This window comes from Brassica napus, chromosome C2, assembly GCF_020379485.1.
Source record: "Brassica napus cultivar Da-Ae chromosome C2, Da-Ae, whole genome shotgun sequence".
In the NCBI taxonomy this organism is placed as follows: domain Eukaryota; kingdom Viridiplantae; phylum Streptophyta; class Magnoliopsida; order Brassicales; family Brassicaceae; genus Brassica; species Brassica napus.
Window position 1 is genome coordinate 17,049,977 of NC_063445.1, and position 60,294 is coordinate 17,110,270.

The 60,294-nt window shown below is 37.7% G+C and overlaps 5 protein-coding genes, 1 long non-coding RNA gene and 2 other non-coding genes across 8 annotated transcripts; 5 read left to right on the plus strand and 3 right to left on the minus strand.

Annotated features, from left to right (window-relative positions):
• The first annotated feature begins 3,987 nt into the window (after positions 1–3,987).
• On the plus strand, positions 3,988–4,106 carry LOC125582548. Its single transcript, XR_007320005.1, has one exon. It is a non-coding gene; the product is annotated as a 5S ribosomal RNA (ribosomal RNA).
• Positions 4,107–15,654: 11,548 nt separating this feature from the next.
• Positions 15,655–17,613, minus strand: LOC125582217. The gene is made up of 3 exons (XM_048748792.1): positions 17,234–17,613; positions 16,435–17,161; positions 15,655–16,332 (listed from the first exon to the last, which is right to left on the minus strand). The coding sequence occupies exons 1-3, from the start codon at positions 17,611–17,613 to the stop codon at positions 15,655–15,657; spliced, it is 1,785 nt and encodes a 594-aa protein (XP_048604749.1).
• Positions 17,614–17,617: 4 nt separating this feature from the next.
• LOC125582674 lies at positions 17,618–17,724 on the plus strand. The gene has a single exon (XR_007320130.1). It is a non-coding gene; the product is annotated as a small nucleolar RNA R71 (small nucleolar RNA).
• A 3,411-nt stretch (positions 17,725–21,135) lies between these two features.
• Positions 21,136–22,281, plus strand: LOC106381135 (sufE-like protein 2, chloroplastic). The gene has a single exon (XM_013821006.3). The coding sequence runs from the start codon at positions 21,396–21,398 to the stop codon at positions 22,209–22,211; it is 816 nt and encodes a 271-aa protein (XP_013676460.1). The 5' UTR covers positions 21,136–21,395; the 3' UTR covers positions 22,212–22,281.
• A 3,658-nt stretch (positions 22,282–25,939) lies between these two features.
• On the minus strand, positions 25,940–28,500 carry LOC125581797. Its single transcript, XR_007319507.1, has 5 exons — positions 27,591–28,500; positions 27,360–27,504; positions 26,921–27,284; positions 26,210–26,845; positions 25,940–26,130 (listed from the first exon to the last, which is right to left on the minus strand). It is a non-coding gene; the product is annotated as an uncharacterized LOC125581797 (long non-coding RNA).
• Positions 28,501–31,668: 3,168 nt separating this feature from the next.
• On the plus strand, positions 31,669–31,983 carry LOC106378010 (glycine-rich RNA-binding protein 7-like). Its single transcript, XM_013818212.1, has one exon. It carries the CDS (start codon positions 31,669–31,671, stop codon positions 31,981–31,983), a length of 315 nt encoding a protein of 104 aa, XP_013673666.1.
• Positions 31,984–40,164: 8,181 nt separating this feature from the next.
• On the plus strand, positions 40,165–41,875 carry LOC106381133 (probable protein phosphatase 2C 14). The gene is made up of 4 exons (XM_048747811.1): positions 40,165–40,618; positions 40,686–40,847; positions 40,917–41,087; positions 41,151–41,875. Exons 1-4 carry the CDS (start codon positions 40,361–40,363, stop codon positions 41,733–41,735), a joined length of 1,176 nt encoding a protein of 391 aa, XP_048603768.1. The 5' UTR covers positions 40,165–40,360; the 3' UTR covers positions 41,736–41,875.
• LOC106381130 (alpha-L-fucosidase 3-like) lies at positions 41,820–52,112 on the minus strand. Its single transcript, XM_048747812.1, has 4 exons — positions 51,742–52,112; positions 51,445–51,654; positions 42,608–42,780; positions 41,820–42,516 (listed from the first exon to the last, which is right to left on the minus strand). The coding sequence occupies exons 1-4, from the start codon at positions 51,962–51,964 to the stop codon at positions 42,010–42,012; spliced, it is 1,113 nt and encodes a 370-aa protein (XP_048603769.1). The 5' UTR covers positions 51,965–52,112; the 3' UTR covers positions 41,820–42,009.
• Positions 52,113–60,294: the final 8,182 nt, after the last annotated feature.

A 60,294-nucleotide genomic window follows, 5' to 3' on the forward strand; every position in this document is an offset into this window, starting at 1 on the left:
TCTACCATGGAATCTGAGTTCATAGCCTTAGACAAAGCAGCAGAAGAAGCTGAATGGCTTAGAAATTTTTTGGAAGATATTCCTATGTGGGAGAAACCTGTGCCAGCTATACACATACATTGTGATAGTCAATCAGCAATAGCTCGGGCTCAGAATAATCTCTACAATGGTAAATCTCGTCACATCAGAAGATGACATAAAATCATTAGACAACTTATCTCAACTGGTGTAATCACAATAGACTACATCAAATCTGCTGACAACCTAGCGGATCCATTTACTAAAGGTTTGCCACGAGATGTTGTTGCTAAATCATCAAAAGGAATGGGTTTTTAAGCCTATAACGAATAAGGATGCTTGATTGCAACCCAACCTATCATGACTGGAGATCCCAAGACGTAGGTTCAAAGGGAAAAAAAATCAAATAGAATCTAACCAAAGCACTTGAGACAAAGTAGTCTCTTCCCAGTTTCTAAGATGATAAAAGTGCTAGCAAATGTGAGGAGGGTAAGCATAAGCTTTTAATGATTCCATAGCTTCTAAAGCGGAGTATTACTCAATACTTTTCATGGTCAATCACCTAATGAGTGTGAAATGGGGCCGTTTCTAGGAGAATAAATGCAAGGCTATATTCTATAAGTTCACTCATGAAAACCAGGAATACTTCAGGGCCACAATGAACACAATAGAGAACTAAGTTCTACGAAAAAATGAAGCTGCGTTATGTCTGTTGTCTCGGTCTACATAAAACACCGGTTGGTTCAAGACATCATGTTCACCTTCTGGTAAAGTAAACCCGACAGATATTAACTATAAGTGGTTCAAGGCTTAAAAATGCCACCAACTCAAACACAGTGAATTTTTCGCAAACACTCTCGATAAGTCTGTCTAGTCTAGTCAGGGTTAGAATAAGTATTTTTTTAGTCTACCGAGTCTGCATTTAGTCTGCATATGTTTAGAAGAGTCATTTATATTCATGTGGGGGATTGTTGGACCTAATTATTTAGCCCATTGGCTTAATAATAAATGGTCAAATGTGAAAACGAAATGGGCCTACGGGATTTTAACAAAAAGCCTTGTTGGCTTAAGTTAAATGAATGAAGAAGTGGAGCAAAGTCCCACATCGCCTAGCAAGAGAGAATTGGAGTAATATATATATGCCTTCATGCCATGAGTGTGTAAACGGCTTGGAGAGAGAGAAAGGCTCTCCACGCGCGCGCCGCCGCCGCCGTCCGGCCGGCTCGGCTCGGCGTGGGCGTGGGCTTGGGCTTGGGTCTTGGGTCTTGGGTCTTGGTGGAGGGCCTCCGGCCTAATAGGACTATTCTTTTTGGACCAAGTTAAGCTCAAAGTTTTGCCATTTAATTTCCGAAAAAATGACATGCATTTTATTTTAAACAACATGTAGTTCGTTTAAAAACAACATGCAGTCTCTCTTCGTGAAGATAAGTTTAAACGAGAAAGGATCTTGCGGAGGAAGTTTCATAACGTTTTTCCACAACCAAAACCAGCAAATCCTATAGCGTAAGTCTAGAGAGTGTTTCGTAGAAATATTAGTTCGTAGAGGTTCTTCACGGGTGCCGCCTGATAACCTATCATGGTTTTATCCTAAGAATCATATTTGTACAGATCCGTCGCACTAACGGAGTGAATATTAAGAGTTAAGGAAAGAGATTCGTCTCGACTCCATGTTTTCATTTTCGTTACGGTTTCGAATCGTCTATATATTTTCCTTAACATCGTTTATATTATATCGTTTCTTTTGATCCGGTTTTCCGGCTTTTACATCTACTACTTTATGCATGAAGACAAGCATATCAGCTAAGTTTCAGAGTGTTGTTCATGTTTTCACAGAGCCGTCTGTTAGTATTTTAATAAGTTGTTTCTGGTTTGTGTATGTATCGTAGAAGGTTTTGCCGATCATGCCTTCTACTTCCTGTGATCAATATCATGGATCTTAATTTAGTTAATTTGATCATTATAATTTCAGTTAGAAGAAAAAGACACTAATCTTGAAGATTAAGTTTATAATTAGAATCAATTCATCAGCTGGTCTTTTCCTTCTTTTGACTTTTTATCATATGATTATTTTTGATGGACCAAAAACTGAAAGAGTATAATAGACCTGAATGTAAACATGCATAACCCCAAAATTGTTGAAGGTGATTGAAAACTGTAAAGTTTGCTGAATTTAGTCTAGTGTTTAGCAAATTTGTTGAATGGAACCAAAAAAGTTAGGGCATGTTTATCGGGAAGTTCTTAGGGTGAGGTTCTTAGCGTGATATAAGAACTGTTTCTTAACTTTTAATTAAGAATAAGAACCGACTCTTAAATAAGAATTTAAAAAAAAAACTAAGAACCGACTTTTAAATAAGAATTTAAGAGTCGATTCTTAGTTTTTCTTAGTTAAAATTTAAGAGACGATTCTTATATTACGCTAGAAACCTCCTGATAAAAATGGTCTTTTTCTTATGTGTAGTGTTTTTTTTGTAACGACATGTTTTTTGTTTCTTTATCCTGCGCGAATAGTCAAAAGAAACATCATGAAAATACAGAAAAAGAACAAATAATAAAACTGTTTTTGGCCGGGACACTTGAGTAAAGAGTGTAACCGTCAGCTATGACGAAATAAAACTACTTTAAATTAGTTAAATATGAATTTCCCTAAGTCCCTTTCCAACATCATGGGCTCTAAAGAATCAGTATTCGAATCGAATATGCTTTTGATATTTTTTTCCTTGAAAATCATATTTAACTCGAAAAAAGAATTTGTCATCGTGGAAACTGGAGGAGGTAGGTCGAAAGAGAGAGCGATGCACGTGCCAATTAGATTGGTCACTCTAGAGGTGGCCTCAAACTTGGTTCATCGTATCTTCTCTACTCGATCAACGATCAATAAAGTTGCAATATATTTCGTTAAGCACGTTTGAGGCCACTCTCTTTCAAAATGGTTCTTCAGTTGACTAGGTCGTGTTTGAATCATTGACTAAACTCACTTTGCCACTTTTAAATCAGTCCACTATATCAACACCTATCTTTTAGTTCATGTACACTTAGAATTCGATTAATTAGAGTGAAGTCTTTTAGTTAAGTTTTATGGAGTGGTTGGTAGTTGGTAAATCCCTTTTCAGGAATATGCTAGGCGCGTCTGCTCGGTCAGGACATAGCGAGTTATGAAAAAAATTGAAATATACGCAGGGATTAAGCGGGATTATTTTTTTATGTCTTTCCAAAAATTGAAATATATCAAATATTAGTTTTTGATAACTTTCTGTTTGTGTTTAGAATTTTCTTGACTTTTCAGTTTATAAAATGTTTGATATAAAAGTGAAAAACTAATATTTTGATTTATACTAGGGGAATTATCATGTTTACTATTTTCTTGATGCCGTTATTCATGTTTACCACCACTAAAGAGACATTTAAAAAAATACATTGTTCATTAAGTGGCAAAAGACTATTATATTTTTGTTCTCTACATATATAATAAATAATTATTTAAATAAATAAAACTAAAAAACTAAAATTTTTTTTCACGAATTATACTTTTTCAAATTCGAATTTTTTATAATATTTTTTTGATTTTTTTCGATTTTTTTTTTCAAAATTTCTTTTTGAAAATCGGAAGTTATTTTTGAAACTATTTTTTTTTTTAAATATATATATATATATATTTAAGTATTTATTTATATATTTATTAGAATCCTAAATTCCACATTCCAAAAATCCTACCCCTTCAACTCTAAACCCTAAGTCTAGATTAGTTAACTCTAGAGTTTATAAATGTATTTTACCATTCATTAAAAGTGAGGATAAAAAATGTTTAGTATAAACATGAAAAGTGAAATTATAAATCTGGTAATTTGGCAATTTCCCTTTATATTAGGTAATAGAAACAAATGTTAAAAGAAGTTAAAATTTTTAAATGTGAAACATTTTCTGTCGATAGGAATAGCGAAAACGTTTTAGTAAAAACTAAAAAGAAAAAATGGGTGTGATCATACCAGCACTAATGCACCATATCCCATCAGAACTCCGAAGTTAAGCGTGCTTGGGTGAGAATAGTACTATGATGGGTGACCTCCCAAGAAGTCCTCGTGTTGCACCCTTTTTATTTTTCAAATTTTCACTAGATTACAATGGTCTAGTGGTTTCAGAAGTTGACTTAAGGCGCATAGCCCAGAGTTCGATGCCTAAATTGTGCGTTTTAATAACTTTTGAAAATAAAAACTGTAAACAAATTCAAAAGACTTTTTCTCTCTCTAAAAAAGAAAAAAAGCTCTGTGCGCTGCTGTCCCCGGTGGCCGGCTCCTTCGCTGGTGCTGGAGGCCTCGATCCTTCTTCATTTCTCTTTTCTTTCCTCTACCCTCCTTGCCTCTGCGGTTCGATATGCGCGGCTTCTCTGTGGTGGTTGGCGTGCCCCAGATTATGACCTAGATCTCGGTGCCATAGGTCTGGATCCGGTGGCTCCTGTTCTCTATTGGAGTGTCGGCGAGTCTCGTCAGTGGTCTGTGTGTGGTAGGGCCGGCTTTTAGGGATTACGGTGGTGGTGAATTTTCAGATATGTTTCCGCTCTCCTCCGCCTTTGTGACCAGCGCTTGGTTGGTTTAGCTTTTCGACTCTCATAGTCTCCTGAGGGTTCACGTGGTGTGGAGTCTCAGTTCTCCTGTTTGTTGGGCCGTGGTGAGTTGTAGATCTCGTCTCCTCCCTTTGGTGTCTTGGTGGGTTTCTCTTCTTCTCTCCGGTCAGGATAGGTATCGGCGTTTTCCTCTCCGGTGTGGTGTGCAGCGAGCAGGTGGTCTCATGTGTCTCTTCCTTCTCTCTAGTCTTTGCACTTGTTGGCTTCGGTTATGCTTGGGTGAGGTGGCGTCTATGGTGTACCAGTCGCTAACCTGGATGTTGGCCCCATCATTTTCGCTCTCTAGCATTGGCAACTGCTCTGTTTCAAGTTGCGCCCTCTCTCTGATTTCGTTTTACTGCAGGTCTTCAGTGAAGCTTGAGTGCCGGGAAGCTTCAGAATTGTCTATCTGGTTCTCGGATACAGCTGCAGCCAAGATTTCCGAGAGCTTGTGGTGGTCAATAGGTTCCAGATTTTCTTGTGGACCGCTGCTGTTAGACCGCAGCATCCCAGTTCCATTGTTCCGGTTGCTTGACCATGATATGGTAGCTTCGGTCTTTTTCTTTTCGCTTGTAGGGTTGTTGACCTGTCGATTGTTGTTGAGGCTATCGCTTGTCCCGTTGTTTTAGCTTTAGTTGTCTTGGTAGTGTCGGGTTGGGTTACTCGTACACTGTTCGGATCATGGATTTGAATGTCTTAAGATCTCGCTGGGTTCGTGTCATGAAGCGTCGTCGGTCTCTGTTGGGTTCGTGCTAAGGATAGGTGTCGTCAGTCTCTGCTGGGTTCGTGTGGTGGGTCTTTTTGGTCTCTAGACTTGATTGTACTTAAAGCGTCGTCGGGACCGTACCTTGAAGTGTCATCGGGAGTCTAGGGTTCGTGTAAATTGGTGTCGTCAGAGTTATTACCCACTTTGGTGTGGTGGTTGTGGATCAGATATTTTAGCACTAAAATTGTTCGTGCAATTGTTAGTTCTAATGTATTGTTCTTTTAAGTCTTTTTCTACTTTTTTTGGGGACTTAAACAATTTGTATGCTTTTCATTTTCATTAATGAATATTTACTTTTTTGTGAAAAAAAAAAACTAAAAAGAGAAATCCATACAATTTCGGCGCGTTAGAGCATGATTAATGAGGGATTCTTAGGATGGGTTCTTATATTCTGCTAAGAGCATCATTAACCGGGTTGCTTAAGCCCGTCTCTTAGTATTATTGAAATTAAAAAAAAATAGCAAATACCTTAAACGACGTTTCTTAATCAAGCTACGGAAGAGACGGCTCTTGAGCACTCCTCGTCTCCTTTCTTCTCGAATCATTCTTCCCGCGACCCATCGCGACGCTCACTCTCATTCCTCTCCGCTTCTCCACAAGGGCTAAATCTAGATGAGCTCTGTGCTAGATCTCAAAAGAAGCTCGTCCAGAGCTCTGTTGTAATGTGAGATGGTAAGTTTAATTCGATTCTCCGTCTGCAGTCATTGTCTTCTTCAAGTCTGGCAAGCTCTTCGAGTTCTCAAGTACTAGGTGGTAATTAATCAAATCCTTTTGTTAATTCCATTTTCGTATCTGCATGTGTCAACATTTGTTCTTGCTCTTAGTGAAATTGGTTCTTGCATGTTTATTCAGATTCATTAGTCCTAAACTCCTAATAAATCTCACATTTACTTCTTAGATCTAATTTGTCATTTGTTTTTTTAGCATGAGGAAAACGCTTTTGAGATACGGAAATTACCAGATCTCTTCAGATGTTTCTGGGATTAACTGTAAAGCAGAGGTTAGAAACTCATGTGGTTTTTGCCTAGACTCAACTCAAGTGTTTTGACTGTTTTGTCTTGATGCATTATAACCTGACATGCTGTTTAGAACCGAGAGGAGTTTACAGAGGTGGACCTTTTAAAGGATGAGATTTCAATGCTTCAAGAGAAACACTTGTATGCAACCTAATCCAAACTATGTTCTTATTTTTATTGTTTCCCCCAACCATCCACTGAAATGGACTTTTCAAGGGTCCTAATTCAAATCATGTAGTAATTAAGATGTCAATCCATTTCTAAGATTTTTGAATCAAGGAGAATTCAGGTTTTCAATTAAACTAAATGCAATCAATAAGATGAGGTGATTCAATCAAACTAACAAGTTTCAAGAACAACTAACAATCAACTTTCAATCAAATAGATAAAGGAGGAATCATGGGTATAGGATTTTGATTTCATATGACTAAGATTTAATCTAAAATGGCAAGGTTTCAATCGACACATTTCCCTAAGTCTAGATATCAATTCTAAGCAAGTTCTCTTCCAAGATAAAAGCTCATTTACTCTCATGATCAAACATCAAATTCCTTTGGTTTGTGTCAATCAAGCAATCATTAAGAATGGATCATTCAACTTTCCTAACTCCCCTAACATCAAATCCCTTTGGTAGGGTAAGCTAAGAGCATGTTGAGTTGACTCAGACATTTCATCGAACACCTTCCGGACAATGAAATGTCTAGAGTTCTAAACCAGAATGGCCAACCCTAACTTAGCATTAAGATCACTCAATCAAGCAAGGAAACATATTAATATACTCTAAACATTCTAAATCATCACTTAATCATCCTAATCATCCTAACTCATGAATCCAAAGATGACTACTCACTCATTATCATGGTAAACACTAGATCATTAATTGATCTAAGTCTAAACATGATTAATGATCAAAGCAATCAAGTAAACACAAGAAAAATTGATCAAGATTAGATCTTTCACCTAAGGTGGCTTTTTGATTAGATAGAAAACAAGATAAGATCCTAAAATTAGGTCTGAGAAACATTTATAGTAGCTTAAAATCGAACCGGGTTAACCCAACAAACTTGGATTAACCCAAATACAAATGGGTAAATATCTGGTCAAACTCGGAAATGTTGACTTTCTCGACTCGCAGCGACTAAGGCAGACCGCTCCACCAGGCCGATGAGGCACTCACAGCGGCTTCTTGCAGTCTTCGTCAACAGGCCGCTGCAACAAGTACATATGCGGCAGTGAGTGGGGTGTTTTCCCAGCGGCTTCAGAAAACCGCTGCGCAAGGCCGCTCCCATACTTAGTCTCCGTTCTTCGAGCGCTTGCAGCGGCTTCTCGATGGGGTCATAAGGCCGCTGGCACGTCACAAATCCTCTGGGACACTTGATCATCTCATCTCATGCTCAAAAATCACCAATCTTGCCTCCAAACTATCTCTAGATGCTCCAAAGTCACCATTTGAAATCTCCATCACCTGATAAGGACATATGTAGTGAAATGCAACCTAAACATGTCTAAATGTTATCCTAAATGATCAACAAATGCAAGAATGAATGGTTAAAACAATGCAAATCATGAAGATATCAACTCCACCAAACTAGTCCTTTACTTGTCCACAAGTAAATTTTCAAGAAATGTCAAAGGGGAGAAGTTTGAAGGTGAGGACTCATCACCAAAAGAAACTCTTCTTGGACTTCAACATGATATCCTTGCACAATCATATCAAATAGCAAGAGCAATGACTTTTTCCAACTCTATCTTCTCTAGGCCTATCTTAACTCCTTTGATCTCTACACTCATCATCATGGATCCACAAACAAACAAATCATCTAACTCTCACATTCATTTAGCAAAGTCATAGGTGAATTCTTGCAAATGGTCAATTGGTCCAAGTCATTTGGTTTGGAAAGAAATGGCTAGAATGCATAGTGAATCAAGAGGCTTAGATGATTTCTTTTTAAGGTGACTTACTCTCAAAAACTTAGTAGCCTTGACATTATGCATAATATATCTAAAAAAATGAACAATTCATGCATACAATGCTCAATCTCCATTGTTCTACCATTTTCCCAAATGTTATACAAGTTCTACCCTTATTTCCCAATGACCAACTCTTTTTCACTCACCCAAAACTCTAAGATCACTTAAAAGACACTCCCTCTACTTGAACTCTTTGTTTCTTTTCTTTGTCAACTAGGGACTTTTCACTCTTTTCTTAGCTTAAGCTCTTTTTTTTTTTTATAGAGTTTTCAAAATTTTTATACACTCTTGAGCTTACTTCTTTTCTTTTTCACTATTTTCTTACTTTTTTCCTCACTTGTCCCTAGTGACTAATTTTCTTTTAGACTCTTTTTGTACACTCTTTAGCACTCTTTTTTTTTTCACTCTTTCTCATACTTTTGTTCACACTCCCAAGATCAAACTCTCAAATCAAAATCATCCCATCCTAGAAGCTAGACAATGTGAGTTTTATAGCTAGCAATAATGGAGACCAAACATTGTCGTTCCGATTACTCTCAACATTATGCACATGTAAAGCTTTCCAAAAAGACCTCACTCAACAATTAATGATGGCTTGAAAGGAAATAAGGGTTTAAGGAATGGACTACCACTTGAGTTGTCAAAAGATGAGTAGAGTTGATAAAAATGGAGAGACAAACTCAAGTGCGTATGAAGCCATGACTTAGCACTCAAGAGACCATAAGTAAGAAGCATTAAGTTCATTTAGTTCAATTAAGATTGGAGTTGGCTTCAAAGATGAGTAGGTTTCAACAATCAATGAGTTTCAAGAGGAGTTTTCAAGGCTCGAAGTCTACAAGTTTTTCAAAGGATGCTCAAGCTACTTGCCATGATTACAAAGGATATCAAGTTGAGTTCTAAGCATGAGTTCTTTGCAAGGTAAGTTTAATCCTTGTCCCCAATGCATGATGCAATCCTAAATGCTCTAGACTCCTATTTTTTTTGGATTTTCTATGCAGATAAGTGAATGCTTTAGACTCAATCTTAAAGATGCAATGGATGTAACTATATGCTTCTTTTTGTTTTGTTTTGTTTTTTTTTTTTTGAAATTTTTGAAATTTTTTGTTGGACTTTCTATGCAAATAAATATCTACAATGCATGACTTTTAGCATAAAACACTCAAATGATCAGATACTTGGTACCTCCCCCACACTTAAATCACACAGTCTCTGTGTGAAGGAGATACCGAAAATGAAAAGGAAATGCAATAAAGAAGACTGGTATATACAATGGTAAGGTGAAGGTGATACCTGGCTAGGCAAAGGAGGAGGCGCCCTCCGTGTCGTCGTCGTCTGCATTGGCGACTGAAGGAGACTCGTTGGAGGAGACTCGGGTTGGAGGGGCTGTGTTCCTGCGTCTACGACGGAGCTGGTACTCCGGAGAACGAGGAGGTCCATAGTAGACAGGGTATGGGAGAGTAGATGGACCAGCACCAGCCATCACGTCATCCCGTTGACAACCAGAACCGATAGAGACTTGAGAGAGAAGTGCAGTGACCTTTTTCATCTGTCTCTTAAGCGTTTTCACTGAGTTCTTGAGCTTGTAGATGGTGGAATCTTGCATCTTGTTCCACCGAAGCAACTTAGCGTTTTGAGAGAGAGCTTGGCGCAATGCAACATTCGTCGTAACTCCACCATAAGGCCTAAAGTGGTACCTCTCTGTCCCATACACCGGGGCTGGTGTGATTGGTCCTTCATCATCAGCATCACTAGGATGGGCTGCTCGAGAAGAACTGGCCCTGCTCTTCTTCTTGTGCGGTTTGGTGATGCTCTCAAGTGCACCAAAATCTGCGGGAATGAGCTCATGAGCAGCTGGAGTGAAGGCTACATGCTGAGGATCAGATAACGTCGTCAAACTCTCGCAAGGGAGGAATATTTGTAACTGTTCAGGCTCTTGGTCACGTGACCAGAAAGGGTAACCATACCGATCTCCTGATTGGCCGGTAAGGAAATGAGTTTTCTTCAAGTAAGCAAGATCAATGGAGGCTGGAGCATGATCCTGAGGTCCCAAATCAATCCCCAATGCTTCCAAAATCGGGGTAATGAGGCTCCCAATAAACAGCGTTGGTTTTTCATTCGGAGTGGTCCAAGCCCAATCCTGATAGTACTCAAACCTCTTCATCAACAATCCCACAAGCCCCATATCCTCAAAGTCTTCCGGATCGGTGTGGAGTAGCGTTCCTTCCTCAAGAATCGGGAGAAGTCCAAGAGCTAGAAGTTTGAGCTCGTCATCATTTGCTCCGTCCGGTTCTCTCCGTGAGTAAAAGGTTTGAGTAAGGACCTTGTGGGCATATCTCACTCCAGGATTAGAGATGTCAGTGCTCTTATCCTCTCCTGCTGTACGCGACCACCCAGAAATCTCTCCCCATATGTCGTCCACAATCGCTGAACTAGAAGGCAGAAATGACCCACACTTGTCCGAGAAACCGAAAATGGAGCCTAGCTTCTTGAAACCCACCTTATGGGTTTTCCCATCGATCTGAAAGGTGATGCGCCCAAATCCTTCGGTCTTATGTGCCTCACAATGGTATCGAACGGCGAATGTAGACATGAACTGACAGGAAACCTCTTTATGAACTCCGTAGCTCATACCAAGTAGTGACTCCATGCCCATGTTCCCGAGAATCAGTCTCCAATCCTCATATATCCCAAGCGTATGAAGAGCTTCAGCGTCCGAAAATCTCATCGGGCTCCATTTGACATCATCATAAAGGCGCACATAGAGTTGCGCTGAAGTCGGGCTTCTGGTGGTTGGTGGCACTCTCTTCCTCTTCTTGGCTTGCTTGGGAGCAGGGGTTTCTTCCTCATCTTCAGTCTCAGCTCTAAGACCCTCTTCTATCATCTCTTCAATCTCTGCCTCCAATATCGCTTTTTCAGCTGGTGACTTTTCCTTTTTCTGTGGAGCTTTGCGCCGGTAAACCTGAGCTGGTGGGTTTGGTGCTGGTCGGCCTGCTCGTGGTGGGTTCACTCTTGTCCCAGCTTGAGATGAAGTGCCTACATCCACAATGGGATCAGTCCCCGGTCCGTGATCTCTCCCCATGTCCTGCTATCATCAAGCTTGAAATTGTATAAGTGATATGATCAATAAGAGTCACACTAAAGTTTGCAATGAGTTAATAAGTTCAAAGCAATAAGAAGCATTCATACTCATTTTATATAACTCATTTCAAACATCAGAGGCAGTATGTAAACAACAATTAACTTCAATCAATTTTATTTAGTTTCTCATCCAGGTTCACAAGAGAATTTTTTGAAATTTCAAGAAACTGTGAATTCAAAGGAAGTAGCCTCATAGATTAAGTCTAATTATAATTCAATAGACTCACTTCAAGCATCAGACAATCAATTCCGCAAAAAATTTAGAAATTCCCTATTTGAACCCAAACTTTTTCAAATCTTAATTCAGAACAAGCATACACGTTTTTCATCTACCCAACTCATCAGACAAGCATCAAAGGACATAATTAACGAGTATTGAACCAGAAATCAACAATGCAACCACTTTGAAAAAGTTGGAAATTTTTTACTACGAAAACTAGATGTCGATTTCTCCATACCTTAGCTTGTTTCAGAGAAACAAGAGTAGAGAAATGAAAAGACGAGGTAAAATCACGGAGATAGCAACTTGAATCAACGAATTTGATGTAGAATTGGGAGAGATATGAGTTCTTATGCTCAAGAGAATGAAAGGAATGATGTTTGATTGATAGGGGAGAGAGAGATACAATTTTGGTGCAGAAGAAGAAGTGGCCCACGTCCGGTTAGCTGGATTCGATCTCAATTGAATTGAACCGGAAATCGATGTCGGTACGCGTAATTGAGACACACAGCAGCTACGTAAAACCGCTCCAATAGGTCGCTGCGAATCTCACAGCGGCTTCCTCGCTACGACGTCTCAGACCGCTGCGACAAGTAGATATCGGGCAGGGAGTAGGGTATTTTCCCAGCGGTTATGACTGACCGCTCCGGGATACCGCTGTGAAACTTAAGAAATATTTCCCATCTACTAGTTTTGTCGCAGCGGTATGTGTAAGCCGCTGTGGTTGGCCGCTGGGAGTGTTTTGAACTTCCTCACACCTCGTTCAATGCCCCAATTTCTCCTCTAGAACCTGATGATCTGATGGACACAGAAAAATACCCAAAGACATACTAGAAATCGAAAATAAAAGATAAAAATATGTACAAGGATAGACATGGGACTTCCTCCCAAGTGAGCTTGTTTTAAGTCTCTAGCTTGACTTCCTTTCTTTTTGGCTAGGCGGGAATGGGGTCGGAGAGTGGAACCGAGATTCCTTCCTCGTCTGTTGTGGTTCCCATGTAGAGCTTAACCCTCTGTCCATTGACTGAAAGTCTCCACCATCTTTGTTCCATAACACAATTGCCCCATATGGCCTTACTTCTTTGATCTTGAAAGGACCGGACCATCTTGACTTGAGCTTTCCGGGAAACAACTTCAGTCTAGAATTGTAGAAAAGCACTTGATCTCCAGCACTGAACTCTCTTTTCAAGATCTTCTTGTCATGAAAAGCTTTGGTTTTCTCCTTGTAGATCCTTGAGTTCTCAAAAGCATCAAGTCTAATCTCATCAAGCTCATTGAGTTGGAGAAGTCTCTTCTCCTTGCCACTGTTGATGTCAAAATTCAGCAGCTTAATAGCCCACAATGCCTTGTACTCAAGCTCAACTGGTAGATGACAAGCCTTTCCATACACAAGGTTGAAAGGTGTGGTTCCCAAAGGAGTCTTGTAAGCCGTCCTATAAGCCCAAAGCGCATCATCAAGCTTGTCAGACCAATCTTTCCTTTTAGTTCCCACAATCTTCTCTAGGATAGATTTGATTTCCCTGTTGCAGATCTCAACTTGCCCACTTGTCTGAGGATGGTAAGGTGTAGCCACCTTATGCTTCACACCTTTCTTCTTGAGAAGACCATCAAACAGCTTGTTGATGAAGTGGGAGCCTCCATCACTGATCACAATTCTTGGAACTCCAAATCTTGGAAAGATGGTGCTCTTGAACATCTTGATCACCACTCTAGAATCATTGGTAGGACTTGCTACAGCTTCCACCCACTTGGAGACATAGTCAACAGATACAAGGATGTATTTGTTGCCAAAAGATGATGGGAATGGTCTCATGCAATCAATACCCCACACATCAAACACTTCCACTTCAAGAATTGGGTTTTGAGGCATCTCATTCCTTTTGGTGATGTTCCCTCTCCTTTGGCATGAATCACACTTAGAGACAAAGTCTTGAGTGTCCTTGAACATATGAGGCCACCAAAACCCAACTTGTAACACCTTTGAAACAGTCTTGAAAGTAGCGAAATGACCCCCATAGGATGATCCATGACAGTGTGTAAGGATCCCATCAACTTCTTCTTCAGCTACTACTCTTCTATAGAGTTGATCTCTACAAAGTATGTAGAGGTAAGGTTCATCCTAATAGTATCTCTTCACATCTTTGTAGAACTTCTTCTTGGCATATCCCTCAAGACCCAATGGCTCTCTTCCACAAGCTAAGTAGTTCACCAAATCAGCATACCAAGAACCTTTCTCTTCAGTTCCTTTCACCTTTTCAAGCTTCTTTCTAGTTTCACAAACTGCTACTACTGCTCTAATAGCTATGATCTGTTCTTCTGGAAGCCATTCATCAATGGGGATCCCACACTCAATCTTCAGTCTAGACAAGTGATCAGCTACACTATTCTCAACTCCTGGCTTGTCCTTGATCTCAAGATCAAACTCTTGTAGCAGCAAGATCCACCTCAACAGTCTTGGTTTAGCATCTTTCTTGGCCAAAAGGTGTCTCAATGCAGCATGATTAGTGTAGACTATGACTTTTGACCCAACCAAATAGCTTTTGAACTTCTTAAAGGCATAGACAATGGCTAGCAACTCCTTCTCAGTTGTATCATACTTCATTTGAGCTTCATCAAGAGTTCTACTTGCATAGTAGATCACATGAGTCTTCTTGTCTTTCTTCTGACCAAGGACAGCTCCCACAGCATAATCACTAGCATCACACACGATCTCAAAGGGGAGATCCCAATCCGGTGGCTGCACAATGGGGGCACTAATCAGCTTGTCCTTTAACTTCTTGAATACTTCTAGACACTCCCAATCAAAGTTGAATGCAGCTTCCTTGCATAGAAGCTTAGTCATTGGTCTAGCTATCATGGAGAAGTATTTGATGAATCTTCTATAGAATCCAGCATGACCAAGGAGGCTTCTAATGTCTTTCATTGTCTTTGGTGGAGCTAACCCAACCATCACTTCAATCTTGGCCTTGTCCACCTCAATCCCCTTCTCTGAAATCTTGTGTCCAAGCACAATCCCTTCTTTAACCATGAAGTGACACTTCTCCCAGTTCAGCACAAGGTTGGTGTCTTCACATCTCTTTAGGACCCTGCACAGATTGGACAAACAAGCAGAAAACGAAGATCCGTAGATAGATAAGTCATCCATGAACACCTCCACAACATCCTCTATAAGATCAGAGAAAATAGACATTATGCACCTTTGGAAGGTGGCTGGAGCATTACATAGCCCAAATGGCATCTTTCGATAAGCAAAGGTACCATAAGGGCATGTGAAAGTCGTTTTCTCTTGATCATTTGGATGTATGGAGATTTGGAAGAACCATGAATACCCATCAAGAAAACAATAGTAGGGATGATTTGCAAGTCTCTCTAGCATTTGATCAATGAATGGCAATGGAAAATGATCCTTTCTAGATGCTGAGTTAAGTTTTCTATAATCTATGCACATTCTACGTCCCATTACTGTTCTTGTTGGAATTAGTTCATTCTTATCATTTTTAACCACAGTTATTCCACCCTTCTTTGGGACAACATGCACGGAAGACACTCATTTGCTATCTGAAATAGGATAGATTACACCTGCATCTAGGAGTTTTAGAATATCTTTCTTAACAACATCTTTCAAGTTGGGGTTCAACCTTCTTTGATGTTCTATAGAAGTCATAGATTCATCCTCTAGATGTATCCTATGCATGCATAAAGAAGGTGATATCCCTTTAATATCATCTAGTGAGTAGCCTATTGCCTTTCTATACTTTTTAAGTTCATTCAAAAGTTAAGATAATTCGTTTTCATTCCGTTCACTACTCACAATGACAGGATATGTCTCATTAGGTCCAAGAAATGCATACCTTACACCAAGGGGAAGAGGTTTAAGCTCCACTTTTGGTGCTTTTAGTTCACTCCAATCATCTTCTTGGAGGTTCTCTTATTGATCAACTGTGGCAGCATGATGAACTTCTTGTGGAAGCTCTATGAAGTTGTCTTTTCCACTTTTCTCCTTGTGGCAGTCTAGCATCCTCACATACCTTGCACTCTCCTCATCTTCAATCAATTGAGTCTCTCTATCAACTGTTAGGGCAAGTTGAAGAGAGTCCTCAATAGCTAATTCCTCCAAATACTCTTCAGGTAAAGCTTCCATCTCCTCAATGTAGAATGCTTGGCTTTGGGTAGTGGGCGTATTCATCACCTTCTTGATATCAAAATGCAGGATGTTCCCTTTTCCAAGATGAAGATCAATCTTCCCTTCCTTAACATTCACAACAGCTCCTGCTGTAGCCAAGAAAGGTCTCCCCAATATCAAAGGATCTGTTGGTTCTTCATCCATCTCCAACACCACAAAATCTGTAGTAATCTCACAATTTCCAACCATAACAGGGAGATCTTCTAGGATACCAATGGGAATCTTCACTGAGCGATCAGCTAGCACAAGAGAGAGTCTACACTTCTTGTATTGTGTAAACCCAAGCCTTTTAGCAATGGAGGGAGGCATAACGCTCACACTTGCTCCCAAATCACATAGACACTTCTCAAAAGCCAATTGCCCAATGGCACAAGGTAGAGTGAAGCTTCCTGGATCTTCAAGCTTCTTGGGGATGGTTAACCGCTGTATAATAGCACTGCATTCATGGGTGAGAACTACCATCCCTTCCATCTCTTTCTTCTTCTTGGTTACAACATCTTTTAGGAACTTGCTGTATTGAGGCACTAGCATGAAGGCATCAATAATGGGCATGGTAATCTGAACCTCACTCATTTGCTTCTCAAACAAGGCTTTGCATTGCTCCAAAAGTTGTCTCTTGAATCTACCAGGGAAGGGAAGTTTTGCTTCATATGGAGGAGGAATGAATGGAGCTCCTTTTGATGAAGTAGAAGCTTCATTTTTGTTCACAACCTTCTTCTCTTCTCCAACCTTTTCTTTCCCTTTAGCTTCAACTATCTTCTCCAAGATCTCTTCATTGGTTTTCTCATCCACAATAACCATATCATCATCCACATTGATGACCACCTCCCCATCTTGCTTCTCATTATCCCTAATGAGAGTTCTAGGAGGCAATTGTTTATCACTCCTTAGGGTGATGGATTTCATTGTCTCCTTGGGGTTTTGCTCAGAAGTTCCGGGAAGTGATCCCATAGGACATTTGGAATTACTACTCATTGAATCAAACTGGTTCTCCAAAGCTTTGAAGTTGGAAGCAAGGTTTGAGAACTTGTTGTTGAGATCATTGTAGCTTACATCAACTTTGGTGTGAAGGCTCTTCAGCTCATATCTAATGTGCTTCTCACTTCTAGTTTGAGACTCCAAGATTTGTTTCAGCATTGTATCAGTGCTACTCTCTTGTGTAGTAGAGGTAGAAGAGTTGGCTTGACCTTGTGTAGACTGATTTCCTTTGGAGAGGAAGCCTTGAGAATAGTTTTGTCTAGCTTGGTAACCACTTTGTTGGTTGTTGTTGTAGAAAAGCTTTTGTTGGTAGTTGTTGTACTGAAAGTTAGGCTCCTTATTGTACCATGTCCCATTAGCATTCATAAAGCACAACTCTTCTTGACCTTCTAGACCATCAACTTCATTAAGCACAACAATCTCTTCTTGTTTCTTCTCACCAACAAAGTTCACCTTCTCTTGTTTAGCTCTATCCAAGAGAATCATATCCATCTTTTCTTGTAGAGCCTTTAACTGTCTCTTGGTGTTTGTATCATCACCTCCACTGCCTCTGTTGCTTCTATCATGCTCATCACTGTAGACTGAATCATTCTTAGTCATGTTCTCTACAAGCTCCAAAGCATCTGCTTCACTTCTTCCCAAGAAGAAACCATTGCTAGCAGTATCAAGCTGACTTCTAAACTTGGGCAAAGCACCTCTGTAGAAAGTACTAAGCAAACTCTCCATATTGAAGCCATGATGAGGACATTGAGAGATGTAGCTGTTGAACCTTTCTCATGCTTCTCCAAAGCCTTCAAGATTCCGTTGATGAAATCCAGAGATCTCATTCCTTAGCTTAGCAGTTCTTGAAGTAGAGAAGAACTTGGTGAGGAAGGCTTTCTTGCACTCATCCCATGTGGTGATTGAATCTCTTGAAAGGCTCTTCTCCCATGTGTGAGCTTTGTCTCCCAAAGAGAATGGAAACAACCTTAGCTTGAATGCATCTTCAGAGACACCATTGATCTTTGTAGTTCCACACAGCTTATCAAAGTTATCCAAGTGGTCTAGTGGATCCTCCAAGGCAAGACCATGGTACTTGTTGCTCTGGATCATGTTTATCAAGCTTGACTTGATCTCAAAGTTGTTGTTTTCCACAGCTGGTGCTCTGATGCCAGTTCTATGCCCATGGATATTGGGCTCATCATGTGTGCCAATAGTTCTAGCTTGGTGCTGTGGATGTTGTGGTCTAAGGTTGTCAGCTCCTTGGCCATTGCCCACTCCATCTTGAGGCTGATTCTGATGTTGATCCATCACAAACCCCAATCTGTCTACGTGAGCCTGTTGCTCTTCTTCTCTTCTCCTCCTTGCAATCTCCCTTTCAAGTGCTCTAATGTCTTTAACTCTTGGAACTAGGTCTGTTGGGCCTCTGCTCCGCAAGTTCATGCACCTGAGATAAAAAAGGCTAGGAAAGAGAATCAGTAACTAGATATAAGAGATAAGATTTAGTCTCAAGCAAGAACCAAATCTCAATGTCAAAATCAACTTAGAATTGGCAACGGCGCCAAATTCGAAATGGACTTTTCAAGGGTCCTAATTCAAATCATGTAGTAATTAAGATGTCAATCCATTTCTAAGAGTTTTGAATCAAGGAGAATTCAGGTTTTCAATTAAGATAAATGCAATCAATAAGATGAGGTGATTCAATCAAACTAACAAGTTTCAAGAACAACTAACAAGCAACTTTCAATCAAATAGATAAAGGAGGAATCATGGGCATAGGATTTTGATTTCAGATGACTAAGATTTAATCTAAAATTGCAAGGTTTCAATCAACACATTCCCCTAAGTCTAGATATCAATTCTAAGCAAGTTCTCTTCCAAGATAAAAGCTCATTTACTCTCATGATCAAACATCAAATTCCTTTGGTTTGTGTCAATCAAGCAATCATTAAGAATGGATCATTCAACTTTCCTAACTCCCCTAACATCAAATCCCTTTGGTAGGGTAAGCTAAGAGCATGTTGAGTTGGCTCAGACATTTCATCGAACACCTTCCGGGCAATGAAATGTCTAGAGTTCTAAACCAGAATGGCCAACCCTAGCTTAGCATTAAGATCACTCAATCATGCAATGAAACATATTAATCTACTCTAAACATTCTAGATCATAACTTAATCATCCTAATCATCCTAACCCATGAATCCAAAGATGACTACTCACTCATTATCATGATAAACACTAGATCATTAATTGATCTAAGTCTAAACATGATTAATGATCAAAACAATCAAGTAAACAAAAGAGAAATTGATCAAGATTAGATCTTTCACCTAAGGTGGCTTTTTGATTTGATAGAAAACAAGATAAGATCCTAAAATTAGGTCTGAGAAACAATAGTAGCTTAAAATCGAACCGGGTTAACCCAACAAACTTGGATTAACCCAAATACAAATGGGTAAATATCTGGTCAAACTCGGAAATGTTGACTTTCTCAACTCGCAGCGGCTAAGGCAGACCGCTCCACCAGGCCGCTGAGGCTCTCATAGCGGCTTCTTGCAGTCTTCGTCATCAGGCCGCTGCAACAAGTATATATGCGGCAGGGAGTGGGGTGTTTTCCCAGCGGCTTCAGCAAACCGCTGCGCAAGGCCGCTCCCATACTTAGTCTCCGTTCCTCGAGCGCTTGCAGCGGCTTCTCGATGGGGTCATAAGGCCGCTGGGACGTCACAAAGCCGCTGGGACACTTGATCATCTCGTCTCATGCTCGAAAATCACCAATCTTGCCTCCAAACCGTCTCTAGATGCTCCAAAGTCACCATTTGAAATCTCCATCACCTGATAAGGACATATGTAGTGCAATGCAACCTAAACATGTCTAAATATTATCCTAAATGATCAACAAATGCAAGAATGAATGGTTAAAACAATGAAAATCATGAAGATATCATCCACCACTTTTATGTCTTATATGGTTTGTCTTTGCATGTTTTGTAGACAGCTTCAGGGTAAGCGTTTGAGTATTCTGAGCTTGAAGGAGCTGCAACACATTGAGAAGCAGCTATATGTCGCATTAATATTTGTGAGAGAGCGAAAGGTAAAGACTAGTAATATCACTCTTCCCCATCCCTTTTTCATAAAACATATTTGTTTTTTTTTTTGGCAAAGGTTATGTGATTTCAGGAACTAATGTTGACTAAACAGCTTGAAGAATCACGCTTGAAGGTAACTCTTGAGTTGTATATATATATGAAACACTTGATTTTCATGTTTAGCTTCTATGGTCACTTCATGTAAGTTTATGTGAGACATCTCTGATGAACTGTATTAAAACTCATGCCTAATGTATCTTTTGAGACTTGAGAGGTTAATGTTGTGGTATGTACCCAATAATATAGAGACTTACTGCAAGAATTGATCATACAATACATTTTCAACTTTGCAGAAACAGCGAGCAAAGCTAGAAAACGAGACCTTACGTAGACAGGTGAACGAAACCATTAATTTGTGTTGAATCATCTCTTATCACCAAGTCTTCTTTCTACTATCTAGTTCTAATCACATTCTATTTGAAATAGGTACAAGAACTGAAAAGTTTTCTCCCGTCGATCAACCAACACTATGCTCTATCCTACATCAGATGCTTCGCTATAGATCCCAAGACCTCACTTTTAAACAACCCTTGCCTGGGAGACATTAAATGCAGCCTCCAAAACACCAACTCAGACACAACTTTGCAACTAGGGTATGTACTCTTTTAAAATCTTCTCATGTCTTTGGTTGCAATATAGGAAACCCATTTTAGCTAGCCTCTTGTCATGTTATAGTAATAGTATATGCATATGCATTAACAATATTAGAACTATTGTTGTTTTTTTTGTGAATCATATTTCATTCATGCAATTAAAACTGGTACATTCATGCAATTAAAATATATAATAATTTTTTTTAAGAACCCTGATTACGAACCTTGCAATGGAGCATAAAAATGTTTGGGTTTCTTAATGTTGTGTCTTAAGTCACTTTTATTACTTGAAAATATTAAAAAAAAAATAAGAGCTCCTAAATGGGTATTTGGGATAATGATGCTCTAAGAACTTCACTTTAAAAACCTTCCATTAATTATGATTTTATGGAAAGCTCTATACTTTTGTAAACACCCTCTCTGCGATGAGTTTTTGAAATAAGTTTGTAGACGAACTATGCCAATTATTGACAAAAAAAAAAAGGTCATTATTTTGCAGTATTTTTTGTCGTCAAAGTAGAATTGAAGCTTAAAAGTAGTGTATTATTGAATTGGTTCACTATTACTCCATTTATAACACATTCAGAAACAAATAAAATAATAACAGAACACTAGTTTTGGCGCGTTCTATAGAAAGAAAAAAGACTCCATACTCTCTAATCTTTATCCTGTCTCCGTCGCGTAGTTCAAGAAGATTTCCTCTGATCATCTTTAAGTATCTCTCTCCCTCCTCCTCATCTTTACCCAACTCTTGCCTTCCATTTTTTCTCGATCCCTCCTGTCACGGAACATGAACACTTCATCGCCGTTGAAAGTCTTTGCTTCTCCTCCTCTCATTTCTACTCCAAGAACAACTTCAAAAGCTTTCTCTACCCCTAAATTTTCTCCTAAACTCCCTAAAAGGGTCAGATGCATGCAAGATTCTAACATCAATCTTAACTTCGGTTACAAATCGAAACCAAATCACGAGTTTCCCGTTTCTTTCGCGACGGCTTCCGTTGAAGCACCCCTGGCAATAACAACAAGAACAACATCGGCCGACGACAAGCTTCGTCTCCTCGTATCCGAGTTCCGGTCCTTAACCGAACCAATCGACCGAGTCAAACGTCTCTTGAACTACGCGATGGATCTAGCTCCACTCGACGACTCGGCTCGTGTCCCGGAGAACAGAGTCCCGGGATGCACGACTCAGGTATGGTTAGACATCAAGATGGACGAGTTAGGTAGGATGAGGTTTAGAGCAGACAGCGATTCAGAGATCTCGAAAGGGTTCTGTTCTTGTCTTATCTGGATCCTCGACGGTGCTAAACCAGAGGAAGTGATGAACGTGAGAGGCGAGGACTTGGCGGAGATGAACGTCGGTGTTCACGGTAAGGCTCAATCACGGGTTAACACGTGGCACAACGTGTTGATGAGTATGCAAAAACGGACTATGGTTCTTTTTGTTGATGCCGACATGGCGCACTCAGGAAGAGGCAGAGCACCACCCCATCAGCATGATCTTTTGTTTGGTTATGCTAATGGAAGAAGTTACATGGAATCTTCTGAGGGTCAGCATGATTATTCCATTTCGCTTCTTCCTTTGTATTATGATTTCACTATATGAATGTTTTGGTGTTTTCTGTAGATTGTTGTAAAGCCTTCTGAAACATAAATTAAAAGTTTGTGTTTCTGTATTCTGTAAATTTTAATTTTAGTTATCTATATGCATATACCAAAGCATTAAGAATTTCAACTTCTTGATAAGTTTTATTTTTGGTACCTGTTTTGCTTTTATGGATGCAAAATAAAATGGAATAGATGAATTTTGATTCGGAGTTAAGTTTTCTTCTAAATAATTCGTTATCAAAATTACTAACGATAAGAGGACAAAATGAACAATAATTGTTTTCTTTATTGGTGGTTTCTCTTTATACGATTTGGAGATGAACAAATATGTAGAAAATTAGTAGGGTTTCTGCAGAGATGAGGTTCCTGTTATTTCGATTTCTCTTTTTCATGACATTATTATTTTGATCATGAGCATCATTTCTTATATTTGAGATTTTTTCTTTTTCTTTTTCTTATATGCTTTGTTTTTCATTTCTGCTTATTGTGTTAGTTGAAACTTAGTATTGACTATAGTTTAATGGAAATTGTATGATGAATTGGGTATGCAGAGAGCTTATGAAAGAAATTGAGATGTTCCCACTTCCCATTGCGTTTCATAAATTAATATACGCTTTTTGTACTGATGTCTTGTCGGTGTGATATGGTTTAAAGAAATTTTTATAAGATAGTCATTTTTATTTTATTTTTTAAAAATAACCATTAATAAAGAAAATGACTAAAATAATTTTTATTAAAGGGTAAAAATATATTTTTATTCTAGAGTTAATTAATATAGACTTGGGGTTAAAAGCTAATGGATGGGATTTTGTGGATAGAGTTTCAAATTAAAAAAAAAAATTAAAATTAAAAATTTTAAAATAAAAATAGATTATTTTGATCATTTTTTTATGGTAATTTTTTGTCACAAAAATTTTAAAAATGCTATTTGAGAAAATTGTCTGTTTATATAAACCCTACATTTATGAGTTCCTGCTTATGAGCAGTGCCGGCTTAACTTGTTGAAGGGCTCTAGGGGAAAAAATTTCAAAGACCCTTTAATTAATTAATGTAATATAATTATTAAAGAGAATGTTAAACTTTTTTAAAAACAATTAGCTAAACTTATTATTTTGGTTTGCAATTTAAGGTTTAAAAACTTTAATTATTATGTCTTTTAAATTTTGTCTAAAATCAACATTAAAAATACAAAAAAAAACTGTTATGTTGTTAAAAAAAAATATAAATCTGGATCTTTATTATTAGTGAATGACTGAATGGTACATCATATCATATTTAGGTGAGCTCTGGAGCAGGTTTTGATGATATAAGCGTACAGATTGTCTGTTGTTTTGTCTTTTTGTAAGTAGATTAGATTTAGTTAATTATGGGCCTTTTTAATAATCAAACCAATTAAAAGGACCTATAGAATAACACTAAAAGAAATTATGGACTCATGGACCCTGGGCAACCGCCCATGTTGCCCTACCCAAGAGCCGGGACTGCTTATGAGCAGGTGTTGAACTTCGTGACTTCCTCAAGCATATAGATCTAATCGATCAGATTCTTGTTCTGTGCCAGATGATATGGCGGTGATCCCCAAAGCCTCATCTTTTTATCCTCCGTAAAACACTTTTGTTTGCTCATTCTAAATTTTCTTCCCACTTTTAAGTTTTCAATCTTTGTTTCCTTATAATTGTTAGATTACTGGATAACTCATATACGATCTGTCCACCAAATTTCGTCCATATGAACAACTCAAAAGCGTGTTCACCTAATGGCGTCCACATAGAATAGAACACTAGACAATTTTTGATGCACATAGTAAAAGTTAGGGTGTCATGGAAAATTCAGCATGGATTACATAGACAATTAAGAGTGCATTTTTAACTCATCTTTACCTTTTGTGTTAAAATTGTTTTCATTAGCAAAAAAATTGTTATATATCATGTTATGTAATATGACTTGTAGCTAAGCGCATCATTGCCGGTTATATTATATTTTATTATATTAACAATTTGATAGCTATTAGTAACTGCTTTTGTGAATAGAGTGAAATCTGAAATTACACGTATAATTTATTTAACTTTTTGGATATTTTACATGTGATTATCGGCTAAATGTCTTATATTGATGGTTATTAACTTATTATTATATATATTAAATTGTTATACTGTGGATAGTGGGATAAAATCTCACATTATTAATAATGGTAAATACATAATTTAGCGAGTATCTTTGCGATGGTACTGGCAACCTCCTTTTTCATTCATTCAAGTTTAGAACTGATATCCCATTTTATTTGGTACTAGTGGTATTCCGACGCTACGCGCCGGGTTCATATGTTTTATTTTCTAATTAGTTCAAAATTGTTTTTATTCTTATCCATTTAATAGTGGTTAGTGACAATAGTGTATTACTTTGTTTTTAAAATTGTTTAGGTCAAAGAAGAATATTATAAATGATTTTCACTGGTTATTGAATAAAAAGAATAAATAGCTGATAGTTGCATTAAAGTAAATATAGTTGAACTTAAAACATATAAAAACATTATCATGTTTGAACGAAGATAATAATTTTTTTCATTCCATTAAAGTAGTAACAATCCGACAATCCGCACATGCTTTCTCAATGTCTTCGATGTGCCAATCTATTAGGGGCTTCATTGTACATGTTGGTTAAATACTTTGTTTTGGTTATGTTTTTTGCATGGGATGTTTTCAGATTAGTTACCCCTTAACAATAGAAGGTGATACATTTGTTCGTAAATCATATATTAATTTCAGTATTAAAAACATTCATAATAAAATAGAAATGATTTTACATTCTTTCATTGTTTGTTCTACTTTAATATTTTCTACTTTGATATTTTGTTCCAGCCTTGGGTCGTTTTCAATTTTTTTTTTTTGAAACTTGACGTTTTCAATTTTTAATAGTCATGAATAATCTAAAAATCTGAGCGTGGTCATTGGTCAAGTCATTGTATCAGTCCTTTACTTTACTGTATCAAAGATATTTTTATTGCCAAATGCTCAAGCTTAATTTTTCTGAAATATGGCCATCTTCCCTCTTCTGTTTCTTTCGTGTATTGACTCTTTTTTCCTTTATTTTATATGAAAGCTATTTATAGAAATATATAAAACCTAAATTGTTGATTGTCAGAGTTATACAACTTGTGTCACATATTGCTTCCTTTAAACAAATTTTTTTTTATATACAATAACTTCTTTAATTTTGTAAATATTTACAATTCATATTACTGATTTTAAGAAGTCCAAATTTCAGAGATTGACAGATCTCATCTCTTTTTTCCTTCACCGTAATTCGCCAACCTCGAGAGTGAAGTCCCAGCTCGCTAATTTCTTTGATTTTTCTGGCTTTTCTTCTTAAAGGAGACAACCATCATTCAATCTATAATGCTCACTATATGGAACCCCTACAATGATAAATAAGTATAGACAGTCAGACAAATTAATCTTGATGATGATTGGAGCTATGTGCATCATATAATATATCATTGCTCCTCATAGAGAATGTGTAATACAAAATTAATAGAGTATTTATTTTTCATTGGACGTGTAATAATTATTTTTAACGATTTTTTATATTATATTTGCTCTATTTTGTAATAATTTTCCATTGAACACCAAAAAAAAAACTGCAAGGCAAAAGAATTCACATGTAGGCCTAAATGCCAAATTGCTCCATAATATTCTAACATTCAAGTTTTCATCGACATAAAAGTTTTATTGAAACAGAGATAAGATCATGAGAGATTGACATAAAAGTTGTATAATAGTTCTTGAACAAAGAATTGTGGTTTCAGAGAAATATTTCAACTCTCAATGCTGACATAGGCAGAATATGAAGACACGTGGCTTTCACTATGTACAAAGATTCTTGGTTTATCTGTAGAGCTCTAGATTTGTTCGCATTAGCTACATCGCACAGATATGGACATAAACTTTTAGAAGCCAGGAATATAATGGTATTAACTATAAGGAGAATGATCCCGACCTCTATTTTCTACACCATCATATGTGTTGGTTGCTGCAACAGAGATTCCAGTTTCTATTCCCCAGCAATCTACGGAGGCTGTGGCAAGCGTCTGGAATATGAATTTTGATGTTTAAATGTGGATACTTAAAAATAATCTGTTATTTTCTGACCAGCAGTGCAAATATGTCTGATGTTTAGAGTAGTTGAACTGTACTTTGGTTGTGCCCTATAGGAAGCCTAGGGGGGATCCTGTTCAACCTTTTTATTTGAACCTAGATTTAGTCACCAATATTTTAAATGTCAGGGTGCGTTTCCAGTTTTACAAATCTAAAAGAAGCATTACGTAATAGATGTTACGCTGAGTTCAATGATATCTGAAAACAGTGACATAATCCACAATAAACTTGTTGGAAACCACCATTTCTTTTATGTGCTTGGATCTCTTGGTGAGCTGCGCGAGCAGTCTTTCCCAAAGGCTCTACAATACTACAATTTGAAGTTGGTGAAGGTTTGATTATAACCAATCAACTGTGCGTCAGCATGGTGATACAAAGTAGTGAAAGTGAACCTTTAGTGGCTCTCGTAGCTGTGCAGGGTTGTGGCCTTAAAAACTCCTCATTAACCATGACCACCTTTCGATGTTTTTTCCAGCCACTGCATTGGGATAAATAATCTCAGTGTGTATAGTTGTTTATTAATTTTCCCCTTCTCATAAAATCAACTTAGTACCTGGTTGTTCACTGACTATTTGCGACCAAGCAGTGGAGTTCGTAAGGAAGATGCTTTGAACGCTTGTTATCACTCTGTCGGAGCTGGAGCTTGGTTTCTAGCCGATGGAGGTGACTTTTTCTTGACCATTGCATGAAGTTGCTTCGTGAATGTTGTAGCTGTTAGCTTAAGTGTTTTCACTGATATAGAACAACATTAAGTTGTACATCTGACGAAACGGCATACGCATTGAGCATATTGATCTGCGGCGACTTTAAAGAAGGAGTCACTAAGCTGTAAAAGCATAGCGTTAATCTCATCGGGAGTAGAGAGTGTCCTTGATACACAGAACTTAAAAACCGTTGCTGTCAACATACTCATGCATCTGTAAGCCACAAAAAAAAACATTATATATCAATTAACCAAAATGGTTCCATAAGATGAGTGGTTCATATCTCACATAACCCTAGGGAATAAGTTTGCAGCAGCTTCCACAAATCAGTAACTTGGAGCTCTTTTATCAGCCGTGAAAAGATGTATTCCCTCAGTGTTTCTAAATCTTGCCTTGCTTTCTCCAGAATGATCACTTGTTGTCTCTACCGAATCTGCCACATAAAACATTATAACCCAAATACAGAGCATATGTGTTTAAGTCATTGAAAATGAAAACCAAATCAGAAGTTTGATTTACCAGTGAACCTGATCGATCACTTTTGAACTGTTCATAGTGGTATCACGATTTGTCTTCACCACTTTCTCTTGTTAGACATTATATGTAGAGAAAATATTTGAGATAACGCATTATCAGCAGAAGAATCAAAGCTTTGATTTTGAAAGATCATTCCTTTAGTCTTCTACACATAAATCTCAGCCTATAAGAATCAATCCCTAGACGCAAGGTTCAATCTTTCTAACAGCAAACAAAAAGACCTAAAAATTGAGCTTTTAACGGGAAGTAAGGAAAAACACTTAAGAAGTTGTTTAGTAAGGATTCAGTACTCATCATCCCAGCTTCTTCAACGCCTTTCTTCACATTCCGTGCTTCCCAAAAAGGGAGCAGCCATGTGACAATTGTCGCCATTACAACGATTCAATGCAGAGAGCGATAGTTGGGAAGCCGTCATGGTTTGGATAGTTTTTTGGCCGTTTGTGGAGAGGAGAGTCACAACGTTTTTTTGAGATTCATGGTGACGGAAATGACTATTTATAGGTGAATGAGTGTGAAGAAGCTGAAAGAGGTGGTGATGAGGAATAAATGAAACGCGGGAGGAGTGGAATAATCAAGGAAAAACTCAGAGTAAAGAACAGATTAATGGATGGTTGAGACGTTACGAAGATGGAACGCCGCTTTAAGTCTCTGTGAAATTTCGTAGGGAGGTCGTCCTGAGAGGAAGAAGGAAGGTCGCAGGCGTGAGAGGAAAAATGAAGAACAAACATAATCGTGTGGGCTTGTAACAGATGTTCAAAGGATTGGGCTTAATATGAAAATGTAATAAAAGTCCAGTTCGAATAAGTGGCGTTAAAGAACCAGATTGCACAGAAATCACAAATGGGTTGGTATGGCGACACGTGTCACGAAAAAGCCCACCCTATGTGGTGACGTGGACGCAGGAGAAGGGATAAAAGTCCCCTTTATTATTATATATATATAGATTGGAAAAATAGAAATGAAACTTTCAATTGAATGAATCAAGCGGTGGTAATCTAGTGGCAATTTTTTAGAGCTTGATGGTGTACACACATCAGTCTTAGGGTTCCCCTTAGAAACTAAATTAGTCAGGGGTTTGGGCTTCAGTCCAAGTGATTTACATGGTGGATCATAACACATGATCGTTCACCCCATGACATTAGTCGAGAGGTATTCCAAATTCGGATCATGCAGTGTGGTAACCAGTCCACTCTGTAGAACTAAGTGTGTTCCTCCCGAGGCCGACCGGATCAGCCGATAGGGTTTATCGAAAAAAAGGAAATTTTCAATTGAATGTATACAATTAATAATGGAGGCCCTATTCGTTACCTATCGCGCGACCTGCGACATGCGACTGATCGCAGGTCGCAGATTATTGTTCGTTTTGCTGTCGCGTAACATGCGACCTGCGATTGGTCGCATGTCACAAGTCACAGGTTATTGTTCGTTTTGATGTCGCGCGACTGATCGCACGACCAGTTGCGGGTTTCCATTCAAGTCGCCCGAAAAAACAGCGACCAAAAATTAAGAAAATTTTGATCGCGCGACTGGTCGCAGGTCGCGCGATACGTAAACGAATATAGTTTTAGTCGTAGATCGCAAGTCGTAGGTCGCGCGACACGTAAACGAACGTAATCTTAGTCGCAGGTCGCAAGTCTCGCGACACGTAAACGAACAGGGCCGGACATGCAGCTGATACGGTTTTCATTTTCAACACTAGGTACAACAAATTCTTTGGTGCTTAAAGGTTTGCAGGTTTTAAGTTGCATTGCTCTCCTCTTGCCTCTTCACACATCCAGTCAAAATCATCTTTGGCTGCTCCACCGGTAACAATTGGATTTCTACATTTGTGTTCTTCGGTACTGAATTTCACCAAATTGTCGACCTTCTCATCATCTTATTTGTCTGCCCACACCAGTGAAGATTCATTTTGTTTGTTTCTCCAAGTCACGACATAGTTAACACGGCATATTGCAATTTTCAGACGTAAAGGAGAAAGCCAGTTTGTTGCCAAGTTTGCTGAATTTCCCAAACAAAAAAGCATGGGAATCTTAATTTTTTTTCTCAAGTGTGTTGGGGATCGACTTAATCTCTTTGAAGGGTTATTATGCGGAGACTCAAATGTCAACTAGCTCTTCTGTCGTTCCCGTAAAATCTCTCCAGTAAATTCCTACTTTACGGTGACTCTTCCCGGCTTCCGTCTTCCAGTACAACACAATGAAGTTGATTAAACAAACATGAAAAACTAAAGTTGTGGATAATATATACAACTGAATACAATTGGTAATAATAGTTATAACCTTTAAGGAGCTCTTTTGGGCAATAGATCGGAAGTTGTGAATATTGTTTTTCTTATTCAATTAATATTATTACTGAACTGAATAGACCAAGAAGAGAAGATGAAATTGTGCTTTCCACTCTGGTGAAGAAGCCGAAGTATCATTAGAAAAGAATAGGGGTTTTCAATCCGGATATCGGTTCGGTTTAGGTTCGGTTTTTTTCGGTTTTCGGTATTTCGGTTAGTAAAATATAACTACCATTCTAAATCCATATTTACTTCGGTTCGGTTCGGTTTATATACCGTCGGTTTTCGGTTTATTCGGTTTTATACCAAAAAACATAATTATTTAGTTTGAGATCATATAAAATGAATTTTAGAGTCATATTGTCAACACAGTCATTTATTAAAAATATATTACATGTTCAAATAAATGAACAAAAAGGTAAAAATTCTTCTACCATCAAATATAATAATCAAATCTATAATTAAAATCAGAGTCTGAAATTTTGAAAATAAAAATATGAAACAAAACAGAAACATGAAAAAAAAGTTTTTCCACTCTTCCATATTTAGTGTTCATTAAAGTCATGATTTTTCGATTGGACACGAAACTCTGTTTGTTTATAGATAAGAAAAAAGTTATGAAAATTTTCCATTAATTATTTTCTATCAAATTTATAATCTTCATATTAATTTAGTGAATACTAAAATAAAGCAAAAAGATAAAAAAAAAAACTTAAAAATAAGATGTCTGAATTGCGATGTATTGTTATTTAATTATAGTTCAATTGTTTTACAAATTGTTCTTTATTACTATAACATTATGGTAATAGTTATTAACACAAATTTAACTTATATAACAAATAGATATTTATGTATTGTTATAAAATATATACATATTTACATGTTTCTACTTTTAGTCGGTTTTGTTCGGTTTATTCGGTTTAATCGGTTATATACCAAACCATATCCAAATCCTACGGTTTTTATAAAATTATATCCATTCGGTTTATATGGTATATACAAAAACCAAACCATATTGTCTATTTGAACAGCCCTAGAAAAGAATAATACAAATTCTCTTAATTATTTGGTATATTTAGAAATAATGGGTAAAATTATATAGTTGCATGTATATCTCCATTAATTACTTTCTGATACATTGATATGTGAAAATATTTTTTGATCCATTTTAGAATGAATGAAGTAAGATTTTGAATGTCTGTATATATATATATATGAAAATAAAAATTATGAAATTTCAATAGTAGTACATATTAAGAAAAATTTACGCTTGGAGACACAATTTAAGTTTCCAATTTCGTTAAAAGACATATTGAATCTTTAGCACACTTTCTCATTGCAAATTTACCAGGTTAACCTCCAACTAAGCTAAGAGAGATGATGTCTCTCGTTAATTTTTTTTTCTAACTAACCAAACCGATCTGCTTTTTTATTTTATTTCTTAAATAAAATATTTCTTTTTCTCTAACTAATAACCAAATCTTATCTCTTCACTTTATACAAAATCGTGAAAACCCTTTTTCTCCTGACATCTTCTAGATCCAGGTATCGAACTCAGACATGAGAGATTAGAGAGATTGAACCCTAATCTTCTCCATCCGAAACTGTCCCTAATACCCTTTCTCACTTTCGCCTTTTCTCGATCTCTATATCTCAATCTCGGAATCTCAATCTCTATTTCTCGATCTCAATCTCTATTTCTTGATCTCGGAATCTCGATCTCTATTCCTCGATCTCAATCTCTACTATGAACGAAGGTCAGTCCCGTGGAAAACGATGGCGGTTACGATGGAGACCGTGGTGGAGGAAGCGGTGGATACCGCAATGGAGGCAGTGGTGGTTATGGAGGTGATGGTGGAAGACGTGAGTGTGGATACAATGGTGGTGGTTGGTGGAGGTGGCTACTCGAGTGAAGGAGATGATGGTGGATACAGTGGTGGTGGATACAGTGGAGGAAGTGGTGGATACTGCAGTGGAAGCGGTGGCGGTTATGGAGGCGATGGTGGAAGACGTGAGTGTGGATACAATGGTGGTGGTTGGTGGAGGTGGCTATTCGAGTGGAGGAGATGGTGGTGGATACGGTGGAGGTAGAAGACGTGAAGGTGGAGGATATGGAGGTGGAGATGGTGGTAACCACCGCAATGGAGGCTGTGGTGTAAGACGCGAGGGTAGTTACACTGGTGGTGTAAGTGGCTCCACGCGTCTCCCGTCCACGCGTCTCTCATCCACACATCTCCCGTCCACGCATCTTTCTCTTGTCCACAACGAACTCCCATTTACCTCCGAAACCACAAACTCATTATGTACATATCACAAAACACATCTCATCCATCTGCACTTAAGAAACAAAATAATCAAAATCATATCTCAAAAAAGGAACATATTAATTGGACAGCGTACTAATAACTACTCATGAAAAGTAAGCTTCTTTCACAACTGTTAGATTTTTTGTTGTGAAAAAGATTATACGCCCAAAACCAATTCACATAAACTCATATACCAACATTTTCTCGTAATAACCATTGCATTGATTGCAACAAAAAAACAAACTTAGTTAGTTGCTTGTTGCTTCCCTAAAACAAACATTCTTCCATTTGCACAAAAGCAAAATCATTTATGTCCAAAATAATACAGATGTCCACACAAAGTGTGTCAAGTGTCAACTAAACCATGTGTCATTTAGGGAAAAGAGAAATCATAATTTGTTATGAACCAGATTGTGGATGGCTCATAACCAATAGATTATACCATCAGCGGCCCAAGAAAGAGAGAGTCGGCCAGCTATTCATTTTCCTTATGTCTTTATGTTTTCCTTTTTCCTAGTTGGATTATGATTTGTACTCTTTCCATTTATCTATGACGGTGTAATCTCCTATATAAGGAACCTCTATGTTATGAATAAAAATAGACTTTTCCATTACTTTTATAACACGTTATCAGCACGAAACTCTAAATCCCTAAGCTAATACCCAAATCGAAAAACCCTAAAACCCTAACCCTAGCCGGCGATCCGACAAACCCTAAACCCCGATCGCGTCTCTTGTTCCCACATCTGTTCCAGCTCGCGTCCCCGATCAACTTCAGCCCAAGGCGTTCTTGATCCTAGCTCAGACGTTCGCGACCCGAGAGCAGCTCCAGCATGCGACCTATTCCTCGTTCGCGACAGCATCAACAGCTCGCGTCCGACGATCAAGGCATTCCCGATCAAGCAACAAAGGACGTCCGCGACCCGATAGAAGCTACTCGATCCATTCCAGCTCGCTCCCCGTTCGTGTCCAGCTCGCGGTTCAGCTCCTTTGGTGGTCCGATTCAACAATCACCTAAGGTTAAAAGGTAATTCAAAACCTAAGAACCCATAATCGAACATGGATTGATTGATAAAGAATGAAACCCTAAAACCCTAATCTTTATGAATAAAAACCATTGGGTAATAGATCAAAAATCCTAATTGAGTAAATCGAAGCTCTAAAAGTTCGATACCCAAACCTAAATCATGTTCCTACATGATTAAAACCCCAAATCGGTTTTTACAAGTTAAAATCCGATAAACCCTAACCATATATCTATAAACCCTAAATAATATAAGTATCAGAATTAATTATACTATAATTATCAAATCACATATTAAAACCCTAATCGAATATTTTGAAATCAAAACTGTTTTCGATTTTGATCATTGAGGTTTTAAATCTGATTGAATCTGATGCTATGTTGCTAGAATTGTTTGACCGTTAAATTGATAGATTTATTTTCTCATCCTACTTGGTTAATTGTTCATCTGGTTTAAAATTGTTTAAACCGACCAGCCTGTTAAAACATTGATTGAATCTGATAGGTTGCTATCTTGTTTTGCTTATATAATCCGATAGGTTGATAGATTGATTGAGGTTTACTTGTTTAAAATCTGAATGATCTGATTGCATGATTCTTGAGGTTTAATATCATCTGCTAGGATTGATAGTTTTGTAATCTGATCTGTTTTAAATAGAAACCCTAAATAACCTGTATGATAGGTTATATTGATCTGATTTGGATGTCTTTGAGAATTGAGAATCCGTATGCTAGGTTGATAGATTCATGATAAAATCTAATGTCTTGAGGTTTAAGATTGTATGCTAAGTTCGATTAAATTGATTGATCTGATTATATGTTTTTGAGGTTTGATAAATTCGGATACTATATAAATTATTTACACATGGTTTATGCTAAATATGGTTTATGCTAAATACCAATCAGCCTTGAAACTGATTCATTGAAATTCATGCTTGAAATCTATATTCTAGTATTGCTAAAATCAGCTTTGAAACTGATTCATTGAAATTCATGCTTGAAATCTATATTCTAGTATTGCTAAAATAAGTCTTGAAACTGATTGAGTGATTAATAAAAAATTTTACTAGTCTTGCTAAAATCAATTGATTGTTAAACCCTAATTGCATGATTAATTGAATCCGTTTTTACTAGTCTTGATAAACCATAATATTATGAGCGCATAGAAATAGTATTGCTGAGACTTGCTAGAAATTGACGGATTGATAAAATGATTTTAAGATTGATAGTCTCATTGTCCTCAAAAGATTGAAATCCGAATTGATTGTTCTTAAGAGTAAGGCCGCTTGAAAATTATACCTAAATATAGAGTGATATATGATTTGAGATGTCGAAAATCAACCTGGATTTTGCTGCCCTAAATCTCTCTGGAGATAATTATTTACAGTGGGTATTGGATACAAAGATTATCCTAAAGTAAAAAAAAAAAAAGACTTGGTGAATGTATCATAGAAGGCAATAATGCCAATGAGAAAGATTGATACATGGCAATATTAATTATTAGCCATCATCTTATTAAGAGTCTCAAAGATCAGTATCTGACTATAGAAAATCCTCTAGACCTTTGGACAGAGTTAAAAATCGAGATATGATCACCAAAGAACGGTGTTATTACCAAATGCCCTATTTGATTGGAGGAATCTCATAATCCAGGACTATAAGTCTGTGGATAAGTCTATTGCTTGCTGGGCAAAATAATGGATTACTGATGAGAAACAGTGAATTGAGACCTCCTGGATTAACCCCATTACCTGATACCAATAAGCCCGCAGAAGAAAAAAAAAAGGTAACCATGTCCAGAATGATAGACCACACGGTCATGGCCGTGGAGGGTGGAAAGGACGTTACCATGGCCACTATAACACATTTGGCCGTGGGAATCACTATGGCAGAGGCCGTGGGTATCAACCCAATTTGAGCCATGGTCAAGGCAGTGGCCGTGGTATATCCTTTAAACCACAAAGCTCGACCAAATCAGTGTGCCATAGATGTGGAATGGGGAACCATTGGGCTAAGATATGAAGGACTCCTAAACATTTTTGTGACCTCTATCAAAGAGAGTCTGAAAGGGAAGAACCTGAAACCCACTTGGTCTATAAAGATGGTGGAAATAATTTCGAACATGATCAAGATGATCTTATGGAATATGAGACTTATTATTGCCTAAAAGAATCAAGTTGATAATCTGATTTCGACATCAAACTTGTGTGATTGCTTTGCTTGTATGCTTTCCCTGATTTTAATCTCTTTGAATTTATTTCTATTACATTGTCTGCTTAGATTAAATGAATGAATAATTTTTCTATATGAGTACACTGAAAAACACCAATATAAGTACTAAAGCAGGTATCGCCAGTCTGAAAGAAGACTATGGCTAGGCTAATATATTATTGCCTAAGGGTATGCATCTAGAAATCAGTGATGCCTTATATTCACCCAGCTATAAGAGCAAGAGAAGCCTATTGAGTTTTAAAGATATAAGAATGAATGGTTTACATATTGAAACAATGGGCCAAGGAAACAAAGAGCTCCTTCAGATATATGTATAAAATCGCCGAAAGCCATAATAAGTCCTAAAGACTATACTTGCATTCTTTACTGACCTAGACTATGCATAGATCAGTATGATAGAGACTAAAAGCCTGCGGAAATATACACTTTATGGCACGACCGGATTGGCCATCCTGGTCCAAACATGATGCGAAAATTGATATTCAAAAGACACACATTAAAAGATAAGAAGAGTTATCCCAAAGAATCTCACGTGTGTAGCATGTACACAAGGGAATCTCATTAGGTCATCACCAGTAAAACGGCTACGAGCCTTTTTCATAAATAAAGACTATATGTCTATAATACTGGTGAATACATGTCCCAAGTGTTTTAATGATTATGGTATGTCCATTGGGGTAAGTGTGGACAATTATGTGATACATGTCCATACCAAGAACGGCTTGGCCGAAATCCTTTAAAACGCAAATAGCTAATTGATAGACCATAACTTATGAGGTCAAAACTCCCATTCACAGCTTGGGCCACAAGAAATTTACAAGTACCTAAGTTAATACGCATCAGGCCATTTAGTGAGCATAGATATCCTCTATCACAATTATTAACGGGTCAAGAGCCAGACATACCCCATCATAAGACATTTGGATGTGCTGTCTATGTACTAATTAGTCCACCACAGAGAACTAAGATGGGACCTCAAAAGGAGGATGAAGATATTTGTTGGATATGATTCTCCCACAATAATAAAGTACTTTGGGCCAACTATGAGTGATTATATTTGAGGCCAGTTACACGGATTATTTTAAGACCAGGAGGAGAAAAAAATAATAAAGCTGGTAAAAAAATAGTAAAAGAATCAGAATGGAATCAACCATCAATGTCTTGGCAAGATCCTCAGACTAAATAATGTGAAATAGACGTCCAAAGATTATACATTTACAAATCTAGCTAATCAAATGCCAGACACATTTGCTGACCCGAAAAAGAATGACTAAGTCATATATGAACCAGCTTGTAAAGCACCAACGAATTTGATGCCCAAGAAGAGACGTGGTAGACCAAATAGGTTCCAAAAGATAAGAATCATCGGAAACAAAAGAAAGGTGCAAATAATGATAATCAAAATCCAAATCCGAGGTTACTAAGAAAAACATCCCAGACATGGAGATAAGCCCGGTCGGCTCTAAGGTACATGTACCAAACAATGTAGCTTGGGACGCCAAGCTGCAAAGTAGTAAAGGTCCTGATAATAATGAATCTCAATCGATTATATCATGTCTGGAACATAATGGAACCAATAAGGAATATCGACATAAGATGATTTATTTGCATACAAGGTAGCACTTGAATTTATGAATATAAGTGAGGATCATGAACCCACGTCAATATAAGAGTGCGCACTCGTAGAACATATTGGATTAAATGGAAACGTGAGGTTAAATAGTTTAAGGAAGAAATGCGTATTTGGCCATATGATTAAGACGCCATATGATGTTAAAACCAGTGGATATAAATGAGTCTTGTGAGGAATATAAATCGTGAGATATAAAGCTGATGTTGCACAAGGATTCTCACAAAGACCAGTAATAGATTATGAGGAGACATACTCCCATGTGGTGGATGCAACTACTTTTAGATTTCTCATAAGTTTGGATATATAAGAGAGAAAATTAGACTTGCAGGAAGTTGATGTAGTGACTGCATATTTATATGGTCCACTGGATAATGAAAGTACTAGAGGGTATTGAGCTGAAAGTACATCAAATTCTCGAGAACAATATTGATAATCATCAAAGTATATGATCTAAATATTCTAGGAACCTCTGGATACAATTTTCCAAATAGTTGAATATCTCAAGAAAGAGTTTGAGATGAAAGATCTTGGAAAACAAAGTTTTGTTTGGGATTACAGCTTGAGTACATTAACAATGAAATCCTTGTGCATCAAATAGTATATACAGAAAAGAGTACTCAAGAGATTTAATATGGACCAGTCTCACCCATTATCTAGTACATGGGTGTGAGATCACTTGTTTTGGACACTGATCCATTCAGTCCAAAGGTGGACGATAAAGAAGTCTATTTAGTCCTAAGATGAATGATGCAGAAGTCTTGTTTTAGACACTGATCTGATTGGTCCATAAGAAAGACGATGAAGAAGCCATTGATTTTGATTTATTTTATACTAACCAGCCCAAAGAGAGGTTATTTGGTTTTGTTGATTTGTTTTCAGACAGGTTATGTTTTACATATGGTGGTACACGCATATCACCTCAACATCATCCAAGATTTTGTGTGTGTGTATTTGAGGTCGATGAATATCTCAAGAAAGAGTTTGAGATGAAAGATCTTGGAAAACAAAGTTTTGTTTGGGATTACAGCTTGAGTACATTAACAATGAAATCCTTGTGCATCAAATAGTATATACAGAAAAGGGTACTCAAAAGATTTAATATGGACCAGTCTCACCCCATTATCTAGTACATGGGTGTGAGATCACTTGTTTTGGACACTGATCCATTCAGTCCAAAGGTGGACGATAAAGAAGTCCATTTAGTCCTAAGATGAATGATGCAGAAGTCTTGTTTTAGACACTGATCTGATTGGTCCATAAGAAAGACGATGAAGAAGCCATTGATTTTGATTTATTTTATACTAACCAACCCAAAGAAAGGTTATTTGGTTTTGTTGATTTGTTTTCAGACAGGTTATGTTTTACATATGGTGGTACACGCATATCACATCAACATCATCCAAGATTTTGTGTGTGTGTATTTGAGGTCGATGAATATCTCAAGAAAGAGTTTGAGATGAAAGATCTTGGAAAACAAAGTTTTGTTTGGGATTACAGCTTGAGTACATTAACAATGAAATCCTTGTGCATCAAATAGTATATACAGAAAAGGGTACTCAAGAGATTTAATATGGACCAGTCTCACCCATTATCTAGTACATGGGTGTGAGATCACTTGTTTTGGACACTGATCCATTCAGTCCAAAGGTGGACGATAAAGAAGTCCATTTAGTCCTAAGATGAATGATGCAGAAGTCTTGTTTTAGACACTGATCTGATTGGTCCATAAGAAAGACGATGAAGAAGCCATTGATTTTGATTTATTTTATACTAACCAACCCAAAGAAAGGTTATTTGGTTTTGTTGATTTGTTTTCAGACAGGTTATGTTTTACATATGATATGGTGGTACACGCATATCATATCAACATCATCCAAGATTTCGTGTGTGTGTATTTGAGGTCGATGACTCAATATGTTCGATTAGATTGTGGCATAGCTGATGGTAAAAAAGAACCAACTATCATGTTCGAGGACGAAGCATATTCTGCCCAAGATCTTCATCACCCACGGATTGCAGAAAATTGGAGAGGTCCAAGAGACCTTTAGTAATGTCCAAATCAGGGGGAGTAATGTGTGTTGTACTCTTTTTCCTTCACCATGGTTTTGTCTCAATTGAGTTTTCCTGGTAAGGTTTTAATGAGGCAACATTAAAGCACGTTACAAGCTCTAAATGGTTATGGCATCCAAGGGAGAGTGTTATGAACCAGATTGTGAATGGCTCATAACCAAGAGATTATACCTTCAGCGGCCCAAGAAAGAGAGAGTCGGCCAGTTTTTCTTTTTCCTTATGTCTTTATGTTTTCCTTTTTCCTAGTTGGATTATGATTTGTACTCTTTCCATTTATCTATGACGGTTTAATCTCCTATATAATGAACCTCTATATCATGAATAAAGATAGAATTTTCTATTATTTTTATAATATTTCTGCGTAACTTACTCACGTATTAATTACCTAATTGACTTCACCATCCATGTATATTTACTTAATTTTTGAGTTAATTGGTTTAATTATGAAAAAAAAAACAATATTACTATGCGAGTAAAATTATATCATTAACTCTGTTTCTACCGTTTAAGTATTCAAAAAGACAGATTTGTTAAGGACTTCTTTCAAGTTTCAAATCTAAAGTAGATCAAGCTAATGTATCCTTGAATATCTTTTTAGAAAAAATGGTTATTTCTTATTTCTCATATTTTGCTTGCTGTTATTTTTACTTTTAATTTCTCATTTGTTCAAATTTTTTCCTAACTCAATTATGTCAGTCAAACAGTTGTAATTTGTAGTTCTTAAAAAAATAAATGAAACTACGAATATTTTGAAACAAACAATAATCTTTAAAAAATTATTATCTTACATATCTAATATATATAATTTATTTAAATATTTGTATTATTTGTGCAATACATTTTAAAAAGAATTCTAACTCGGCCATTCTTGAAATTATACGTATATATATATATATGTGTGTGTTTGTGTTCGGTTACAAAATTTGCAATATACAAGTTGGTTTTTTTCTTTGAAACAACAATATACAAGTTGTTTTGTTATCACAATTTGAAGTGGTTTGAACGTTTGAAATGAACTTTTTTTCGTATTTGACCGAGCCAAAACCCTAAAGGCGTCCATTGACTTTACCACTGACTTTTTCCGCCCCACATTTTGTAGCCGTTGCTCACTCTTTCACAATATACGTTTACACACTAATAAGCACAGGAGAAGAAGAAGAAGAAGAAGAAGAAGAAGAACAAACGGCGACTCTTTCTTCTGCCATGGAAACTAGACTAAGCACCCCTTTCTCGGTCCCAAAGCTGCCGTCTTTGAAGAGAAAGAGACCTCCCCAGATAGAAATCCCCAATATCCTCCAAGAAATTCAATCTGATGACCTCAGATTCAGAGACTCTGCTCACCAAAACGACGCCGTGTGCTCCGGAGGAAACGGGTTCGGCGTTGTCTCCAGAAAGGGGAAGAAGAAGTTCATGGAAGACAGTCACAGAGTTGCTCCTTGTTCTGTCGGAAGCTCAGACACGGTAATGTTTTCTTTCACTTTGAATTTACTTGTAGGAGATGTTTGGGTTGATGGGTTTTGGTGGGCAGAGCTTCTTTGGAGTTTATGATGGCCATGGAGGTTGTAAAGCTGCAGACTTTGTAGCTGAGAATCTGCACAAGAATGTTCTTGAGATGCTGAAGGATTGCAAGGAGAAAGAAGAAGCCTTTAAAGCTGCTTATTTGAGGACTGATCGTGATTTCCTGGAAGAGGTATGAGTAATGACTTGTAAAACTACAATCTACTTGAACTTAGAGGTAACAAGTTAACAACAAATGTAGGGTGTAGTGAGTGGTGCCTGCTGTGTTACAGCTTTGATACAAAACCAGGAGATGATTGTCTCGAATTTGGGAGATTGTAGAGCTGTTCTTTGTCGAGGAGGAGTAGCTGAGGCTCTTACAACTGATCACAGAGCTGGAAGAGACGATGAACGCAAAAGAATCGAGAATCAGGTAAGTTTTGTGAAGAAGTTTGGTTTGAGAGAGTAGATTTGATGTCTTTTTTTGCTTCTACAGGGAGGTTATGTGGAGTTCCATCGAGGGGCGTGGCGAGTTCATGGAATACTAGCTATCTCCAGAAGCATTGGGGATGCACATTTAAAGAAATGGGTGGTTGCTGAACCGGAGACACGAATACTCGATTTGGAACAAGATATGGAGTTTCTTGTCTTAGCTTCTGATGGACTCTGGGATGTGGTTAGTAACCAAGAAGCAGTTGACACTGTACTGAGCGTTCTAGCTCAGAGAAAGACACCTAGAGAAACCGAGGACGAGGGTTTGTTCAAGGGGTTGGTCAATGTAAGTCCATCTTCAAAACTTCGGCGAGTTTCGCTTGTAAAGCAAAGAAAGGAGTTGTTGCCAGCTCAATCTCCCAAGTGTGCAAAACCTTACCACTCAGAGAATGAATCACCCTCCTACCATGAAATGGGGAGTCCACCTTCGAAGGCACGGAAGATCACCGCCTTGAAGCGAATAAAGATGAAGGCTGAGTCTTCTTGGGCCAAGGCGGCTTCCAAAGAGCTTGTGAACCTTGCCGTGAGTAGAGGTAGTATGGATGATATCACAGTGGTGATTGTTGATCTCAACCACTATAAATGCTGAAAAGCCTCATCACCCTTAACATACCTATGCTTTGTATTCTATGTTGTTTCATATCCGTTGATTATTATGTAAATGCTTGTTGACTATTATGAACGTATCTCACCAAAAATCTTATTACCAATCTTAAAAGTTCAAATCAACGACAGCCAACAAAAACATAGGAGTCTCAGTTTTTTTCACACACAAATTGTCCTTAACACTATAAAAATAAACTCATAGAAATTTTAGAAAAGCTTCACTAAATTTTAGAAAAGCTTCACTCTTCTTGTTCTTGTCACTGCTTGTGACAGGCCATGCTCAGCCCAGCTGCGATCTTACCGAATATAATTTTATTAGCAGCCTGAGTGAGGTGTATACCGTCCCACACGATAGCCTTGTCAGGCTCATCGCACGATTTTCCAATTAAAACCTCTTTGCCATCCACAATAATCTTCTTCCCACACCCAGTCTTCCTGTTGTAATTGTATTTCCCTCCATAGCCACAACAAGAGACCAACGACTTACTGAACCCATGTTCCTGTGCGTGAGCGAACAACTCGTATTTGATAGAGTATACATCTACGTAAGTAATGGCAGCTTCAGACAAAGAAGCTCTAAGCTCGGTCACGGCTTGTGACAAGCCGCCGTTGAACTGTTGAGCCAAATGGTTCAAGGGAGAGGCACATCCGTGTGCGTCAAAGTCTGATTCATGGAGCGGAAACCACTCGATCACATAAGCTAAACAACCGATGGGTCCTGTGTTGTGAATCCAGAAGTATCTCCCTCCTTCTTTGTATATATTCTGTCACAAGAAAATACACACGGTTATGATAAATGACCTTGAAGCAAGACCATTCATTGGAACAGAGTATAAAACAGAGAGGCCGACCGACCGTGACAGCAGTCTTGAACTGGCTGATGAGCTCAGGAACATCGGTGGTTCCAATTTCTTTTACGGTCTTTTTTGCGAAGTAACCAGCAGTGAGATCGTTTTGTCCGATGTCAATAGTGTACAACGCCTTGGAGAAACTGTTAGCTTCAGGCAGCATTGTCGTATATATTCCTCCTGTGACATTTTGACGTGGCCATGAATAATAAAACAAATTTTCACACTTTTTATAACACCACGTACAATGGTTCTATTATTAAACACCTTTCTTTTTGTTTTTTTTTTTACATTACACATCACTCTCTCTTTAATCCACATCATCCTTCAACACTTATTTATTTTTCAAAGCATACAATGATTTTTGTTTTTAAAAATTCAACATCCCATAATTTTTGTTTCAATTTTTTTATGTTTTTATAAAAAAAAAATCAATAACAAATTAATCTGAATAACACAATTAGTTTTCCTGATCAAAAACAATATTTATAATTTTCATTTTTAGTTATAAAATTTTGTTTTGATATATTTTTTTTATTTATATAAGTAAGAGTTTATTAGGAAATAATATCAAAATTAGAGTAAAATTATTTATGTATCCAAGTCAAATAAACCAAATCTCTATTTGTAGAAAACAAAAATAATGAATTTTGATATAAATTATTTTATAAAAAAAGTATTAACTACAAAATAACCAATTAGAAATTCCTGTTCTATGGACTTTATATTTATTTTCTAAGAAAAAAAAACAAAATCTCAGATCTTTACTCGCTAGTTAGGAGCGTGCAATTCAAAGATGTAATCTGATTGGTTTATGTCTTTAACGTGGGTCTCTCTTTCTTGTTTTACAATCCGTTGAATCTTTTCAACTAAGTTTAATCCACCTCCTTTTTTTTCTTGTTTCAACACCTTCATTGTATGCTTTCAGTAGTCGAATAATTTTTTCAATTACCCCAATGTAAGCAGTCTAATATGAAAACTCTATTTTTGACCATCCGAACCTTTTAATTAGTTTATTTGGTTTAGGTTGTATTCGGATACTCAGGTTTGGTTTAATTTTGATTTTTTCTGGTTTCAGAATTTAAAAAATTAAATTACATTCGGATATTTATGCATACAATATCTGATTGGTGTGGAGTTTTGTTGATTCGAATCGGATTTGCAGACTTATTATCTAAAAGTATTTTAAAATCTAAAATTACCTTATATCAACCATACGTGATTAACCCTTGAACTATACGTCACAACATCAAACATATCATGATATACCAAAACCTTATGTACGAACGAAAATCATACATAATAAAACGTAAACAAATTACAATTAACAACTAGCAGTTCGTAAACACAAGAAACATTATTTAAACATTTTTTAAAGAACATTGTTTAAATTTCAAAAGCGAACATATTTATTATTGAACTTCAAATGCAATTGTCAAAACATAAAAACATCAATATTGAATGAATACCAATATATATATTAAATACGTATTTGAGTTAATTATTCATGTAATAGATAAATATTTTAAGTACTCAATAATATCTTAGTGTATTTTGGATATATATTAGGGACTGAGATCGGATTTGGTACAAATTCTTTTTGGAATTTTGAAATTTTTAGATTTTTTCGGATATCCATTTGGCTTCGGGTAAAGTGTGAGGCCCCGACCCGGTTTCCCTTACCGCCGGTACGTCCTCAGTTCGCTTCCCTCGACCAAACTGGCCCTATCTAGGATTTTTATCCAGTTTTTCTCTATGAGGTTCAGTTCAGTTCCTTAAGTTCATTAAATCTATCCAGCATCCTAGCAAAATACTAAGACTGACAATATAATAAACATGTACCTCACTGCATCGGTGCTAGTTTTCCGCCAGTCCATCCATACGCTTCATCCTTGTTGTCTTCATCCTTTTCCGTTCGTTCTTATCCAGCCAGCTCGATCAGATACTTAACCGAATCCCCTTGTTACTTAGTCACTCAGCCAACCATCCCCACATGACCATGAACAAAGAGAGACGGCTTGGTTTCCATCCAGCCATCCAGAACAGATAGTACGCCAGCCTTGCTAGCGTTCCAGAACCAGTCATTGATCACACCTAGACGAGTCAGTACATACTCGGCTCTACAGCCCTCGATCCCATCAGTACACCTCACGGCCATCCTGTCCTGGCTATGTCTCCAACCCGCCTTCCAGTACCGACAGTACGCCAGCCTTGCTAGCGTTCCAGAACCAGTCATTGATCACATCTAGATCAATCAGTACAAACTCGGCTCTGCAGCCTACGATCCAACCAGTACTATCACGCATCTAGATCCCTGTAAACACACCCGGCTTCACAGCCACCTTCCTGCCTCTCCACCATACGATCAGATCAAATCTTCTCAAGATCCAACCAACACTCAGTCCACGATGAATAGAAGATGCCTCGCTACCAGCCGTTCCATCAAGACACAACCATTACCATCGTCGGAACAGAACTAAGACTCGATCTGAGTCTTAACCGTCAGAATCGCCTTCCAGCACCAAACATCCGATAACCGCCTCAGATAACTCTTGCTGTCTGATCTGTATCATCAGTACGGACGCCTCCCATCAGAAACCATCAAACCGTGTACAGAACCAGCCGAGCCAGCCTCCACAGGACTCGCCATCCATCAGGGAAGATCCGCATCATCAAGCCCACGGTATGAAGGACAACTCGAATTAACAAGAACCCACGCAGAACACAGATTCGGTCTGTTCCCTTCCCGTACTGTACCTGATCAGATACAATATGCCGATCTATTATCAGTACCCACGCTCTATCCCTTCGATCCAGTATCATTGTCTCTCGGTATCCCAGTCGCAATCCGATCATGTTCAGATCAGACGGAGTCACAGTGCACCAGACAGACCCGTGGCCATTAATTGAGACCCCGATCCGCCTTCCGGCCAACTCTCTCTATCTTTCCGATCATAATCACCTTCTCTCTGTATTTCTCTCTCTCTAGTCTGTCCTGAACCGTATAGAGCAGAGATCCTTTCTGATCCGCGGGATTTCCATTAAAAGGGAGTTTGGGTGGTTACTTCTCGGCCTTAACCGCCCATAACCGTTTTACTCAACTGCTCACGCGCTTAATCCCATCTGTAACTGCTCTAGGGCGGTTTAACTTAACTTCCCGACAGTTAATTAACCGCTCCATAACTGCTTGACAGTTCCAAGTCCCATAAACCGTCCTAGTTGGTTACACCGTCCAGTAGTCACTTAGGAACCGTCCAGTAACTGTTTCGGTAACTACTTAGTAACCGTTCCGGTAACTGATCCCGCCATTCTCCATAGCTAATCAGTTCATGTTCAGCTCAGTATCTGTTCCCATCAGAACGTACAACAGTTAGTCCGTACATAGGCTAACTGATCTCGGAAGACAACTCCAGCTGCCTTGTATGAATCCATCCAGCTTAGTCCGACAAGCTCAACTGCTATGTTTGGACAGACAGTATCGTCTTAACCTGACCAGTACTATCCAGATGTAATGTCCAACATGTCTATCCTGTCTGATCAGTCCGACCTTGGACTGATCCAGTTCAGACTGCGGGATGGGGATGCTACAAGTCTCCCCTACTTGGAATGAATTCGTCCTCGAATTCCGTAGTTAATAGAACTTTGTTCTATCCAATCAGAACAGTCTCCCCCACTTGGAATGAATCCCAATCAAACGGCACTCATGCCTTAACTCAATGCTCAGGCTTTCGGTCACTCGACCATTATAGTGTTCAAGACTTCCTGATCACAATCATGCTTGAATTTGATCTCAGATATCAATTTTTCAATCCGGTGTCTTTACCATTTTTTTTTTTTTAAATCTCAACAAACTCAGTTCAAAGCACCAACTCACTAAGCATAGTAGTCCTTACTTCCGAGCAATCTCTTGGTGTTTGGACACACACTTTGGCGAGAACGCTAGACTCCCAACTGTGCTGACCATTTTACCTCAATTCTCGAAGTGTTAACTCACTATCTTAGTAATTTTTTTTTTCCAGCTTAAACTTTAACCAATCACTGTCACTTTATTGACTCAACTTTTGTCCCTCCGGAACTCAGTTCCAACCAGTCTCAGTCCAATCTGACTTGACTGTTTGATTCTCGCACTACAGGGTTCCTTAGCATGGCCTCACTTCGAATACTAGGAACTTAATCTTTTCAGAACGCATGGATCTCATCTTGATCCTTACAGTTGTTTCCTCGGATCACTCCCTGATCCTAACCAGTCCCCGACCACCTATGATGATTGATATCAGATTTTCTCAGATCCTTATTGATCTTTATTGACACCTCTGGATCATTCTTGATCTTTACAGACATTTCTTACCGGATCCTACACTTGATCCCTTGCACAGTTTTCCTTTCGGACTCCCAGTCCTTCCTGGTTCACAATCCCATAATGACAAACTCAACTTGTTCCCATTGACTCAGTCTTAATTATGTCTTGAAAACTCATCAGTTCCAAAACGACATTAGTTCATACGATACATACCTAACAGACAAACGTCCTACAGACATGTGATGGCAAACTTTCACTAGTTCCCATCCATGCTTTCATCGCGATCGGAAACCCACAGTAGTGAACTCCATGAGTTCCAGTGACAGTACAGTTATGTCTTGAAAGGTGCATCTCCCACAGACATCAGATTGGGTTTCCGCAGACTCCAGTACAGACACGCGATGGTGAACTAATATAGTTCCCACCGACGAGATAACAGTTACGTCTTGGCAACTCTGTTTTCCCACAGACGTCAGGACAGAACACGTGATGATAGACAGTCACGTCTTGGAAACTCTCGGTTTCCATAGACGCTAGAACAGACAGTATCAGAACAGTTATGCCTCAGCAAACCCAAGCAAACCCACTCGGTTCCAAAGGACATATCATCAACACTAACACTAAGGTTTCAGTATTCCCACTTGTCCAGTTAATCAGACACTTAGTCTGGTATAGCATTATCATTCCAAGTCATCGAGTAGCCGTTTTACTATCCAGTTAAGTCTTAATGAGCACCTCAGCCATAAGCACCTAGACTGATATAGACTCTCACATGAAAGGAATTAATAATCTAAACTCAAATGATCGTCCCAAATCATCGAGCCGTCATCCAAATTTCAGCAAGTCTTAGCTAGCATCACAGCCCCTAAGTACCTTGTCTGATCTAGACGCTCATGATAGGAACCAATCATTTACTACTTTTGAAACTCTGACCACAACTCATCATCTATGGCATCTTGTACCTCCGAGTAGTTTCTTGATCACCTAACAAGTCTTTGGCAAGTACACCTGACTTCCAATCTCTTGTTCCGATAATCTCAACTCTCGGACCGCACAAACCTACCAAGACGATCAACCTTAGTCAACCTTGACAATTCCTTTGTCCAGTTCCTATATCCAGACTTGCCTACACCCACCACTTGCTAAGTGTAAGTCTCACTCAGATTTTTTTCCAAAAATCTTTTTATGAAACTTCTAGTTAAATTTTCCCGGACCAGCTTGTCCATTACCTTGAAAACCTTAGAATCCGTCTAAGAATTCCCAACAGACGTTCCATTCGAATGTAAGTCTCCGTACTTCGCATTCCAGCATCAGTGCCTTGGCCATTAGTTCTTAGGCTCTTCCATGGACGACTAGTCCAATTCAGTTTTCCGATCTTTCAGGTTATCTCTTAGCAGAGACGATCCATTGCCTTAACCCGTCCTTAACCTGTTCATTGAGATACTAACTCAATTCTCGGACCAACTGTCCAACTCAGTTCCCGTTTACAACATCCGGCTCATCCACTCGGCTATCTTTCCTTGAAGTCCTTCCGTCTGAAGTCCCCCTTTCAGATCCAGTTACGGACGTCTTGTCCATACAAAATTAAACTCGTCAGCTCCTTGGCTTCATATCCGACATCATTGTCCTTGACAGTTCATTGTCTTACTTTGACATTTTTGAATCATCTTTCGCTTTCTCGAACAGCTTGGTTCTTCTTTACTCTAGTCTGCTTAACCTTCTTTAAGCTTCAGAAATCTCCTAGTCAATCCTTCCCGTTTCTTCACTTCAGAATCCGGATCCATTGACCTAAGTAAACCTCTCTGTTGTTTCCAACACTTAGAATAATTTCTTGGATAACTCTCTCGAGTAATCCAGAACACCTTAAGCAGTCCGATCATTCTCCAAAGGATCTTAACTCAGACTTCATTCAACCAATCCAATCATTCATCAATGATCTTATTTACGGTTTCTTTCCAGTTAGACTTCTAACTTACATTTGCCCATACAAAGTGTAAGTTCGACTTGATCACTCCCAAGATTAAGTCTCACGTCAGTTCTCCAATGCTCGTGCTTAGCATTTTCCACGTCCGTTCGGTCTAGACAAATCTTGAATAATCCTTCCAACTCTGTCCTAGAACCGTAATTGCTCTGATACCACTTGTGAGGCCCCGACCCGGTTTCCCTTACCGTCGGTACGTCCTCAGTTCGCTTCCCTCGACCGAACTGACCCTATCTAGGATTTTTATCCAGTTTTCCTCTATGAGGTTCAGTTCAGTTCCTTAAGTTCATTAGATCTATCCAGCATCCTAGAAAAATACTAAGACTGACAATATAATAAACATGTACCTCACTGCATCGGTGCTAGTTGTCCGCCAGTCCATCCATACACTTCATCCTTGTTGTCTTCATCCTTTCCCGTTCGTTCTTATCCAGCCAGCTCGATCAGATACTTAACTGAATCCCCTTGTTACTTAGTCACTCAGCCAACCATCCCCACATGACCATGAACAAAGAGAGACGGCTTGGTTTCCATCCAGCCATCCAGAACAGATAGTATGCCAGCCTTGCTAGCGTTCCAGAACCAGTCATTGATCACACCTAGACGAGTCAGTACATACTCGGCTCTACAGCCCTCGATCCCATCAGTACACCTCACGACCATCTTGTCCTGGCTATGTCTCCAACCCGCCTTCCAGTACCGACAGTACGCCAGCCTTGCTAGCGTTCCAGAACCAGTCATTGATCACATCTAGATCAATCAGTACGAACTCGGCTCTGCAACCTACGATCCAACCAGTACTATCACGCATCCAGATCCCTGTAAAAACACACCCGGATTCACAGCCACCTTCCTGCCTCTCCACCATACGATCAGATCAAATCTTCTCAAGATCCAACCAACACTCAGTCCACGATGAATAGAAGATGCCTCGCTACCAGCCGTTCCATCAAGACACAACCATTACCATCGTCGGAACAGAACTAAGACTCGATCTGAGTCTTAACCGTCAGAATCGCCTTCCAGCACCAAACATCCGATAACCGCCTCAGATAACTCTTGCCGTCTGATTTGTATCATCAGTACAGACGCCTCCCATCAGAAACCATCAAACCGTGTACATAACCAGCCGAGCCAGCCTCCACAGGACTCGCCATCCATCAGGGAAGATCCGCATCATCAAGCCCACGGTATGAAGGACAACTCGAATTAACAAGAACCCACGCAGAACACAGATTCGGTCTGTTCCCTTCCCGTACTGTACCTGATCAGATACAATATGCCGATCTATTATCAGTACCCACGCTCTATCCCTTCGATCCAGTATCATTGTCTCTCGGTATCCCAGTCGCAATCCGATCATGTTCAGATCAGACGGAGTCACAGTGCACCAGACAGACCCGTGGCCATTAATTGAGACCCCGATCTGCCTTTCGGCCAACTCTCTCTATCTTTCCGATCATAATCGCCTTCTCTCTGTATTTCTCTCTCTCTAGTCTGTCCTGAACCGTATAGAGCAGAGATCCTTTCTGATCCGCGGGATTTCCATTAAAAGGGAGTTTGGGTGGTTACTTCTCGGCCTTAACCGCCCATAACCGTTTTACTCAACTGCTCACGCGCTTAATCCCATCTGTAACTGCTCTAGGGCAGTTTAACTTAACTTCCCGACAGTTAATTAACCGCTCCATAACTGCTTGACAGTTCCAAGTCCCATAAACCGTCCTAGTTGGTTACACCGTCCAGTAGTCACTTAGGAACCGTCCAGTAACTGTTTCGGTAACTACTTAGTAACCGTTCCGGTAACTGATCCCGCCATTCTCCATAGCTAACCAGTTCATGTTCAGCTCAGTATCTGTTCCCGTCAGAACGTACAACAGTTAGTCCGTACATAGGCTAACTGATCTCGGAAGACAACTCCAGCTGCCTTGTATGAATCCATCCAGCTTAGTCCGACAAGCTCAACTGCTATGTTTGGACAGACAGTATCGTCTTAACCTGACCAGTACTATCCAGATGTAATGTCCAACATGTCTATCCTGTCTGATCAGTCCGACCTTGGACTGATCCAGTTCAGACTGCGGGATGGGGATGCTACATAAAGCCCATAATCCAAAAATACCGTAGAACAAATTCATTCGATATTATACCGGATTTGGATTGGTTTGGGTTCAATTTTTATCGGGATAGGTTCAGTTCGAATTTTCGGATTCAGTTTATATGTTCAACCCTACTAGTTACTTATTATGTTTATATACTAGTTTTAGATACTCATTATGATATTTGAATCTTTACGTTTCAGAGTAAAACCTAAAATCTGAAATAGTGTAGAACAAGATTCTTTTGAATATTTTTGTCATCCAGTTTGGATTCATATATTTGGTTTGGTTCGTTCAAATTTTAGGTTCTGGTTTGTTTGCCCTTGCCCACCCTCTTTTTCTTTTGGTCAACACCCACCCTCTAATTCATATTCGACGATATACTATGTAACTCATGTAACATATCAGTTAAACACGTTATTTCGATATTATCTCACAGATACAATGAGGGAGTGAGAGGGTCGTACCGCGACTGCGAACTATTTGGGATCTGTTGTGGAAGTTGGAGAATTGTACGGCCTGAACATCGAGTGAAAATGGACTGTATCCAGTTCGACGAAAAGTGGTGTTGACAGCTCTGATGGGAGATCCCGCCGTGGCGAAGTTAGCGCCATGGCTGAAGTTTGAACCGACCGAGTCTAGGAACGGACTTAGATACGGTAATCCAAAATTCTCCGCTGCGTCAAAAAAGAAAAACAAATAATCACTATAACGCTAACGCAAAGAAATGAAGTTTGATAAGAGTATAATTTAGTTAACATTACCTATGAAGTCAATGACGAGGCGACCGTCACAGTACCTCCCGGCGGGTGAGCCGGGGAAGGTAATGCCGTGAGGAGGACCAGCCTGGCCAAAAGCGGCAGAGAGACCGCCGGTGTCGGAGTTAGAGTCGCCGAAGTTGAAGATTGCTGGGAAATGGCATTGAGCATGGGCTGATGATAGTGAAAGTAAAGAGAGAGCAAACAATGAAGATATGATTGACTTCATATTGGTAATGAAGAAGAATAAGGGGTAAAGGGTAATGAAGGATGCTAAGAAAGGTAAGATAAGATAGCTTTAAGCATCCAACTCAGGCAGAGGACTTTATCCTCTAAAAGAAATAATAGAGTTTTTTTTTTTGAAATGACAAATAATAGAGTTGGAGATACAAACAAAAAAATATATGAAATTTGAAAAAAACATACTACCCCCACCAAAGAGAAAATGAAAGTTGGGAAACAGATTAATGATGACCCTGATATGCGCAAATGGTAAACGAGATAAAAAAAACTATCTTCTCCTGCTATTAAATTCATATCCTTTTACGTATGAAACCGGGTTAATACAAAACTGATGGTGGTCAAAAGTCAACTTAATGCTTTCTTACCATTAAGGTGTTTCATCAATGCAGACGCAAATGTATTCGCTAACACCATTTGGAGCAGAACTCATGTCGGAGAACATGTTTGAAGACAATATGACATGGAACTTTGTGACGGGTTAAACAGTAGCTCCAGAAAGTTATAGGGATGCATGATCAGGGTTATATCACCTCTCATATCCATACAGCCCTAGTAGCTGGTGGTACTATTGTAGAGCTCTGGATCCCTACCTTCATGGCAGCAGTATCTGAAGCCAATGAAATCGTAGATTTCAGTTTTGTCTCTTAGCCTCGATTGTTTTGCTTGCCTTTGTGTAGTGAAGCCAATGTATAAAGTCTATTTTTGTGATTTAGTAGTGATCCAGTGTGTAATAACAACTTAATATGTACATAACCCAAAGAGTCAAATATACATATATGTATGTATTAACAAATAGAAGCACCATCTTTGTTTTGCCAGACACAATTTGTAGATGTTGAATGTGAAAACTGAAGGCTAATGGTACTTGCTTCTCGTGTATAGACGTATAGTGCATGCCTGTGTTTCGTATTTGAATGGAAAATACACGTATAACTTGTTACAAATTTTTATTTTATTTATATTATTTAACTGCTAAAATATTAAGTTTTCAACATAATATTAAAATTTATCTTTTTAACTAGATCAAAATCTAAGATTATGACCCGCATTAAAAAATGCGAGATTCTTTTAACAAAATCTAATTTCTTCTTTTATTCTTTTTAGATTATATAGTTATAAATGTTAAATTTTTAAATATGTTAACTATTTTATTTTGGAATAAATTTATCATATAATTTAATTGTTTTTTGACAGTGGATGACAGTTCATTTATTTCCAGTCTAAAATAAATAAAATAGGTTTAGTCTATTTTTGTTATGATATTATCATATTTAAAATTATATAATAACTAGGGGGTGTCCACGCTGCGCGCGGAATATTGTTTTATTATTGTTAAGAACATGATTTTTTGGATAATGTAATTATGTTGTCGTTTTTATTTGTTAAGAGCATTATTTGGTGTTTTTAATGTGTTATGTAGTAGTAGGTGATAGGTTAATATATTTTGTGTTTTTTTTTTTAATAATGTGTTATTGTGTGTACAGTACTTGTTAATAGTGAAATGAACCTCTAACGTAAAAGAATATTGAATTTCAATAACTTTGCATCTACGCATTTGTTGATTAATTCTAAGATTAACGGTTTCAACGTCAAAATTGTATTATATTTTTTCATATTTTTGAAAATTAAAACTTTTAAGATATTTTTTGTCCTCTTCCCATATTTTGACTTGAACCGTCACCGTCAATGTAGTTCGTTACCTTTCTGGTGTGCGGTGCTTATCACCATCACCGGAAAAAGACTCACTTCTTTCTCTTTTTTTTTTTTCTTTGGATTCTTCACCTGTGAGATTATATGGTATTTGTTGTAGATCGGATTTCTGAGTTTTCAGTTGTTCGGTTGATTCTCACGGTATTGTAGGCTGTTCCAGTCAATATTGATTGCTCATCTTTTTCTTTAGATTTCAGTTGATGTTAGAAATTGCATCTCCTTGGTTGGGTCAGAGTTTAGTGGTCTTTGATGTTTTATTCATCGTCGTTGGCTTACCGTCAATAGTCTTTGCTCGTCTTGGTTTTCAAGATCTAGTTTTTGGTGTTCTGACTTCTATGCTCTCTTTCATAGCTCGAGGGCGGCTCCATAGTTTGTTGATTTCGTTTCGTCTCTCTTTCCCTCTCTATTCTCGCATCTCTTTGCAGCTTTCATCGCATCTCTGGTGGCTCTCCCTTTCACCATGTTTGCCACTCGAGGTTTAGATAATGTTTTCGTTCGTGTATGCTATGTGGGCTTGGAAGGTAATTTTTGGTCTCAAGTTTAGTTTCTGATTTTTTGGTGGTTGTCTTCCATTCTCCCTTCCTCAAGTTGTTTCTTTTCTTTTCATGTTTCCTTTGGTATAGGTGTGCGAAATTAGTCTCTTGGAGCTTTGGTCTTTTCTATCCAGAGCTTTGTGTTTTTTCACTTGCATGGTTGTCTTGTATGTTCGTGTTTAGTTTATGAGATGTTTCTTACCTTTTAGCTACTGATTGCGATTCTGCTGCTTTAAGCATATATCTTCCTGCTTCTTGGTGGCTTTGGCCTTTCGATTATTATTCTCCATCTGGCTCGTTTTCTTGGTTATTTGTGTTGGTGCTCTAATTTCTTATTCTTAGTTTGATTATCTTATGATATTAATAGTGAAATAAATATATAATTTGTAAATAAAATAAGAAAAATTAGTAAAAAAATAATAAAATGGTGAAAGTTTATGTATTTTTAGTTATTAATAAATTAAAAATTAAAAATATATTTATATTATTTTATTTATTTCGGACCAATAAGTGCGAGAAGGATTAGTTAGTACACAATTAGAAATTTATGGAGTAAATTGTAATAATTTAAAAGAAGAAGGATTTAAAATACAAAAAAAAATATGAATACACATGTCAATAAACCCCCCTTCCACATGTCATAAGAAGGGAAAAATTCAACTTTTTATATATATATATATATTTAATTTATTAGAATAGATTATGAGTATAAAAATTATAAAATGTCATAAAATTATATTAGATGCATAGTACACCGATTAATTTTTTTTCATTGACTACTAAATTTTGCAGTCACCAAGTAGTACACCAATTTGGATACAATTGTTTCTTTACGTCTTTGATAAGATGAATTTTTGCAAACACGTTGTCGAACACTGATTAGTGATGTACTAAAATCAGTGTGCAGATTAGTAGTAAACTTCAGATTGGGGTTTGAATATGAGTGAACTGACCGAAGCCGCATCTCAGCGTTAGCACGTACAAATCTTGAAGTTCATAAGGGAACAATGATTAAGATATCTGTTGGATGGTCATGATCAACAAACATGTTACGTTGCTGTATGGTCTTAATTAACAGCATGATCAGCAAACATGTTGCACTTCTGGATCATCTCCTGGAACTTGACTCCATCCAGATCTATGCCCATCTGATCCACAAAACCAAATTATTTCTTGATCAGTCTTTCTTAAGATTAATCTCTGGCTTGGAAACATACATGTAAGGTATATATTCATACTATTTTTGCAGCAATGATATGAGGGACTAATGGTAGGGGAATCATCACCAACATGCTTGAACTCTTGAAACTCCTTGAAGTTCAACAACCTCACTTTCGTAAAGCTTCTTCTTCCCATACTCAATGATATTATCCGGGGTCAGATGATGCATCATCCCTGTTAGAACTTGTTTTTTCGCATTCAGCACTCACGCAAACTTGTTAATGAAAAATCCAAGAATTGGAAATGTCACTTACTTATCAGATCAATTCTAAAACACAACCAGCTATATATATATATATTCCCTATATATTAATTGAGAATTATTATTTAAGTTGTGATTTTGAGTTTAGTGATGAAGTGTCATCACCACAGCTCTTTTCACTCTCCTTATTAAATAAGACATACACTACAAGAAAAAACAAGTTTAACGAGGAAATTTAACGAAGAAAAGTAATCCTCGTAAATTTACGTCGACTTTACGAGGAACTTACGAGGAAAAATAAAATCCACGTTATTTCCTCGTAAAATAACGACGAAATGATTTCGTCGTAAAGTCGATGTAATATCACGTGGCCTTTACGAGGAATTACGATTTTCTCGTAAACTCGACGTAAATGTAGCGTGTACTTTACGAGGAAATATTTTACGTCTACCTAGCGAGGAAATTTTGAATCCACCAACTTTGTAGTTGTAACACATTTTTTTTCGGGCACCTAACTAAATTTCGTCGTAAATTCATAGGAAAATTACAACTACCAGATTCGAAAATTTCCTATAAATATGGACATTTGAACATCATTTTAAACACACTAACAAGAAAGAAAGAAAAAACGTGAAAGAAAAAAAATGTCGGCCTCCGGGAATATTTTTGAGTTGCGGAGGTGGATGTATATGCATAGAGATGCTAACGGGAGAGTGACGAAAGAATACCTTGCGGGGCTGGAGACATTTATGCATCAAGCAGATTCCACACCGCTCGCCAAAGAAAGTGGTAAGATGTTTTGTCCTTGTAGGAAATACGACAATTCGAAATTGGCAAATCGTGAAAATGTTTTGAAGCATTTAATAAATAGAGGTTTCACGCCAAATTACTATATCTGGTTTCAACATGGAGAAGGTTATAATAATGATCAGAATGAAGCTAGTAGTAGTAATAGCAATTTTCAGGAAGAACCGGTTGATCATCATTTGCATAATGAACATAGTTACCATCAGGAAGAGCAGATGGTAGATTATGATAGGGTTCATGATATGGTAGCTGATGCATTCGTAGCTCATGATGAAGATGAAGAACCTAATATAGATGCAAATTTTTTTATGAAATGTTAAATGCGGCGAATCAGCCACTTTACAGTGGTTGTAGAGAACGTCTTTCTAAATTGTCGTTGGCTGCGAGAATGATGAATATTAAAACTGATCACAATCTACCTGAAAGTTGCATGAATGAATGGGCAGACTTGTTTAAAGAGTATTTGCCGAAAGACAATGTGTCTGCTGATTCTTATTATGAGATTCAGAAACTGGTTTATAGTCTTGGGTTGCCTTAGAAGATGATAGATGTTTGCATCGACAACTGCATGATCTATTGGGGAGATGATGAGAAGTTAGAAGAATATCGATTCTGCAAGAAGCCACGATTCAAGCAGCAAGGACGGGGGCGTTGCTATTCTTGACTATATTAATACCTGGTCCGAACCATCCAAAAAGGTCTATGGATGTTTTCTACAACCACTGATAAAAGAGTTGAAGGGTTTGTGGTCAACAGGGGTGAGGACGTATGACTGCTCAACGAAGACAAATTTTACGATGTGAGCGATGCTTTTGTGGACCATAAGTGACTTTCCTGCCTATGGGATGTTGTCTGGATGGACTACACATGGGAGATTAGCTTGTCCATATTGTAATGGAACGACAAATGCGTTTCAACTGAAGAATGGTAGGAAGACAAGTTGGTCCATGGGTGTTAATGAGAGGGTGAGGAAAGCGTTTTACGCGAAGGCAAAAGTTCGCTTGTTGGACATGATCTCCAACTGGAAGGGTGACTGGATCGTGAAGGGGTATGAGCGTGGCAAACCCGCTGGCTCACCACAGATGTGTGGGATGACCTCATCCGTTATTGGCGGGATCCTGAGTCCATTAGAATCGTCCAGTCTTGCTCTGCCTCCCGTAACACGGTAAATGAGCACGGTCACAAGCTGATGCTTCACTCTACGGGCCAAAAACTCCACGCCGGTGTCCGTTTGGAAATGGTAATTAAATATTTTATTTAATTAATTTTTTAATATATATATATATGTATATTCTAACTTTCTTAAGTGTTTTTTAGGCCAAAGAGACGGGACAACTCTCGTCTCTTATGCAACTTTATGAGAGGACCCACAAGAATAAGGCGGACCAATATCTAGATGGCAAGTCCGAGCAAATCTTCAACGACCTGGTTGCTCAGGTTGACGACCGCCAGACCCAGCTGACCCAGCAGTCCACCGACGGATTACCCGTCACCTTATCCACACTTGAAGTGAATAAGATTTACGAGGAGGTAAATTTCTAAAATTTTTAATTTTTTTTATTATTCATTTAATTTAACTTTAAATGTTTACTAACAATATTTATTTTTTGTTTTTAAGGTTGTCCCTAAGAAAAAGGGACGTACGTTGGGGATTAGTTCCGTCAACGATGTTCCGAGAGCGACATGGTCAAACACGGGAAGATGAAGTCACTCAGCTGCGTAACGAGTTGGACTCGACGCGATCTGCGTTCACAGCTCGTGTTGGTGGAGTCGAGGGCTTCTTGGACGTTATAGCGGCCACAAATCCGGAATGAGAGTCTTTGTTGAGGAACATGCGACGACAAAATCCCATTCTAGGCGAGTCATCATCCGATACACATGCCGAGACGGATGTAGAGAGGAGGAGTGATGAATTCTATCGGGCGATGAACGATTCTTAGTTTTTTTTTTTGGTTGTTGTATTTATAAATTCAAAATTATTTATATATAAAATATTTTCGTATTGATTTTGTTTTTAAATTTTAATTTTATTAATAAATTAAATAATTTTAATTATTATTTTTAATTATATTTTTAAATTCTGTAAAATAATAAAACGAAGTGAATTCGTAGCTAATTTACGACTTATTTGCGTGGAACTGTACGAGGAAATGACGAGGAAGATTGAACGAGTACTTTACGAGGTATTATTTTCGAGGTATTTACGTTTACTCTACGGGGAAATACTTTCGAGATAAATAAGTGTAGTTTACGAGGAACTACTTTCGAGGTATTTACGAGGAAATGTATCGACATTCTTACGTGGAATATTTACGTTGTCTTTACGACGAAATATGGTATTTCGTCTTTACGACGAAACGTTTTTCTCGCTAAGTTACGACGAATTGACGAGGAAATATGCGTTACGACGAACGAGTAAAGACGAAACGTGTTTACTCGCTAATTCCTCATAAACCCTCTTTTACGACGAAGTCAAGATGAATACCGCCGTCGTTAAACTTATGTTTTCTCGTAGTGATAAGTTACTAGAACAATAACAAAAACGTCATTATGACCATTCATTAATCACTAATATATTTAAAAGTTGAAAATATCGCACATAAGCGCTGTGTTCGTTGGTTTCCGAAATCAAAGGCTTGGACACGTGAATTTTTTGGCCTTAACCTTCGGTCCACTTTTGTGGATTGTTTTAAAATGACATCGTTTCACTTTTCATTTAAAACAACACTAGATTTTGATCCGCAATTCGAAAGCGCAGATTTCATTTGATTATAAACAAAGTTTGATATGAATTAATATTCTATGATTTTTATATTATTATGTTATAAAGTCGTATTATATCGAATAAGGAAATTTGTTAAAAATTATATAATTTATGAATTAGTTTATGTGAGATTCTGTATGTATACTCTTCTGTAACTTTTCAGATTTTTTTGGGTATTTTCAGATTGTTTTGAATATTATAGAAATTTTTAAGTTTTAAATTCAGATTTTTGGTTATAGTTTCGGGTTTGGGTAAAATTTCAAAATTATATTTTGGGTATTCGAATAAAACTTTGGATATTTTTGGTTCTTCACATAAAATTTTGTCTTTTGGGGATTTGAATATTTTCAAGTATTTGTTTAGATTTTCGTGTTTTCGCTTTTTCAGAATTTCAAGTACTTTGAGGCTTTTTTGTCCTAAATACCCGAACTGATCTGAACCTATTTTGTACCAAAAATTACATATATTTTACAGATATTGGAATTATAGACTCGAAGCAAACCGGATTCAAAAGAACAGACCCAAACCCAATATAGACCTAAATTATTGCATAACAACCTTAATGTTAAGTGATAAAATATTTTAGAGAAGAAGTGTATCACATGAAATAATTTTAAAAATCAAATTTATTGTTATATTTAAATATTATTTTATTTTTATTAGTGTTAATCTATTTTAAAATTTCTCTATTTTTTTAATTTAGATTCAAAGTTAATTTTATAATAATATTTTTATTATTTATTTGTAGCCAAAGTCCTAGTTTGGTATAAAATTATTCAAATAATTTTGAGAGGAAGCTATGGTGTTAGTTGGTTGAATTTTTAATTTTGAGATTTGAAGACTGTGTTTTTTGTAACTCGATTTGAAGACCATGTTCTAGGTTGTTTATTAATGTTTATTAATGACGTAGGTCGAAGAAGAAAAACCAGAAGTTATAGAGCTTGGCTGGGAATATAAGTCAATGCCATCATGTATAGAAATGGTATTTATTTGATGTGTAATACTATTAAATGTATATGATCGGTTTTATTTGATGTGATATTATATTATTAAATGTATATGAATTTCATGGAAACATA

What these genes read in the sequence shown, in the direction of transcription:
- LOC106381130 (XM_048747812.1), bottom strand. Translation starts at nt 51,964, where the DNA reads ATGAAGTCAATCATATCTTCATTGTTTGCTCTCTCTTTACTTTCACTA. An exon ending in CCTCGTCATTGACTTCATAG is followed by an intron (nt 51,655 to 51,741) that starts GTAATGTTAACT and finishes TTTTTGACGCAG; the next exon opens with CGGAGAATTTTGGATTACCG. An exon ending in AGTTCAAGACTGCTGTCACG is followed by an intron (nt 42,517 to 42,607) that starts GTCGGTCGGCCT and finishes TTCTTGTGACAG; the next exon opens with AATATATACAAAGAAGGAGG.
- LOC106381133 (XM_048747811.1), top strand. Translation starts at nt 40,361, where the DNA reads ATGGAAACTAGACTAAGCACCCCTTTCTCGGTCCCAAAGCTGCCGTCT. An exon ending in CTGTCGGAAGCTCAGACACG is followed by an intron (nt 40,619 to 40,685) that starts GTAATGTTTTCT and finishes TTTGGTGGGCAG; the next exon opens with AGCTTCTTTGGAGTTTATGA. An exon ending in ATCGTGATTTCCTGGAAGAG is followed by an intron (nt 40,848 to 40,916) that starts GTATGAGTAATG and finishes CAACAAATGTAG; the next exon opens with GGTGTAGTGAGTGGTGCCTG.
- LOC106381135 (XM_013821006.3), top strand. Translation starts at nt 21,396, where the DNA reads ATGAACACTTCATCGCCGTTGAAAGTCTTTGCTTCTCCTCCTCTCATT.
- LOC106378010 (XM_013818212.1), top strand. Translation starts at nt 31,669, where the DNA reads ATGGCGGTTACGATGGAGACCGTGGTGGAGGAAGCGGTGGATACCGCA.
- LOC125582217 (XM_048748792.1), bottom strand. Translation starts at nt 17,613, where the DNA reads ATGGAGAGTTTGCTTAGTACTTTCTACAGAGGTGCTTTGCCCAAGTTT. An exon ending in ATGAATGCTAATGGGACATG is followed by an intron (nt 17,162 to 17,233) that starts GTACAATAAGGA and finishes CAACCAACAAAG; the next exon opens with TGGTTACCAAGCTAGACAAA. An exon ending in TTATTGATGCCTTCATGCTA is followed by an intron (nt 16,333 to 16,434) that starts GTGCCTCAATAC and finishes GCTATTATACAG; the next exon opens with CGGTTAACCATCCCCAAGAA.